Source organism: Pteropus vampyrus, unplaced genomic scaffold (assembly GCF_000151845.1).
Source record: "Pteropus vampyrus isolate Shadow unplaced genomic scaffold, Pvam_2.0 Scaffold481, whole genome shotgun sequence".
NCBI lineage: Eukaryota > Metazoa > Chordata > Mammalia > Chiroptera > Pteropodidae > Pteropus > Pteropus vampyrus.
In genome coordinates, this window is record NW_011889262.1 from 1,568,434 (window position 1) to 1,619,628 (window position 51,195).

Genomic DNA, 51,195 nt, shown 5'->3' on the forward strand with positions numbered 1-51,195 from the left:
AAAAATATATACATACATACATATATATTTGAAGGCTTACAAAGGTAAGCATTGTGATCACTCACACAGAGCAATACTCTGCTTGGTACTAGGTGATATCTTTTAATGAAAAGTTTATAATTTAAGAATGAAAAGCTGAATGCAAATTCAGAGTATACAAACAAGTCTTTTGTAGGACATAAAAGGTTGCTAAGAGGTAATAGTTTATTATTTAATTTGTAATCTTGTATAGCATAATTTCATATCTTTCATTCTATTCTAGGCAATGTTTTACACAACGGTTTTTTTTAATAAAATTTAAATTTAAGTGGAAATAGTTAAATAATGTCTTCATTAAGATCAGTCAGTGAAAAAGGAAAATGGGAAGAAGTGTAGTAAATTGAGAAAAATAGAGAAGTAAAGCATCAAAGAGAATATGAAAAAATAAAAGTTATATTATACAATTGAAAACAATTACTCTTAGGTTGTTAAAATTTTTTATATGTTATGTTGTAAATGACAAACCCTCAGAAGATGCAGAAAATATTAGAATAACAAACAAGTATTATTGATATACATATATATATGTATGTATATCATACTGGGAAATATATATATACATACTGGGAAAATGCTAATCAAAAATTGAGAAAAGAAATTTCAATTAAATGTACAATCCATATATTTTTTAAATATTGGTATTTTTAAATTAAATATTTCTATTTAAATATAAAAATTAAAAATTTGTAAACAGGCTAAATGAAATATTTCTTGTTTTAAACAAATTTTATAGGAAATAAAATATCATTCGATGGAGATTCTATGTACTTATGTTATTTTAATAAAAATATCTAACTCTGTACCTTCCAAATTAAAAATATACTTTCTTTTTAAAAGCCAACAAATATCATCATGCTTCATTTTATTTTCCAATTAATTCTCTAAGGAAGAAAATACTATAAGAAAATGAAACTAGAATTTAGTAACCAACTTATAATTAAATAATAAACCCTTTGGAAAAGTTTTAAAACCTTTCGAAACATTATAGGATTACAAAAGATGGTAATGAGAGAGACACACACAGATATGCAAACACTTATGTGGTGGTGCCAAACTTACAAGGTAGAAATTTCAAGGTTTTTAATATTTTTAATAAAACAATAAATGAGCTAATCATTCATCCCAAGAAGTAAATAAAATATTAGAAAACATATCTAAGGGAAAGAAATTAATAAAAAACATAAAAATTATAATTTAGAAAATAAAAATATAAAATTGACTGATAAACATTAAGATAATATATTTTCATTAAATAAATAATCTGAAACTAAAATAATCAAAAGTAATAAAAGAAAACATATAGAAAAACAATAAAGGGGAGGATATGAATCATCTTACCACAAATTAAACTAATTTTAAGTGACTTTTTGATGTGGCTTTTTATAAACAATAAAAATGAGTGTCATCAATGTGTTTGGGTGTAGATTCATTTTTATTTATTCTGTACAGCACTTATTTTACACTTTCAGAAGCTTCAAGTATTTCTTCACTTTTGGAAATTTTGAGGCATAAGATAGAGTATAACATTAGTGAAGTCATTGCCAGTTTTTGCTTGCTTAAATATTCTCTGTGATTAGAACAGAAATTTATTAAAGTTACCACAGTAAATATTTGTTGAATGAATAAATATTCTCCTTAAGTATGGCTTCTCCTTCATTGTTTATTTTCCTTATTTTGAAACTTCTATAAGACAATGTGTTAGTGTCTTACTTAACTGATCTTTCTGATTTTTTAATGCCTCGATCTGGGTAAATTATTTATTATTGCTGAATTGAGTAATTCTCTCTTTGTTTTTATTCTTGTATTTATGCTTTTTCCTATGTAATTTTCATTTCTAGAGTTTTAATGTTTTATATCCATCTGTACTATATATTTTTCCTAATATAACTTCAAAAATCTCCTGTTCTTTGGGTGTTGTATTTTTTTTAAAGTTGAGAATTCTAAAGATATTCACTTTAAAGTCAAATATTTTTAATGTTTTCTAGGATAAATTAATCTAAATAATTTCTAAATATTTTGATTTTTTTGCATACTGATCAACTTGAATGAGAGATACTCTACACATTCTTAGTCATAGTACATTTCAAACAGAATTATTCATTTTTCCCCACTATCCACACTTGCCACTCTTCTATAAAATGTGTGGTTCCTCTTGGATGCTCTTTATGAATCATCTAACCACTGGCCTTGCCAGAAACAATGTATCCTTGACCCTTTCAAACTACTCTATGTCCCTTCCAATATATTGTCCAGGTGTTATTAATGTTTAACTTTTTGCTATTCCTGTTCTTCCCCTCTCTACATAACCCAAGTGTAATTTGCCTTCTATAGCCAATGTTAAATCTGACCACACTAGCTGTGAACAATACTCAAATGCTGTTATATTTCCAGAACATAAATTTACTTTGGAAAGCAAAATTGAGTTATATGCACTGTACGAAAAAAATTCATAACAGAGATAAAATGAGATTATTGTATGTATCAGACTATATAACTTTTTCTCCAAATTAATTTCTATTGGAATTTTCTCCTTCCTATTACTATTCAGAACTCTCTAATCATATATCATGAATAAAAATATTAGCTCTTTTTACTCTTACCTGATTATACAACTTGCATTTAAGTTCAGGTCCTCTGAAGAGTATATATCAAGATAGAATTAAATGTGCAAGAGATAAATTAAAAGAGGGAGCAGAAGAAGGTAGAAAAGTCTTAAGACTCTGATGCAGATCTTACACCCATTGAAGGAGAAAGTGAAGCAAAGATGACTGGGATAGGAAGAGACATTGGCACAGCTCTGAAAATGTTTTGGCCAGACCTCTCGGGAGTCCTCAAGCAGTCAGCCATTGGAGAATCTTGTATCTTATCAGAATGGTCCTGACATAGCATTCCTTCTATGCTATATGACCTGTAGAAACATGACCACTGCAAAAGTGTAGTAGTGCTTTCAAAGGAAGAGAAGCCAATGCTGTCATTCAGTTATGCTTTCCGCAGTATGATATCTGAGTAGCAAATTTTTATGGTCCCTCTCACCTTAAGTACTGCATAGATATATCTCTTAAAACAGGTTCTCCAAACTAGCTCCTCTATAATTTTCATAGATATCTTTTTTTCCCCCTGATAGGGTCTTACAAAAAGAAGGTTAGCAAGACAAACCCCTATTGAAACAGTCGGTCTCAGAGGTGCTTCTGAATGTCCAACATTTTGTGCAGAAGCGCATGCGTGTATGTGCGTGTGTGCGTGCGTGCATGCGTGCGTGCGTGCGTGTGTGTGTGTGTGTGTGTGTGTTCATTTTACTTCCTTTGTGAAAAAGCATCCCTATCTCCTCCTGCTGGTAAGATTCAATTACTTATGCTTCAATACTGGTGCCTCTTCTTGCTTTTAGTTTCTGGACACAAGGATTCCAAGGTGCCTAACAGAGAACATTCTTTAGACATGCATACCCTGCAGAACCGAGAGCGCCAGAATGAGAAGCACAAAAGACTCTAGAGGATCATGAGAAGAAACAGTAAGATAGGACAGTCCTACTTTGTGTTCTGTACTCATATATTTTTCCTATTCAGGAAACGCTACCTTATAGAGATCCACAATTGAATGCATACACCATTTTCTGAGAACTAATAGTACCCACAGTATTCAGAATGTTTTCTTTAAGGTAGTGCTTCAGTTGTATCTTTTGAATGCTTTTTTAACACTCTATAAGTCCAGTTGATTTTTGTGGTTTAGTATGTAATTTAACAGTAGATTTCATACCAGTGGGCCCACTTCCACATGTCCTTTATTGCATATCCTGGTCATATGCTGTGCTGTGTGGGATTTCATGACTGTGGATAAGGAATTCTGTTAACCTCAAACCAAATAAGCAAGAGATTTGAATAGATACTCACAACAGAAAATACATGAATGACATGACAAACACTAAAAAGATGCTAACATTGTTATCAGGTAATGGAGTTTAAAATAACAATGCAATAGTACTAAACTATAATGGATTAAAAAATACCTAGTGTTTGAGAGGACTTGGTACATTCTGAACTTTCAAACATTGCTGCTGAAATATACAGTGATACAATAAATGTGTATAGCAGTTTGACAGGTGTTTTTTTTTTTTATGAAGTTAGGTATACACTTACATTTTACCCAGATGTTCTATTCCTAGATACTTATTCAAGAGAAATGAAAGCATGTCTACACAAATAAACGTAGTAGCTTTATTTGTACAAGAAAGACCTAAATACATGCTCATCAACAGATTAAAGTTTAAACATATTGTAGTTATTTTCATATAAAGCAATACTAGTCAGTAATCAAACGGAAAGAACTACGGACATGCAACAATGTGGATGAACCTCTAAAACGTAAAGCGAGAGTATTACACAAAGGTAGACATAATGCAGAATTTTAATATTACAAAAATCTGTAAATTGAATTTATAGTGGTAGATTGCTGATCAGGGGTTGCCTGGGACAAGAAGTTAGGGTAAGGACTGCAAAAGAATATAAGAAAACTTTTTGAGTGACAGAAACCTTCAAAAATTTTATTGTGGCAGTAGTTACACAACTACATATATTTGTCAAAACTCATAAAACTCTCCACTTAATTCTGGTGTATTTCATTGTGTTCAAATTAAACTTCAATTAAGTTGATAAAAACATCTTTGGAATGTCCCCTCCCAAACTTCTTAAGCCATTTTTTTTCACAAATTCTAAAATATTATGTTTTGGAAGAGGTGTGCTAGCCACAAGAAATGAAAAATTCATAAAGAAAATTTCCTTAAGTGGGCAGTTTTCAGGGAAAATACTTGGAACAGGTAGATTTATATCAGGTTATCATGACTCCCATAAAAGATCTACAGTATATGATGAGTAATCAACTATCAACTTTGTTTTCTTTTCATATCAGTGTCAAAAATTATTTATCTAATTATCTCATCATGTTAAACTTATCTTACTTATATTGCCATGAAATGCAATCATGTGTAGGCTATAGTTTATAACTGAATTACACAAGTTGTATACTCTTCCACTTCAAAAGAGGACTTTATACATGAAATGAAGATTTGAACTAGAAGAACCATTCTTCAATTCTCTTCCAAATTCTGGATAACTCTATTGTGGGAAATGGTTCAATAGTCTTGCTTCATGTCAATCTTCTTAGAGGCATAATGTATTGAAGTGAAACTCTTAGCCATATTTTACATTCTGAGAATTGTCACTTGATTAGAAGTATCTTGCTTGCAGAGATAAAAAAAAAGTGTTGAAGGTATGATTAACTATTGTGTAGATGAGTCAGAACCCTGATAAACAGAGAACGGCTTTTGTGACAAGGCAAGTTGAAATCGTTTCCTCTTGGATGATACAGATAATGTATGTATTGCCTATTTTAGGAGGCTCTGTATGCAACGTATTTCTTCCCAATAAACTGATATTGTTTCAAATCCAATTTTATAATTTTGATCTTTCTTAGGATGAAGTTTCATAATTTTCAAAGCATTTTGGGGAAAATTTTTCTCAAATGAACTTTACATCTCAAATAAGCATTTTTCTCAAATGAACCTTATGAGGTCATCATAGGTGAGATTATTACCATCATTTTTCAATTGAGTAAGCAGAATCGAAGAGTTGTTAAAATTTTTGAGCTGTATTTTGGTCCATCATTTTTATGTAACCAAGTTTTGATTTGCTCTTCTTTGGCAATTTTGAAAAGAATATACTGAGGGTTATAATATGTAAGATAATTATTTTTCTCTTTGCTTTAATACAAAAATAATGTAATACATGTGTAGTATCTTCAAATTGTTTTGGCTGGACAAGAGTACGTCACTGAATTCATAAATTAATCTGAACTGATAAGTCCAGTTACTTTGCTAAGTTTTCTTTTTTCATATTAAAAAGCCATAAAATTCAGCAAAGGCACTTTTAATTTCTAGTTATTTAAGGAGAACCATGTGACTCAACCTTTCCTTTTAAATACATTCAAAATTTTCAGCCAATGCATCACCAAAGATTAAGATTTATAGCATTTATATAAATGAAGCTTCCTGAATAGGCACATTTACAAGGAATAAAAAAATATTACTGTATTTACACAGAACACTTTCTTGGATATTGTTCCAGGAACTAAAAAAAAGTTATGAAATATTTTCAAAAGCTGCATTATAGTGCTTTGGGAGGTAAAAGAGAGAATGTTGTAGTATGTTTTAATATTTTACCTACTTAAGCTACATTATGGGAAATGTTTTAAACTGAATAAATTCTCTTATTAGTCAAAAATCAATGAGCTAAATCACAATTTTCCAAGGATATCTGAAACAAACATTATGAAATACAGCTTGCTGAATATAATTTTCTTTATTTAGTTTCTTGAATGTGCCTGCTTATAGTTTTCTAACTTAAGCCTTCCTACTGCTTTCTAATTAAGCAAGCTGATAAAATTTCATGTAAGTGCAGAATTTCCTAGCTTGGCATTAATGCTTTGTTCTACTGCATATCACCTGTATTGGATTTCTATCGTATGGATGCCTACAAAAGGATGTGCTGTAACTCAAGTATAAGCAGAAAGTTCTTTTATTTTTATAAATCAAATTGGTTTAATCTGTGATTGGGGTAAAAGTGCTCCCAGCTTTCCCATGACTGTGATCCCTGCCGAAAATTTTTAGATTGTTCTTTTTCTCTTTTTTTTCTGTCACTTTAACTGGGTTTGGAGGCCCTTACAAGTTCAGAGCAATACTGCTTAGGCAATCACAGTTTTCTGGTGTGAATTAATTGGCCAGATGTATTTAGCAGAGCCAATCTTGACTTTTGCATATAAAGCCATCTTAATTGATGTGAACTTCTTGATCTAGGTTGAAGGTGTTAGATAACTTTATAGTTCTTTATCATAATCAGTAGAGTCTTAATCTGATTGTTTTTAACTCCTGAAATATGCCATTCTCATTACTAGTTTTCTAATGAAAATTGCAAAAAATAAATAAAACCTAAATATCATAATCCTAAAAATTCTACTATTTTGGAATTCTATAGTCATTTGTTTTGGCATTCATTGAACCACATCTTAGCTTGTAGGAGGATAATCAAAGCATTTTGTGCAACCAGAACAAAGTACAAAATACAAAACTAATTGACAGTTGTGCACATGCTTGAGGTAAGCTTTCATCAAAAAACATATTATTCTCTTGCATAAGTTAGGCATATAGAAAATATCTGTAGCACAGAAAATATAACTGAAGCATAGACATACATTAAATTAGATGAATATTAATATTTCTGATGAAAATTTAGGTCTATTTTAAAACTGATTATTTTATGTATAAGTTTAATTTAAATATTCCTCTATCTGTGACAAATAAATATCTTTTTTATTTTATTATTATTAAATAATATTGAGGGTACCTTGATCAACAAAATTCAATAAATTTCAAGTGAACAACTCAACAGTATGTTATATATATATATTGCATTGTGTGTTCACTGACCATATTTAGATTTCATTCTGTCACCACATATTTGACCCCTTTTTCCCCTGCCTACATCCCCCGACTCCCCCTTTATTCTGGTAACTACTAGTCCACTGTCTATGTCCATGAGTCCCTGTTTGTTTGACATGTTTGTTTGTTGCTTTTAGATTTATATCCCACAAATGAGTGAAACTGTGTGGTTTTAAACTTTTCTGTCTGACTGTTTTCCTTAGCATGTTTATCTTGAGATCCACCCATGTTAATGCAAATGGCAGTATTTCATCTCTTATGGCTGAGTAATATTCCATTGTATAGATGTACCACACTTCTCTAACCAATCATCTATTGTAGAACACTTTGGTTGCATTCATGTCCTGGTTACCGTGAATAATGCTGCTACAACATCGATATGCAAATATCTTTGTGAATAAATGTTTTCAGGGTTTTTGAGTAAATATCCAGAAGAAGGATTGCTGGATCATATAGTAGTTCAATGCTTAGCTTTTTGAGAAACCTCCATACTGTTTTTCATAGTGGTTGTACCAATTTGCAGTCTCACCAGCAGTGTATGAGGGTTCCTTTTTCTCCACATCCTCTCCAACACGTTATTACTCTTCCTGTTGATGATAGCCATTATAATAGGTAGTAGATAGTATCTCATCGTGGTTTTGATTTGCATTTTTTCTAATAGCTACCGAAGTTGAGCATCCTTTCATATGTTTGTTGGCCATTTGTATGTCTTCTTGGGAGGAGTGCCTCTTCAGATCTTCTGCCCATTTTTTAATTGGATTGTTCGGTTTCTTGGTGTTGTTATTGAGTTGCATGAGTTCTTTGTGTATTTTGTATATTAGGCCCTTATTGGAGGCACTGTTTGTTAATATAATCTCCCATTTGGATGGTTGCCTCTTTGCCTTGTTGGTGGTTTCTTACACTGTGCAAAGGCTTTTAAGTTTGATGTCGTCCCATTCATTTATTTTAGCTTTTACTTTTCTTGCTTTTGAGATCAAATTCATAAAATTCATTTTATGTCTTAGATCTTAGGTCCATGAGTTTAGTATCTGTTTTCTTCTATGCAATTTATTGTTTCAGGTCTTATTTTCAGGTCCTTAATCCATTTTGAGTTAATTTTGGTGTGTGGTGATAGACAACAGTGTAGTTTCATTCCTTTGCAAGTGGTTTTCCAGTTTTCCCAGCACCATGGATTGAATAGGCTTTCCTTTCTCCATTGTATGTTTTTGGCTCTTTTGTTAAAAATTATTTACTCATACAAGCATAGATTTACTTCTGGATTCTCGATTCTGTTCCACTGAATCTTTGTGTCTCTTTTTCTGTCAATACCATGTCATTTTGATTATTGTCACTTTGTTGTATAATTTGATGTCAGGATAGCTTTGGCAATTCGGGAGTTTTGCGCTTTCATACAAATCTGATGTATTTTTCCTATTTCTTTAAAAATTTCCAATGGGCTTTTGACGGGGATCACATTAAATCTGTATAATATTTTAGGTAATAAGGTCATTTTAACTATGTTGATTCTGTCAATCCAAGAACATGGACTATCTTTCCATTTCTTTTTATCTTCTTCAATTTTTTTAATAGGGTCTTATAGTTTTCATTATATAGATCCTTCACATGTTTCATTAGATTTTTTCATCAGTATTTTATTTGTTTTGTTGCAATTGCAAAAGGAATCATTTTTTCCACTTCTTTTTCTGATGCTTCATTATTAGAGTATAGAAATGCTACGGATTTTTGAACATTGATTTTTCTATCGTGTATTTATTTATTATTTCTAGTAGTGTTTTGTGGAGTGTTTAGAATTTTCTATATAAAAAATCATGTCACCTGCAAATAGTGACAGTTCGACTTCTTCATTTCTATTTGAATGCCTATTATTTCCTTCTCTTTCCTGAGTGCACTTGCACTGTTATATTGAATAACAGTGGTAATTGTGGATAGCCTTGTCTTGTTCCTGATATTAGAAGAAAGGTTTTTAATTTTTCACCATTAAGTATAATGTTAGCTGAGGGTTTGTCCTATATGGCTTTTATTATGGTACAGTACTTTCTTCTATACTATTTTAAGTGTTTTAATCACAAATGGATGCTGAATCTTGTCAAAGGCTATTGATATGATCATATGATCTTTATTCTTTATTTTGTTTTTGCGGTGTATCACATTACTCTATTTGCTTATGTTAAGTCATCCCTCTACCTTTGGGATGAAACCCACTTGAACACGGTGTATAATGTTGTTAATGTGTTGTTGTAGTTGTTTTATTAGTATCTTATTTAGGATTTTTGTATCTGTATTCATGAGACAGATCAGTCTGTAGTTTTCTTTACCAGGTGTTGTTATCAGATTAATATTGGTCTCATAAAATACCTTAAGAAGCATTGCCAACAATGTTTTGGGAAGAATTTGAGAAAAATAGGTGTTACATCTTTGAATGTTTGATAGAATTTAGTGGTAAAGCAGTCTGGTCCTGGACTTTTACTTTTTCATATGTTGTTGATGATTGTTTCAATTTCCATATTGCTGAACGGTCTATTTACATTTTCCAATTCTTCATAATTCAGTCTAGGAAGGCTGTATAGTTCTAAGAACTTGTCCATTTCTTCTATGTTATTAAATTTAGTGGTGTACAACCTTTTATAGTATACTTTATGATCTTATCTATTAGCGTTTCTATCAGGTTCTCCCTTTAGTTCTGTTAGTAACTGCTTTATATATTTCGGGGCTCCCTGATTGGGAGCATAGATAATAAATGTTAGGTCTTCTTGATATATGGTTCACTTTATCATTATGAAGTGTCCCTCAGTATCTTTCTTTACCTTTTTTATTAGTCTGAAGTCTATTTCATCCAATATTAGTACCAGTACTCCCACTTTTCTCCGAATGCCATTTGCTTGAATTACCATTTTTCACCCTTTAGTTTAAGTCTATATTTGTCTTTGGAAATGAGATGTATCTCTTGAAGGTTGAGTCTTGTTTTTTGATTCAATCTGCAACTCTATGCCTTTTTATTGGTGAGTTCAGTCTACTTACTTTTAAGGTGATTATTGAAATATGAGGTTTTCTTATAACCATTTTATCTTTTGTTTTATGATAGCTCAGTGTGTCTATTTGTTCCTTGTCCTTTCATTTCTGCCTATTTTTTTTTAATTTGTTGGGGTTTTTTGGATTTTTCCTCTAGTTCTTTTTGTTTTATGTTATGTATCTTAGTCCTGAATCTTTGGCGTGTGGTAACCATTAAGTTCTGTAAAGGGCAGTGTACACACACACACACGCATGCACACACACACACACACACACACACACACACACACACACAGTAGTCCATGTTCTTCTGCATGTGCCTTATCTCCATTCCCCTTTGTGAACTTGGATCTTCTATCTCTCTTCCTTTTCTTTTATCATTATCTCAAATTGTCTCTATGTATGCTGAACATTCATGTCTAACTTTCAATAGCAATTATCTTCTTAATGTTTGAGCTTATAATACCTGTTTTAAATAAGGGTTGCACTATACAGCTTCTTTCTGTCTGCTAGTCATCTTACTCATAGTTATGTATTTTTTTGTCATTTTGTTTTCAGTAGGCTGATCCCTTTCTGTATTTCCTGTAATGCAGGCCTCATAGTGGAGAATTCCCTCAACTTTTGTATGTCTGTAAAGGTCTTTATTTCTCCTTCATATCTAAAGGAGATCTTTGCTAGATACATTATTCTTAGCTGATAATTCCTTTTACTTAATACCCTGAATATTGGTTCCACTCCTTGCTTGCTTGTAAGGTTTGTGCTTAGAAGTCCAATGATAATCTAATGGGTTTTCCTTTATAGGTTACTATCTTCTGTCTTTTCCCTGGCTGCCTTGACAATTTTAATATAATATGTCTTGGAGAAGGTCTTTTTGACAATTGTAATATAATGTGTCTTAGAGAAGGTCTTTTTGGATTGAGATAATTGGGTGTTCTGTTAGTTTCTTGGATTTGAAACTTCAGCTCATTATTTAGATTTTTATAAACTATTTGTCTGAACATGCTCTCTGTTCCCTTCTACTTCTCTTCTCCTTCTAGTATACCCATTATTCTTATGTTGCTTTTCCTAATAGTGTCAGCAAGTTTTTGTATTTCTCTTTCATGATTTTTTATTGTTTGGTCTCTCCCTTCCTCTTTCTGCATCATTACTAGATTTCCGTCCTTGTTATCACTGATACTTTCCTCTGTTGGGCAGCTATATTTCCTAGGCTTGCTATTTCACTCTTCATCTCTTTTAATGTTCATCTCTTTTAATATTCTTTATCTCTAGAAGTTCTAATTGTTTTTTGTTTGTTTGTTTGTTTGCTTGTTTAGGGTTTCAATCTTCTTGCTAAAAAACTCATTTTGCTGGTCGATTTCAATTCAAAAAACTCATTTTGCTGGTCTATTTTGATTCTAAGTTCTTAGAATTGTTGATCTGATTTATTTTGCATTTCATTGGGTTTTTTCAGAAGTGTAATCCTGTATTCGCTATCATTTAAAGACACTTCTATGTCTTTAAGCTTATTTTCTGGAGATTTTTTTCTTTGTTTCTGAGCTGCCTTGTCACCCTGGTTGTTTTGGTGTTTGATGGGCTATTTCTCCACCTGGGCATTAATGGGTGTGTACTCCGTTTTTGTGTTTGTTTTGTTTTGTTTTGTTTTGTTTTTAGAATGATTTATTATATAGAGGTCTCTCTTTTTAGCTTGTTGATAGGTTTTTTTTTTTTTTTATTTCTAGTAGGTGGCATCCAAGTCTCTTGTATCTCTACTTTGAGGCTAATAGTGCCTTTTTTTCCCTCTCTGACATACTGAATATTCAAATCACAATCAGTTACTCTCAGCCACAGTCCCTGTTGTGGTACCGACAGTGGTTTTTGTGTTGGTACAAGTCGTGCAAATTCCCTTGGAGGTCCACAGTGCTAGATCTGTGAGGATATAGGATGGAGGGAGGACACAATCTGAGTTGGTGTGTGGGTTTGCTGCTAGGCTCCATGTCTCAGTCTCCCACTTCACAACAGTGATTGCTAAGACATAGCTGTTGTTCTTTTGCACTTAGTTATTGCTCCACTTTCTGCCAGGATCCCTGGGCTCCGTTGCATGGTACTCACTCATCTCTCAGACAGGGATATTTGGGGAACATGCTGCAAATTCTCTCCTCCCCCTCCTCCTGCAGGAAGCACCATTTGCATATGGCAGCTTCTTTGTTCCTCCCAATCTACCTCCCCCAACTCCAAGACTTCCATGGTTCCAAAGTCTGGAAGCTCTTATGTGCAGATCACTCACTCAGATGTACTTGTGTGCAGCTTGGGTGTTATTTGTTGAGTTTTATATGTTCAAGGAGAGAGATCCAGGGAGATCTCTCACTCTGCCATGCTTCTGACATCACTGACAAATAAACATCTTCAACAGCTGCACTTACAAATTGGAGAATTGGAAAGAAAAAAAAATGCTACTACTAATAATCACTTCCTGAGAAACTTGTTTACAAAGTTCTGTGTTTTCCTTTTTATAAAACAAATATCTTGATTGCCTGTTTTAATTCTGGCCATCAGAATTAAATTTTCATTGAAAATATCATCAAGCTTTGAAGGAAATTCATTATAATACAGAGATATCAATAGCTAGAAAGAATGTGAGATTATAATTTTCAACTTTGCAAATTTAAAGGTAAGAAAAATTATCCTGGGTAAACAAACAGCAAAAGGAACATAATGTTCATATATTCTATGTAATTCTGAGTACTTATTTTAAGTATAAAAAAGTTTATGTGAAAAACATGCTTATTAATTATTTATTCCCTGAAATTGATAAATTTTGGCAAAACGATGTCCTTTAGTCAGTTTCACCAACATCTGATCATGAAAATGAAAATGTTAATCATAATAAGATCTATGTTTAGTTCTAGTTCATTTCAGCTATGCCACATTAATACACAAATATATGTTATATGTAGAATTAGACTAACATCTTGCATTTGGGAAACATGTAGAATAACATTATATTGTTTATATTAATAAAAATAGAATAAATACTAACATCAAAATTTTGTTATGTGCCATATACAGTTCCTTGGCCAAAACAGAGTTTTAGCTACAGATTTATAACTAGGTTTAGTCATTCATGACAGAAATTAAGCAACTTCATGATTACCAGAGAGTAGTAAATATGTATATATGCAAAGGGATCCCTTTTTTCTCTCACTTAATGTTGTTTGAATATCATTAGATTTACAGACCTTGTTATCACACCATAAAATTGCATCCTATATTAAAAAATTTTATCTTAACAATCTAGTTACCTAATGCTTACATACTTTCCTCATCAAAAACTACTTAGGTCATTTAAAAATTTAAGTCTTTTGTTTTTGGATGGATAAATGTCACATAGAAAAAAATATTTACTTGACAAGAATGTCTCTTTTTTATCATATTTAAAGAGATATTTTCATTTTCACATGTAGTAAATATCAGTGTGTTTTCTCTTTAAAATATAGTATGTGCACATGTGTCCCTGTTTATTTATTTATACATATGTACCACTAACTTAAAAGTTGTTTCTGTAAATGAGATGAGGCTGGGGTCCCCATCTTGGCTGCATTCTACACGTTAGGGAGGCATGGAGAGAGCAATGATGATAATCTCATAACTATCACATAATACTTGTCCTAGTCCCCGGATGAAAAATTTCTTAAAATCAAGATTTTACTTGATAATAAATTTTAATGTATATAGATTTAGTTCTATTTTTCTCACCTTGTGAACCTTTCACTTGTATGCAAACTTTACATTGCTTCTCAATGATTCAAATTAGAAAAACTCAGCTGAAGAAGAAAAAGAGGAAATGAAACAGCAGTGAAGGGTGAGGGGCTCTAGTAATTCACTGTTTAAATAGCTAAAGAAAGCTGGGCAAAATGGTGAATCCTGGGGGATGCTTCCTTCTGTCCAGTGGTGAGAATTGCTGAGAGGTACGTAAGTGGAGCTGACAGAGCAAAGTCCAGTTTTGTCCTATGTTCTCTTTATAAATTTATTTTCTTTGGCATTAAGTCCATATGACCTTGCATTTTTAGAAGGAGAGTTGAGAAACGTGACAAATTGTAGGATAAAGTATTCTGAAGCTTCTCTATACCGTTCATCTGAAGAATCTACTCATTGAGGCCATAGTAGAATCTCTGAATTTTGGTAAAACTCTGAGTCACAAAATTAAAGATAAAAATATCCTCACTAATATTCAGGATAGCCCATTTCATTTTTTAGACAAATATATATTTTATTTCATATATAACTGGGAAAAATTTCACATCAATCTCTAGATCTAAATATGGCATATATATATATGTGTGAAATATATATATATATATTTAAATTAGAACTAAATTTGCAAATCTATTTTAATTCCTAACATTATTTTGCTGTTTCCTTGGTAATATTAAATGTTGCTGGCTCAGTGAAGTTTATTATTTGAATATTACAAGAATGTAAAAATTTTGAGTTCTACCCTAAAATCTGGAGCATTTCAATTCAACTCAACAAGCATTTATTGAGACTCCAGTAGAAACCCTTCACTAATTCACTGCTCTAGGCTTTGAGGATACAATATAATCTCTATTCATAAAACCATATACAGATATATAAGGTACCATGTATTAAGGTCAAGTATAGAATTTTGCTAACTATAAAGTAACAACACAGATGAGGGAATCATTGACTTTTCCAGGAATCAATGATATTAGAAAGGGCTTCAGTGGAGGATCTGATACTAAGGTCAGTTTTGGAATTCACTTGAATCATGAGAAAACTTTTTTTTAATGGAAAAACAAAGTATGTGCAAGTGAATACTCACATAAGGTAGCCTATAGATTTTTAAGATAGTCAAGTTGTGGTGGATAAGTTGCAGATGATAAGGAACAAAAAATTGATTAAGAACAGTTCATGACTGATTTCCCTTTGCATAATACCCTCTAGGTCCATCCATGTTGCTGTAAATGATAAAATTTCACTTTTTATGTGGTATGTATGTACCACATCTTCTTTAATCAATCTATTGGCTATTGTAAATAATGCTGCAATGAAAATAGGGATGCATATATCTTTTCAAATAGGTATTTTGGATTTCATCGGAACTGACATAAGTCAGACAGAAAAATACAAATACCATATAATATCACTTATATGTGGAATATACAGAACAATGTAAATGAACAAACAAAACAGAAATAGATTCACAGATACAGAGAACAAACTGATGGTTACTGGATGAGGAAGTGCTGGGTGAAAAAGGAAGGGATTAAGAAATACAACTTGGCAGCTTCACAATAGTCATGGGGATGTAAATTACAGCATAGGGAATATAGTCAATAATATTGAAATAACTATGTATGTCGTCAGTTGGGTACCAGACTTATTGGGGGAATCACTTTATAAATTAGATAGATAGATAGATAGATAGATAGATAGATAGATAGATAGATAGATAGATATAGATATAGATATGTCTAACCACTATGCTGTATACCTGAAATTAATATAAAATAATACTGAATGTCAACTGTAATTGAAAAAAAATAAAAGAATAAAAAGAATGATTCATGAAAACCTGGTATGTTTTTGGTATAAATATATTTTTTTAAATTTATTTTTACAGAATCAAATGAAGACTTGAATGGAAATATAACATCTTCAGTTAGTGTTAGACTTCTCAATGGAATTAGCAAACCTATTTTATTAAATGAACTTGCTAGAAGCAGTTCTCTATGTAATTGCACTAAGTAAATTTTAAAGTACAAAATAATTGGGCTATGCATAAACAAAAGTGAACTTATTATTAGGAAACCTGGGAATTAAGAATCTTAGTCTTCCCAGCCTTATTTCATTTTCTTTTTAATTTTATTCCAGCTTTATCAAAATATAACATTAGTTGCTTATATTTACTTTGTAAAATTCAATAATTTTTTTCAATTCTAGTTAGCATACAATAATATATTAGTTTCAGCTGTACAGCATAGCAATTAGAGATCTATACAACTCACAAAGTGATCACCCCACTAAATCTAGTACCCTTCCCCCATATATATATATATACACACACACACACACACACACACACACACATATATATGTTACAACATTGTTGACTATTTTCCTATGCTATACTTTTTATCTCCATGACTATTTTGTAACTGTCCATTTGTACTTCTTAATTCCTTTGCTCTTTTTCACCATCACACCAACACTCCTCCCATCTAGTAGGCTTTAAAATTTCTCTGTATCTCTGAGTTGTCTCTATTATTGTTGTTGTTTATTTTGTTCTTTAGATTCTACATGTATGTGAAATCACATGGTACTTGTCTTTCTCTTTCTGACTAAATTCATTCAGCACAATACCCTTTAGGGCCATCAAGCCAATATCTTTTTCCATCCCCTTCCTTTTAGTCTCTGTGTGTCTTTTAATCTGGAGTGAGTCTCTTGTAGGCAGCATATGTAGAGGTCTTGTTTTCTTATCCATTCAGCCACCCTAAGTCCATCAAGGCAATATCTTTTTCATACTCTTCCTTTTAGTCTTTCAATCTAAAGTGAGTCTCTCTAGGCAGCATATGTAAGGGTCTTGTTTTCCTATCCATTCAGCAACTCTATCTTTTGGTCAGAGTACTTAATTATTTTCCATTTGAGGTACTTGGTGATAGGAATGTAGTTATTACCATTCATTATGTTTTTGATGTGGTTTTTTTCTGTATTTTTTATTAGTTTCAAGTACACAGTACATTTGTTAGACATTTATGTAGTTTATAAAACGATCCCAATAATTGCTCCTTCTTTCCTCTGGTTTTCCACTTAGCCAATATATTAATGTTAACTGTATCCCCTATGCCATGTTCTCGATCCTCATGACCATCTATCAACTACTAATTTGTACTTCTTTAACCATTCACCCTATTCTCCCAGCCCTCCAACCCCCTATCCCCTCTGTCCATCATCAATTTGTCCTCTATATTTGTGAGCCAGTTTTTGATTGGTTTGTTCTTTTTGTTCCTTAGGTTCCACATATAAGTGAAATCATATGGTATTTATATTTCTCTTTCTGACTTATTTCACTCAGCATAATAAACTCTAGGTCTATCCAAATGGTAAGATTTCATTTTAATAGCTGAATAATAGTTCATTGTATAGATAAGCCATAATTTCTTTATCTAATCGTCTGCTGCTAGGCAATTAGGTTGCTTGCATATCTTGGTTATTGTAAATAGCACTGCATATATTAGGGATGCATATATTTTTACGAATTATTGTTTTGGTTTTCTTTGGATAAATAGTCAGAAGTGCGATCGCTGGGTCAAAAGGTATATTCATGATTATTTTTTTGAGAAATGTCCAGACTGTTTTCCATAGCAGCTGTAGCAATTTGGAATTCCACCAACAATGTATGAAGGTTTCCTTTTATCTGCATTCTTGCCAATGCTTGTTGTTCTTTGATTTATTGATGATGTGCATTCTGACAGATGTCAAATGATATCTCATTGTGGTTTTAATTTGCATTTCTCTGATGATTTGTGAGCTTGAGTATCTTTTCATATGTTTTTTTGGCCATCTGTAGTTCCTCTTTGGAGAAATATCTGTTCAGGTCTCCTGAACATTTTTTAATTGGATTCTTTGGTTTTTGCTTGGAGCTGTATGAATTCTTTATATATTTTTGATATTAACCTCTTATCAGATGTATCAATAGTGAATATCTTCTCTCAATCAGTCAGTTATCTTTTTGTTTTGTTAATGGTTTCCTTTGCTGCACAATATCTTTTTATTCGATGTAGTGTCATTTGTTTATTTTTTTCTTTTGTTTCTCTTGTCCAGGGAGATATATCTGAAAAGAAATTACTCTTAGTAATATCAGAGTGTTTACTGCTTATGATTTCTTCTAGAAGTTTTATGGTTTGGGTCTTACATTTAAGTCTTTAATTTATTTTGAGTCTATTCTTGTATATGGTGTAAGAAGGTGGTCCAGTTTCTTTTTCTTTTTTGTATGAATATGTCCAATTTTCCCAACACCATTTATCAAAGACACTGCCTTTACCCCATTGTATATTCTTGCCTCCTTTGTCATATTTTAAGTGAGCATATAGGCATGGATTTATTTCTGGACTCTCAATTCGGTTCCATTGATCAATGTATCTGTTTTTATGCCAGTACTATGCTGTTTTAATTATTGTAACCATAGTATAGTTTGACATCAGGTAGTGTGATACCTCCAACATTGTTCTTCTTTTTCAAGATTGCCATGGCTTTTCTGGGTCTTTTATGATTCCATATACATTTTAGGATTATTTGTTCTAGCTCTCTGAAAAATGCCATTGCTATTTTGATAGAGATTGCATTGAATCTACATTGCTTTGTATAGCATGGCCATTTTAATGATGTTGATTCTTCTTACCCATGAACATGGTATATGTTTCTATTTATTTGTATCTTCTTCAATTTCTTTTTTCAATGACATAATTTTCTGAATACAGATCTTTTATCTTCTTAGTAATTTGATTCCCAGGCATTTTATAGTTTTTGATACAATTGTAAATGAGATTGCTTTTTTTAATTTCTCTTTATGAAAGTTAATCATTGGTGTATAAAAATGCCACTGACTTCTGAATATTTATTTTGTACCTTGCTACTTTACTGAATTTATTTATCAATTCTAACAGTGTTTTGGTGGAATCTTTAGGCTTCTCTACAGATACTATGATGTCATTGGCAAATAACAAAAGTTTTACTTCTTCCCTTCCAATTCAGATAACTTTTATTTCTATTTCTTGTGTTATTGCTATGGCTAAGACTTTCAATACAATGTTGAAGAGGAGTGGTGAAAGTGGGCATCCTTATCTTATTCCTGATCCTAAAGAAAACACTTTCAGCCTTTCCACATTGAGTATGATGTTAGCTATAGGTTTGTCATATATGGCCTTTATTATGTTGAGTTATGTTCCCTCTATTCCGACTTTGCTGAGAGTTTTTATCATACATGGATGCTGGCATTTGTTCAACACATTTTCTTCACCTATTGATATGGTTTTATGGTTTTTATCTTTTGTTTTGTTAATGTGGTATATCACTTTAATTGATTTGCAGATACTGTACCAACTTTGCTTTCCAGGAATAAATCCAACTTGATCATGGTGTATGATATTGTTTATATATTGATGAATTTGGTTTGCTAATATTTTGTTGAAGATTTTTGAAGCAATGTTCATAAGAGATATCGGCCTATAGTTCTTTTTTCATAATGTTTTTGTCTGGTTTTCGAATCAAGGTAATGGTGGCCTCATAAAAAGAATTAGGGATCCTTCCCTCTTCTTGAATTTTTTTGAATAGTTTGAGAAGAGGCGTTTTTGAATGTTTGATAAAATTTGCCTATGAAGCCCTCTGGTCCAAGACTTTTGTTATTTGAGAGGTCTTTGATTACCGATTCTATATCATTGGTGGTAATCATTTAGTTCAGATTTTCTGTTTTCTGACTCAGCCTTCAGAGATTGTATGTTTCTAGGCATGTGTCCATTTCTTCCATATTGTCCAACTTGTTGGCATATACTTGCTCATAGTATTTTCTTATGATCCTTTGTATTTCTGTATGGTCCATAGTTATTTCTCCTCTTTCAATTCTGATTTTATTTTCTGAGTCCTCTCCATCTTTTCTTTGATGAGTCTGGATGAGGGTCTGTCAATTTTGTTGATGCTTTTGAAGAACCAGCTCTTGGTTTCATTAATCTTTTGTGTTATTTTTCTAGACTCTATTTCATTTATTTCCACTGTGATCTTCGTTATTTCATTCCTTCCATTCACTTTGGGCTTTATTTGCTGTTCTTTTTCTAGTTTTTTTTTTAAGTGTAAGTTTAGATTGTTTATTTGAGCTTTTTCTTGTTTCTTGAGGTAAGCCTGTATTGCTATGAATTTCCCTCTTCAAACTGCTTTCACTGTGTCCCATAGATTTTGAGTCATTGTGTTTTCATTTTCATTTGTCTCTAGGTATCTTTTGATTTCATCCTTGATCTCAATGATAACCTATTCATTGTTTAGTAGCATGTTATTTAACTTCCATGTGTTTGTATATTTTCCAGTTTTGTTCGTGTAGTTATTTTCTAGTTTCATATCACTGTGATCTGAGAAGACAGTTGATATACTCTCAATCTTTTTAAGGTTACTGAGACTTGTTTTGTGTACTAACATATGATCTCTCCTGGACAATGTTCCTTGTGCACTTGAGAAGAATATCTATTTTGCTGCTTTCAAATAAAATGTTCTGAAAATATCTATTAAATCCATCTGGTCTAGTGTGTCTTTTAGGACCATTGTTTCCCTGTTGATTCCCTGCCTGGAAGATCTGTCCCTGTTGATTCCTTGCCTGGAATATCTGTCCATTGAAGATCTGTCAATGGAGTGTTAAAGTCTCCTACTATGAGTGTTTTACTTTTGATCTCTCCTTTTATGTCAGTCAATAATTGCTTTATGTATGTAGGTGCTCCTATGTTGGGTGCATATATGTTTACTAGAGTTATGTCCTCTTGATTTATCAATCCCTTTATCATTATGTGATGCCCTTCTTTGTCTGCTATTATAGCCTTTGTTTTAAAGTCTATTTTATCTGATATAAGTATCACTACCATGGCTTTTTCTTTTTTCATTTTCATTTGCATGAAATATTTTTTCCATACTTTTACTTTCAGTCTGTGAGTGTCATTTGATCTGAAGTGGGTCCCTAGTAGACAGCATATACATGGGTCTTGTTTTCTTATTCATTCAGATACCCTATATCTTTTGATTAGATCATTTAATCCATTTATATTTAAAGTGATTACTGCTAGGTACATAGTTACTGCCATTTTATATTCATATTTATTATTTCTATTTTCTTTTTCACCCCTTTCCTTTTTACAGAAGCCCTCAACATTTCTTGTAACTGGCTTGTTGGTGATGAATTCCTTAAGCTTTTCCCTGTCTAGGAAGCTTTTTATCTCACTTTCTATTGTAATTGAAAGCCTTCCTGGGTAGAGTATTTGTCGTTGTAGATTCTTTGTTTTCATAACTTTGAACATTTCTTGCTAGTCCCTTCTGACCTGCAAAGTTTCCACTGAAAAGTCACTGGATATTCTTATGGAGGGGGGTACACTTGTAAGTAACTAGCTGCTTTTATCTTGCTGCTTTTAAGATTCTCTCTTTGTCTTTGACCTTTGCATTTTAATTATGTTTCTTGTGTGGCTCTGTTTGAAATCCTCTTGTTTGAGACTCTTTGTACTTCTTGAACTTGTACGTCTAATTCCTTTGCCAGGTTAGGGAATTTTTCTGTGATTTCTTTAAATAGATTCTCAATCCCTTGCTCTCTCCCTTCTCCTTCAGGTACTCCAATGATTCAGATATTGTTACACATCTTGTTGTCCCAGAGGTCTCTTAAACTATTCTCATTTTTTTTTTATTTCTTTATTGCTTTTTGTTGTTCTGATTGGGTATATTTTGCTATCTTGTCTTTCAGTTCACTGATTCAATCTTCTGCTTTGTCCAATCTATTATTGAATCCTTCGAGTGTATTCTTCATTTCAGTTATTGTATTCTTTGTTTCTGTCTGGTTCTTTTTTATGGTTTCTATGTCCTTTTTATGCTTACTATCTCTCTTTGGAGGTTCTCATTGTGTTCATCCATTCTCCCTAAGTTCGTTGAGCATCCTTATAACCATTATGTTGAACTCTGTCTCTGGTATGTTGCTTGCCTCCATTTCATTTAGCTTATTTTCTGGAGTTTTCTCCTGTTGTTTCATTTGTATCATTTTCTTTGTTTTCTCATTTTATTAGCCTCTGTGTTTATTTCTATGTGTGAGGAATATTTGTTTAGTCTGTTAACCTTGACTTAATGTGGAAGGTGTCCTTTGTAGTCCACTGATGCATACTCCCTGATCCCTTATGCTGGGGACTCTGGACGTGATCTTTGTGTGGGTTGTGTGTGATCTTCTGTTGTTGACACCTTTATTGTTGTTAGTACATCAGTGAATGGAATTAACACTCAGGCTGACTAATTGTGGCAATTAGCTATATATGATAAGAGTTGCTGTGTTGGGGCTGACCCCACTGAGTGGGATTGCCCTAGCAGGTTTATGTACTCATTGCAACCACCCTTTGTGTGTACTACTAATGGAGCTGGCTCCATTGTGGTCTGGGGCCAGCCTCCAGATATGTTGCTTGTTGGCTCCTTGGGAGGGGATCTCCAGTAGGCCAAGGACAAGTGCTGCTTTTGATTGCTCAGGGCTATATGATGGGAACTGCAATGTGATCCACAGATGTTTTGTTGCCTATACTGGATCTATAGGTAAGTGGAAGAGATAACGCTGTAGGCAGAGGTCTGGTTATCCCTCGCCCCTTACCTAGGGCATTTTAGCAGAGAGACCAGCGCTCCTCAAGGCCTGACACAGTCTGTCAGTTGCATGTAAGTCTCTGAAACTGGATGAGCCTCTGGATGATATGCATGTTGGGTGGTGCAGGGACCCTGGGAATCTCCTGGGTCTGTTGAATAAATTTCCCCCTGCCACTGCAGTGTCAGTTTATATGCCAGAGCTCTTTCTGTAGCTCCATGTTTTCAGTCATAGCAAGGTCTGCTGCTGCCCACCTTGGACCTTAATGAGCCACCCCAGGGCAGGGGCAGCTGCCTATCAATGTGTAGCAGGCACTCTGTGTATTGGATGAGTCAGGAGCTCAGGGAGACAAGGGCTCTCAGGCCAATACAGACCTCCGCGATCTCTTCATCAGATATTGCAGCTTGTACAGGCAGCATCGTTTTCCCCAAAATGCGCTTACTGTGCTAGCCAAGGTCTGTTGCTTGTGCAGACTGTGCCACCTTAGAACCAATCAGGGCACGGGAAGCTGCCTGTCAGTGGGCTACAGGTACTTCATGGCTTAAGTGAAACAGGATCTCAGGGAGACAAGATCTGTCTGGCCAATACAGCCTCAGTTTTGTTGCAACTTCTGTGTTTCAGAGTTCCCGCTATAGTCACATTATCATGGCGAGACTAGATGCTGTCTGGGCTGTCAAAGAGCCCCTTGTGCCTGCAACTGATTTCCATGCAGTGCCCACCCTGTGCTAGCCAGTTTGTTGCCTGTGTGGATTGGGAGACCTGAGGGGGTTTTGGGGGTGAAGGGGCAGGGCAGTGGGGAAATGGGTAGACATATAACATTTATTCTTTATGGTAATAAATAAGCATTCTGATAAATGACTATGTTTTGTATATCCTGAGTATATCACTAAACTTAGAGTTTTATTTATGAAGATACCATGTATCCTAAAAGTAACTAATAGCAATGATATTTTGGGAGAACTCAATATAATATAAATATTCTACATAAAAGCCATAAAAATGTAAATATTTTATATAAAATTCTGACAGTTTCTACATCGTGTCACATTGCTCCAGCCATAAAAAGTAGAATAAAAAGATAGACTAAAAATATTATATATACTTTTTTAACACATCAAAGAGTTTTAGATGCAAAGAAAGCTAAAGGAGATAAATTCTAGAGTGAAGCCCTTCCAAGAGGGTCAGCAATCTGGAGTAGCTGAGAGTGTTGTCAATTCTTAGCATGTGTTGGCGGAGAGACAGACTCTTCATGGATGGAGGAAATTTGCTTGTGTTGAGAGAGATCACTCATGATCTTAGAATTTGTAGAATCCCTATATGCAGAATTAGCTCTCCTTGCACATTTACTGGTTCTACTTCAATACACAAGTAGAAATGCAAGTTAAAAAAAAACAAAATATATTATTTAATGCTTAAAGTAAATTGGCATTATCAATATATTGAAAAATTTATAACATGAAGAAGTAAAATATATGGCAATATTAATAAAAAAAGATTGAGGGATATATAAAATTATAATTTTGCAAGATATTTACATTATTCATTAAGCTGTAATTGTTAACCACTGGAAATATACTAGAAAAGTTTAATAGTTAAAAGCCAACAAAGGAGATAAAAGGGAATAATAAAACTTTAACCTAAAAGAAGTTAAAAAAAGACGATGAACTAAGAACAGATAAAATAGCAAGCTTAATCCCTGCCAAATTAGTAATTATATTAAATATAATTTATTTAATATTATAAAATATAAGCATTATATTTATTATAATATATTATAACTATTATAATATTAAAAATATAAATGGTCTAAATTCTTCAACTAGAATAAAGTACTTTTTAGGCTAAATTAAGAAGGAAAAAACCTAATTTTTATACTGTTTATAAGAGAATTACTTAAAAAATAAGAACACATATAGATTAAAAGTTAATGTAGAATACCATGTAAACCATAAAAAAAAATGGTGTAACATAAGGAAATGCAATTTAAAACCACAATGATACATGATTACCTATCCATTGCATGGCTAAATGAAAAAGATGGTTAAAACTATGTGTTGTCAAGGTTATGAATCAGCCAAAACACTCATACATTGGTTATAGGAGTATAAATTGGTACAATCTCATTCAAAAACTGCTTGACAAATATTAAACATATTCTTAGAAATACCATTCCTAAGAAAAATTAGTGCATGTGCTCTAAGTAAATAAATAAAAAGTATCTGTACTAAATGTTTCACAGAAGCTTGTTCACAATAGTCCAATAATGGAAAAAGTCTGGATATCCATCAATAATAACAATGAATAGATTGCAATATATTCATATAATAAAATACCACACAATAATGTCAAAGAGAAACTAACACAAACCAACACAGATTAATCTCAATATAGTGAATGAAAAAAAGTTATGCGTAAAATTGATTATGTTGTATAATTTCATGTTTAGGAATTTTAAAAATAGGCAAAGTTAATGTTTGATAAGAGAAATTAGAGCAATGGTTGCTTGAGAGGGTATGTTATAGACAGGGAAGGGACAGGAGGTGATTTTTGGAGGAGGAATAGACATTTGGTTACATGAATATGTACAATACACACCAACACACAAATAAAAATTCATTGGGCCATAACTTAAGATTTGTGTTTTTTACTATTTCTGAATTATACCATTGATAAAAATATAAAAGAAAATATTTTCCAGAAATCAAATCAAATCAAATACAAAATTACTTATCCTCAAAACACGTTATCTTCAACAATTTTTCTATCTCTGCAAAAGGCATCAGTAACACAGACTCAACACCTCAGAGTTCTATTAAATTATTTTATTTCCTTACTTCCCACTTTTAATTGGTCACCAAGTCTCACCAATTTTCTCTCAATAATGTTTATTAATTGTTTCCTATCCTTTCTCCTGGAAGAAATAATTTTCTTGTTTAAGCTCTTTAGTCAATTTTTATAATATTTCTAAGTTCACTATATAGTCTTTATTTCTTCCCACTTTCAGCATTTATTACATTTTGCTATAATTAACTTTTCTACAGCCTAAATATCTGATTACGCAAAAACTTTTAAAGCCTCTTATGGACTAGAAAGTAAAATTATAATGCACTCTATAAATACAAATTACTATTCCACACTTCTCTCCTTTACTTTCAGATGTTCCTTCCATGTTCACATCAGTCCCCAATGTCACAGTCATATGGAATTTATTGTTTATGAACACAGCTCAAACTTTCTAACTACCATGAATTTACTTAAACCATCTGACCACCTAGAATTTTCCATAGTCTCCCTGAAATTTAGCTCAGAAAATTCAATATTATGTCTTTAAGTCCATAGACACTAATTGATATCTCCCATGATTTCCCCAGGTTTTGCTCTATATGTAGTAATTTCGTACTCATCTTACACTTAGTTTTCAATTATTTAATGGTTTTTCTCTCTTCTGTATTGTCTTTTTTATGCTGATATTTCCTGATGTTTCAGAGTATAGTGCATATATAATTTGCTTAATTAGTTTTGAATTGAGTTAATCTTATTGGCTATCGATTGTTGTTTTCAAGTATATTTTCTTTAGAAATGTCCTAGCCTTGATATTCTAATTTTTAAAAACACAATTGATTTCATTTTTAAGAGTCACATTTTTTCAAAATTAAACAATGGAATCACTACAAAATCCTAATGCTGGCTATGGATAACACTTAAAATAATGCATCGATTATATTAAAAAAAAAAATTCTCGTGAAAGCCAGAGGGAGAAAAGAATTTCTACATAATGCTATGACTTAAAGAAGGAGAAATTATATACAATACATAATTTCTAACCCAAGATTGCCATTTTTTCCTTAGTTTGGGAACAAAATGATCACATTGATAAGCTTTTGCTTATTATTTCTCATCATGTTGGCCTTACACATAGCGTACTGTGCAACTAAAACAACGAAGGAGCAAAATGATATATTAAAAATTCAGCATGTTCTTGCAACAATTTTTTTTTTTTTTTAGTTTTATGTTAAAGCTTATGAATTTATTTTCCAATACCTGGTATATTGACAACACAAGTATTTAGCAGCAATTATTCATATTATTTTTTACTTTTTTTTGACATGTTTAAAGTTCTCCTTTCAAAGTTTTCTAATTCAGTTTATTCTTTGTTTTTTTTAATTTATGTATTTTTATTATGGTGACATTAATGAAATCCAGTAAGTTTCAGGTGTACAATTTAACAGTAAGGCATATACATATTACATCGTGTGTTTACTACTAATAGTTAGATTTCTTTCTGTCACCACATATTTGACCCCTTTTATCCCATCTACCTTTCTCTCTCTCCTTCCTCCCTCCCCAAATCTCTGGTAACCACTAGTCTATTGTCCATGTTCATGAGTCTCTGTATGTTTGCCCTGTTTGTTGTTTTTGGCTTTATATCCCACATATAAGTAATATCATATGGTTTTCAACTTTTTCTGTCTGGCTTATTTCGCTTAACATGATTATCTAGAGGTCCATCCAGGTTGTCACAAATGGCAGTATTTCATCTCTTCTTATGGTGGAATAACATTCCCTTGTATATATGTACCATAGCCTCTTTATCCAATCATCTATTGTAGGACACTTCAGTAATTGCTTCCATGTCCTGGCCACTGTCAATAATGCCGCTATGATCATTAATGTGAAAATATCTTTTTGGATATGGGTTTTCAAGTTTTGGGTGTAAATACCCAGTAGAGGGATTGCTGGATCATATAGTAGGTCAATTCTTAGTTTTTTTGAGGAACTTCCATACTGTTTTCCTTAGTGCCTATACCAATCTGCAGTCCCACCAGCAGTGTATGAGGGTTCCTTTTTCTCTACATCTTCTCTATCATTTGTTATTATTTGTCTTGTTGATAACAGCTATTCTAACAAGTGTGAGATGGTATCTCATTGTGGTTTTGATTTGTATTTCCCTGATAGTTAGCGATGTTGAGCACCTTCGACATCGCTATTTGAATGTCTTTTCTGGAGAAGTATCTGTTCAGATCCTCTGCCCATTTTTTGACTGTATTTTTTTTTTGTTTTGTTGTTGTTGTTGTTGTTGTTGTTGTAATTGATATTTGGGATATTAAGCCCTTATCAGAGGCATTGCTTGAAAATATATTTTCCCATTCAGATAGTTGTCTTTTTACCTTATTGACAGTTTCTTTTGCTGTACAGAAGCTTTTTAGTTTGATATTGTCCTATTCGTTTATTTTTGCTTTTATTTCCCTTGCTTTGGAGGTCAAATTCATAAAATCCTCTTTAAGTACAAAATCCTTAAGTTTAGTACCTGTTTTCTTCTATGTATTTTATTGTTTCAGGTCTTATATTCAGGTCCTTAATCCATTTTGAGTTAATTCTGGTATGTGGTGATGGACAATAGTCTAGTATAGTTTTCATTGTATAGATCCTTCACATGTTCTGTTAAATTTATTCTTAGGTATTTTATTCTTTTTGTTGAAATTGCAAGAGGAATTATTTTTCCACTTCTTTTTCTGACATTTTATTATTAGAGTATAAGACCACTATTTATTTTTGAACATTGATTTTGTATCCAGAAATTTTACTGTAGTCATGTATTATTTCTGGTAGTTTTCTTGTGGAGTTTTTAGGATTTTCTATATAGAGAAATAATGACACCCACAAATAATGACAGTTTGAGTTCTTCGTTTCCTATCTGAATGCTTTTTATATCTTCTCTTGCCTGATTGCATTTGCTAGGACCTCCAATATTATACTGAATAACATTGGTGATAGTGGACAGGTTTGTCTTTTTCCTGATCTTAGAGGGAAGGTTTTTAGTTTTTCATCATTAAGTAAAATGTTGGGTGAGAGTTTGTCATAGATGGTCTTTATTATGTTAAGATACTTTCCTTCTATAGCAATTTTGTTAAGTGTTTTGATCATAAATGGATGCTGTAGCTCGTCAATGGCTTTTTCTGTATTTATTGATATGATCATATGATTCTTATAGACATATTTTTATGTGGTATATCACATTAATCATTTTGCATATGTTGAAATATCCCTGTGTCCCTGGGATGAAGCTCACTCGATCACGGGGCTCCCATATTGGGAGATTAGATATTAATAAGTGTTATGTCTTTTTTGGTGCATGATTCCCTATATCATTATGAAGTGTCCCTCAATATCTTCCTTTACTTTTTTTTATTTTGAAGTCTATTTCATCTGATATTAGTACCACTACTCCCACTTTTCTCTGAATGCCATTTGCTTGAAATATCATTTTTCACCCTTTCACTTTGAGTCTATATTTGTCTCTGGAACTGAGATGTGTCTCCTGGAGGCAGCATATGGTTAGATTTTGTTTTTTGACCCAATCTGCAACTCTGTGCCATTTTTATTGATGAGTTCAGTCCATTTACTTTTAGGGTGATTATTGCAATATGAGGTCTTTTTATAGCCACTTTATCTTTGCTTTCTGGTAGCTTGGTGTTTCCAATGCTTCCTTTTCAATGTGTTTCTGTTTGGGGTTTTTTTGGGGGGGAGGTGGGTTTTGTAGATTTTCCCTCTTGTCCTTGTTTTATATTATATATGTCAGTTCTTAATCTTCGGCCTGTGGTTACCATTACAGATATGTAAAGAATAGTTTATATTTATATAAACTATATAAATAGTAGTCCATTTCTTTTTCATGTGCCTTATCTCCATTCCTCTTTGTGAATTTGGATTTTTGAATCCTCTCTTTTTCTGTTATTGTTGTCTCAATTTGTTTCTCTGTATGCTGAACGTTCATTACTACCTTACAATAGTAAATATCTCCTTATCGTTTAAGCTTATAATGCCCTGTTAATAATACGGGTTGCACTACTCTGCTTCTATCTGTCTGCTCATTGCCTTACTCATAGTTATGTATTTTTTTGTCATTTTGTTTTATGTGAGCTGACCTCTTTTAGTATTTCCTGTAATGCAGGCCTTGTAGTGAAGAATTCCCTCAATTTTTGTATGTCTGGAAAGGTCTTTAATTCCTCTTCATATCTAAAGGAGAGCTTTGTTGGATACATTATTCCTGGCTAGTAGTTCCATTCATTTAATAGTTTGAATATTTGATTCCACTACTATCTTGCTTGTAAGGTTTTGTCAAGAAGTCTGAGAATAATCTAATGGGTTTTCCTTTATTGATTAGAGTGCTCTTTTCCCTGGCTGCCCTGAGAATTCTTTATTTGTCATTGATTTTTGATAATTTTAATACGTGTATTGGAGGCTTTTTTGGGTTAAGATAATTGGGTGTTCTGGGATTCCAAGCTCCAGCCCATTCCATAGATTTGGGAAATTTTCATCAACTATTTGTCTGAAAATGTTTTCTAATCCCCAGTCATTTTCCTCCCCTTCAATAATGCCCATAATTTTTATGTTTCCTCTCTTGATGGTATCAGCTAATTCTTGCAGTTCTCTTACATTATTTTTTTTCTTCTTTCTTCTAATTTATTTCTAGATTTCTGTCTTCAATATCACTAATCTTTTCTTCCATTTGGTCGACTCTATTTTTCAAGCTTGCTCTTTCATTTTTCATCTCTTTCAGTGTGTTCTTCATCTCTAAAGTTCTATTTGGTTCTTTTTGAGGGTTTCAATCTTTTTACTAAAAAAACTCATTCTGCTGATCTAGTTGTTGCTGTCATTGTTTTTCTATTCGTGGAATTGTTGATATGCATTATTTTGGATCTCATTGAGTTTTTTCAGATGTACCATCCTGAATTCTCTGTCATTGTTTATGGTGTTTATTGAACTATTTCTCTGCCTGGGCATTAATGGAAGTGTATTCTGCCTTTTTTCCAGGAAGAAGATTTATTATATAAAGTCTCTCTTTAACCTGTTACTCAAGAGTTTTTCTTTTTATTTTCAGTAGATGGCTTCTAAGCCATTTGGATCCCTGCTTTATATAAAGTCTTTAAAATGTCTATTTTTCTTAAAAATATTCAATCACTCTCTCTACCTTCAGTCTCAGTTCCTGTCATTATTAAGAACAGTTTCGGTAGTGTTTGTTCAGATTCCTCTGATACTCCGTGGTGTTTGGTCTTGGAGGATATGTGGGGAGAGGCCCTTTGGTTTGGGGGATGGGGGCTGTGGCTCAGCCTGGTGTTTTGCAACCATGGCTGGTAATAATCAAATGTTGCTTCTCTGCAGTCCCTACGATCTGCTTTCTGCCCTGATCCCTAGGCACTGCTGCTGTGTACAGCTCACAGCTCTCTCAGGTAGAGTTGTTCAGGGAACCCGCTACACCTTCTCCCCTCCCCTTTCTTCTGCAGGGCACTCAGGCTACAAGAAGCAGCCTCTTCTTTTCTCTCAGTCTACCTCTGGATTCCAGGGTTTCTGACCTGTGGTAGCTCTTATTTGCAGATCCCTCACTCAGACGTGCTTGTGTGCCAGTTGGGTGTTTTTTTGTTGAGTTTCAGATGTTCAGCTCATTGTTGTTTTAAGGGGAGAGATCTAGGGACATTTGCCATATTTCTGATGTTACCCACAACAATTTCTTAAAGTGAATTTTAAGTTAATATGGTACCATTTGTTAGTCACTAGGAAAGATCCTGAATGTGCCAATGTTTCTTTCAGTTCAGATAAACATTGACAACATCAAAGCTTCCTCTAAATTATTTGTCTTACCATGCCTTAACTGAATTTCAGAATGAAATCTTGCAGTTTTTCTTTATTTTGGTTAAGTCCTTTTCTTTTCTTTTCTTTTCTTTTCTTTTCTTTTCTTTTCTTTTCTTTTCTTTCTTTTCTTCTTCTTCTTCTTCTTCTTCTTCTTCTTCTTCTTCTTCTTCTTCTTCTTCTTCTTCTTCTTCTTCTTCTTTTTTAATACAGGCATATCTGGTTAAGGTAATAGTTAGAAAAGAAAAAAAAAAGACATGCGAAAGAAAATGTTAACTACTACTTGTATTGTAAAATAGGTTTAAGTTTAGATTTTTGACAAGTATTTAAAGAAAATATAAATTCAGCTTATTTCCTGTGGAGTGTGTAGGTCTCTAGGTCTTTAATTTGGATTGAGGTAAATACCTAAATTTATTTAAATTTTAAATAAATTTTTACTTTTGTTACCTCAGTAACAAAAGTAAATAATGTTCTTTTTAGTTAGGATGTCTGCATATGATTCTATGCAGAATCTTAGGAAAGTAAATGAAATAATAGTGTTAAAGGTGATTTAAATAATAGTTCAGTCTGCATCTTTGGGGTAAACATAATATTCTGCTTTAAACAAAGGGGTAAGTTAATATTTATTTATTTTTAGTTATTAATCATTTCTATCTTTATTTAATTTACTCCCAGTCTCATATGCCAGTTTTTCATTTGGAACTATGATAATTTTCTCTATTTCCTTTTTTTTTAATGTTTTATGTCTAGGCTCTAGATGTTCATTTTGTAGTTACCATGAGGTTTGTATAAAATGTCTCAGAGAAACTAGAAAAAAACTTGACAAGGCACCTCTACTGCTGATCTCTGCTGCTCTTGTGCCCTCGTGGTCCATCCAGTCTGCAGAGCTGATGGGAGCCCTGCTCATGGAGCAGCCGGGCCTTGTGAGGTAAGGGATCTCCCTGGGGCTCCCCTGACAGTCCAAGTGTGGTAACTGGGCAGGTGACAGGTGTCCTTTCAATTACACATGGAACTTCTGTGCACCCCCACCACACCTTTCCAGGTGGACTCCAAGCATCATGAACATAGATGTGGAGTTCCATGTCTGGCACAACTTCCCTTGGAGCAAGTTGTCTGCTAAAGTGAAGCAGAGTCTTAGAAATTCACAGAGAGAATATGAAAAGCAGGTTGTTCTGTACTGTATCTACAATCAGTTATTATATAGAAATAACTTAGTTGTAACATATCAAGAAAGATTAATGTAAATACTATGAGGAGCTTCTGAAGTACAGTGGAGATCACTTCATGCTGTACCCTTACCATTTATTGGATATTGTAGTAAAGGGCCTGAGAATAACATCATTTCCATATTATACTGGGATTATGGAGGACAATATGAACAGTGGAAAAACTAATTTTTTTGCCCAATTTACTGCTTCTAACTGTTTAAGTCTTCTTGGCATAGGAAGAAACCAGTACATTGATCTTATGAATCAATATAGATCATCAAAAAATGTTTTTCAGAAGGAAAATGGCCCATGAAGTCGGTGGAATTTGCCACCAACATGGTGGTATGGTGGTTGCTACAGGCTGCATATATCACAGAAGATGACATAAAGATATGCATCTTGCCTGAGAAATACACTATTGATAAGATTATCAATTCAGGCCTTCAACTCTCTGGATCACTAGATTATAATGTTAGTATAACATAGGACTTATTTTTCTGGATGTACCAATATCTTATGACAATTGTATAGTAATTTCTTCTTTTGAGGGTTTTTTAATAAATCTAGTGCATTATTTTGTAACTACTCTATGAGATATCCGTTTCAATAGATGAGCATACACTAATGTTGCAGAGATTGGAAATGTCCTTGAAATAGACTTATCCTTAGTTAAGAATGCTGTATCAATGTATCACTGATTTGGCTTTGCCCATAAGAAGGGACAAGTAATAAATTTGGATCAACTTCATTGTGGGGAAATGTTCTATCCATAAACAAATTCAAGAGTATTTTAGGTCCACAAAAGATGCTCATTGAATGATGGGGAAAGTAGGAGTCCTGTACAAGAAGCCTTATCAGCTATTGACACTGACACAAATAGTTAAAAAGATCCAGCTGACAGTCAGTGTAAGCGGTTTGAGTGTGTCTACAAGACATATAAAGCATATTGAATTCCTGTTTGACTCAACTGTCATTGCCTTCTTAATGATGGGAAATCTTTCACCATGCAGTCACAATGTTCAAAGTTAGCAAACTCTCAGCTGAGTCCCTGGACAGCCTTCTTATAGAACTAGAAAAGGTTCAGAGCACTGGCGAAGAAGCACAAAAGTATTTTGACTATGCACTTACTCTGAGAAACACAATACTTCTTTTTCACCATAATAGAGATCTATTTCACAAACTGCACAGCCTGACAAATACAATTATGGTTTTCCTCTGGATCTCTTACATTGCAAAAGTCTACTTGGTTTGGGCTGTGCAACTTGCAGCAGAGCTCTAAACAAAAATTATGCACTACTTGTTTCCATGGTTCCTCTCATCAATGGATTTGGCCTGTCATCAGCTGTGCCCCTCAGCATATTGGACCAGCTATCACAAAAGTCAGTTCTGTCTGGTTTAACATCATCTCTTTACTGACCAAAGGTACAAGACTGCAAAAACTGCCAGAGATATTCCAGTGTTATGACCAATTTCTAATAATGTCTTGAGGTCGTGATCCTAGGATAGTTCCCATGTCAAATGTGCTCATGATCTTGAATTATGCTTTAACACATTTGGCGGTTTTGGTTTAGAGTCATGGTTTGCATGGGACAGAAGAAACTGTCCACATACCATTTTCATTTGATAACACAGATCTATATGGAGAGTTTACTTGTGTCAAAACTCATTCCAGGAATGTGCTTCAACACTGGATATTCACAGAGGCTAGTTTTTCAAGTTTGCTTTCAAAGTCATCTTATGTTAATTTGGGAGTTCCACTTCTTAAAAAGAATTTAATATTTAAAGATGATGTCTTATCAAAATAGAGTGGATGGTCACCTTCCACATTTCTTATTTCTAATCTTCATTTACAATAATTTGTTTACACCATTTGTTACTCACACTTTCTGCCTTTTTTCTTTTGTAATGTTAGCTTTATAGAACCGGTCATAGCTTTATAGCTCCTGTACTGCAGTGTAATTCGTGCTTAACTGATATTAAAGTTTGGGAAATATGATCACGTTTTTGAATTTTTCCTCATCATCACACCTCTTAGTGCAACAAAGAGATTTTTAGCAGTCAAGGTATTTTTTACCTTGAGACAATCTGCTTTTTTTAATAAAACTGAAGATATGCGTTATAGACTTTATGATGACTTATGTTTATAAGCAGTCACTAGGAATATTGCAATGGTTATTTTATGTTAGTTTATCAAACATAAATCTTGTTTAATTTTATATTTTATTACTTTTTCTTTAGGGGATCATAGGAAGAGGTGGAACTCTACCTCTGAAAGGACTTCTTGGTACTTAACATAGCAAAACTATAAATTAATATCCACTATTGAGAGATGATGTGAAGGTGTGTTAAGTATTCCTATAGATGTCTGTAAATTATGTATAGTAGTTAAACATTGTTGAAAGTATGTAAATCAGTGTAGTATTGCATAACTTAACCTTGATTGATAAGGTCTTAACTCAATGTCTGACTACACATTGACATATCATAAGAAGCTTTGGAAAACATTCTATTTTTAAACATTTATAGATGGACTTCTATTATTTCTCACACTGGGTTTTATATATGCATTGGATCTTTATGGAAAACCAGAATTTATTTTCCATTAGCACAGCTGTGGTTGCTGCACATTTTTCTTGGTTTTTTTTTTAATTTTATTATTAGTTTCAAGTATACCATACATAGATTAGACATTTGTATAGCTTATAAAATGATCCCCCTAATTGCTCTTTCTCTCTTCTGACTCTCCACCTAGCCATTACATTAATGCTAACTGCATTCCCTATGCCATGCTCTCCATCCTGTGACCATCTATCAACTATTAATTTGTACTTTTTTAACCTTTCACCCCTTTCTTCCAGCCCCTAACCTCCCTCCCCTATGGTCGTCACTAGATTATCCTCTATATTTGTGAGTCTGTTTTCAATTAATTTGTTCTTTTTGCTCCTTAGATTCTACATATAAGTGAAATCGTACAGTATTTCACCATGATTTATTTTTTTGTTTAGTAGCTTTACCAAATGAATTGTTATGAAATTGAATTTGGTGTTTTCAAACCAAGGATTATGATTTTAGGTTAGAGTTGCATAATGGGAGCATTAAGGCTATGTCTTCTGATCAAAATACTTAAGTGAAAATTTTACTTTGAAGACATCTTCATAAGCAATTTGGATTTTAAATTTATGTCAATAGTTTTGGAGGAAATGATAAAGAAAAAATGAGCAATTTCAAAATGTTTCCTGAGTCATTATTTTAGTGTCTCAAATGTTAATTAGAATAATTGGAATTACTTCTTAGATTTTCAAAGTTACTTTGGGAAGTTTATTCAGTGTTATACTTTAGTTTAGCTCCTCTCATAGAATAATAGTTTGCTAGTTTAAAGCTAACCAATCTAACTGGTCGAACAACATATATCTGAAACACTTAAAGCATTAGAAAATTAAGGAATAATATAACATAAACATTTTTGCTGATAAGTTTTGTTATTTTCAGAACTGATACGTGTGGATTTAACATATTTCTGGAAATGTATGCCTTTTTTAACACTTTTCTCATTTAGGAAAAAAAGTTCACCTCGTTGCCAGTGTTAATTTAACATCATGCATAGGGATGTTATGTTTTCTAGGATTTGACATCCTCAGCAATCGAAAATTACTATATTTTGTAAATGGAAATACTATTACTAAAAATAGAATACTATAAATACAATAATATCATTTGTTTCCAAAGACTATTGATATACCAGAGTGATGGGGAAAAAAAATAAATTAAAAACAAGATATTTCTTGGCAAACTTTGGGGGTAAGGTTAGGACTGTAATCTACAAGTTATCTTGGGGTAAACACTGCAGTCCCAGGGGCCACAGGTGAGTATTCTCAGGGGAAATGGGAAATGAGTTAAAACTGTTAACATAACCATGCATTCAATATCATGGCTTATCTATAGAATTGAATATTTTGAAGCAGGTTACCTGTGTTACAGTCAGTGCTGTGTTTGGGGTAAATGCAATAACATTTAGTTTTCTATTTTCTCTTATATAAGGTAGAAATCAAATGTAATTTATAAATGTTTGTCTATAAAAGGAAAAATACATATTAATATAAAACAATTTCTTATGACTGTGAACCACTCATTTATTTTTTCCCATAATTTTTTGTACATGTCTAGGGCTATTAGTTATGAATATAACATTTACACTTTTTCAAAGAAAAATTGCATTTCATTTAATCAAGTTTCTTTTTTTAAGTTTATTGTTTCTAGCTTTATTGAAATATAATAGGCAATTAGTTGCTCATATTTACATTGCAAAATTCAATGAGTTTCTTTCAATTATAGTTGGTATATGATAATATATTAATTTCAGTTATACAGTAGTGTGATTAGAGATCTATATAACTCACAAAGTGATCACCCAACTAAATTTAGTATCCCTCTTCCCCCTTACATATTTATGACATCGTTAACTATTTTACTTACACTACACTTTATAACTCCCTGTCTATTTTGTAACTAAATATTTGTACTTTTTTTAAAGTTTATTTTGTAACATTGGTTAATACGATTATATACTTTTAAGGTCTACATTATAATTTGACAATTATATATTTTATTGTGTGATTACCATCCAGAGTCCTGTTTCTTTCAGCTACCATATATTTGATCCCCTTTACCCACTTCACCCTCTCCCAAACTCCTTATATTTGACTTCCTTTACCCTGTCTACCTCCTCCTTCCTCCCCCATCCCCTAGTCTTTGGTAACCAATAGTCCATTGTCCATGTCCATGACAATGTTTGTCCTGTTTGTTCTGTTCGTTTGTTGCTTTTAGGTTTATATCCCACGTATAGGTGATATCATGAGATTTTCAACTTTTTCAGTCTGGCTTATTTTGCTTAGCATGATTATCTTGAGGTCCATCCAGGTTGTCATAAATGGCAGTATTTCACCTCTTCTTATGGCTGAGTAATATTCCATTGTATATATGTACCACAGCTTCTTTAGCCAATCATCTATTGTAGGACACTTCGCTTCATCCATGTCCTGGCCATTGTGAATAGTGCTGCTATGAACATCGATGTGCAAATATCATTTTGGATATGGGTTTTCAAGTCTTTGGGGTAAATACCCAGTAGAAGGATTGCTGGATCATATGGTAGATCAATTCTTAGTTTTTTGAGGAAACTCCATACTGTTTTCCATAATGGCTGTACCAGTTAGCAGTCCCACCAGCAGTGTATGAGGGTGCTTTTTTCTCCGCATCCTCTCCAACATTTGTTATTACTTATTCTGTTGATTATAGCTATTCTAACAGGTGTGAGATGATATCTCATTATGGTTTTGATTTGCATTTCCCTAATAGCTAACAATGTTGAGCATCTTTTTGTATATTTATTGGCATTTTGTATGTCCTCTAAAGAGAAGTGTCTGTTCAGGTCCTCTGCCCATTTTTTCATTGGATCTTTTTTTGTTGTTATTGAGTTGTATGAGTTCTTGCGTATTTTGGATATTAGGTCCTTATTGGTGGCATTGCTTACAAATATATTTTCCCATTCGGATGGTTGTCTCTTTACCTTGTTGACAGTTTCTTTTGCTGAACAGAAGCTTTTTAGTTTGATGTAGTCCCATTCATTTATTTTAGCTTTTATTTCCCTTGCCTTTGAGGTCAAATTCATAAAATCCTCTTTAAGTCCAAGGTCCTTGAGTTTAGTTCCTATGTTTTCTTTTATGATTTTATTGTTTCAGGTATTATATTTAAGTCCTTAATCCATTTTGAGTAAATTTTGCTGTGTGGTGATAGACAACAGTCTAGTTTCATTCTTTTGCAGGTGGCCTTCCAGTTTTCCCAGCACCATTTATTGAAGAGACTTTCCTTTCTCCACTGTATATTTTTGGCTTCTTTGTTGAAAATTATTTGCCCATATAAATATAGAGTTACTTCTGGACACTCTATTCTATTCCACTGGTCCGTGTGTCTGTTTTTCTGCCAATACCATGCCATTTTGATTACAGTCTCTTCGTAGTATAATTTGAAGTCAGGCAGAGTGATGCCTCTAGCCTCGTTCTTTTTTCTGAGGATGGCTTTGGCAATTTGGGGTCTTTTGTGCTTCCATACAAATCTGATGACTTTTTTTTCCATTTCTTTAAAAAGCGCTGATGAGATTTTGATGGGGATGCATTAAATCTGTATAATGCTTTAGGTAATATGGTTATTTTATCTATGTTGGCTCTTCCAACCCAAGAACATAAAATATCTTTTTATTTTTTTTTGTATCGTCTCCAATTTCTTTTAATAGGGTCTTGTAGTTTTCATTATATAGGTCCTTCACATGTTCTGTTAAATTTATTCCTAGGTATTTTATTCTTTTTGTTGCAATTGCAAAAAGAATTATTTTTTCTACTTCTTTTTCTGATGCTTCATTATTAGAATATAGGAATGCTATGAATTTTTGGATGTTAATTTTATATCCAGAGACTTGTAGATTCTTTATGGTTTTCTATATATAGAATCATGTCACCCACAAATAATGACAGTTGGGTTCTTTGTTTCCTATTTGGATACCTTTTATATCTTTCTCTTGTCTGATTGCACTCGCTAGGACCTCCAATGTTATACTGAATAACACTGGTGATAGTGGACAGGTTTGCCTTGTTCCTGATCTTAGAGGGAAGGATTTTAGCTTTTCACCATTAAGGAAAATGTTGGGTGAGGGTTTGTCATAGATGGCCTTTATTATGTTAAGATACTTTCCTTCCATACCAATTTTGTTAAGTGTTTTGATCATAAATGGATGCTGTACTTGTCAATGGCTTTTTCTGTATCTATTGATATGATCATATGATTCTTATTTTTTAATTTGTTTATGTGTTGTATCACCTTAATCATTTTGCATATGTTAAAATATCCCTGTGTCTCTGGGATAAAGCCCACTTGATCATGGGGCTCCCACATTGGGAGCATAGATATTAATAAGCGTTATATCTTCTTGGTGCATGATTCCTTTTATCATTATGAAGTGTCGCTCAGCATCCTTCTTTACCTTTTTTATTTTGAAGTCTACTTTGTCCGATATTAGTACCACTACTCCCGCTTTTCTTCGAATGCCATTTGCCCAAAATATCATTTTCCACCCTTTCACTTTGAGTCTATATTTGTCTCTGGAACTGAGATGCGTCTCCTGGAGGCAGCATATGGTTAGGTTTTGTTTTTTGATCCAATTTGCAACTCTGTGCCTTTTTATTGATGAGTTCATTCCATTTACATTTAGGATGATTGAAATATGAGTTCTTCTTATAGCCATTTTATCTTTTACTTTCTGGTATCTCGGTGTTTCCATTGCTTCCTTGTCTGTGTGTTTCTGTTTTATTTATTTTCATTGGCTTTTTGGGTTTTGCCTCTTGTTCTTTTTGTTTTATATTATATACTTCAGTTCTGAATTTTTAGTGTGTGATTACCATTTCAAATATGAAAAGAATAGTTATATATATACAGTCATCCATTTTCTTCTGCATGTGCCTTATCTCCTTTCCCCTTTATGAATTTGGATCTTTGAATCCTCCCCTTTTCAGCCACTGTTATCTCAATTTGTCCCTATGTATGCTGAACGTTCATTACCATCTTGCTATAGCAATTCTCTTCTTATTATTTAAGCTTATAATGCCCTGTCTTAGTAAGGGTTGCACTCTTCTATTTGCCTGATAGTCACTTTACTCCTAATTATGTAGTTTTTTGTTGATGTTGTTTTGTTTTAGGTGAGTTGAGCTCTTTCAGTATTTTCTGTAGTGCAGGCCTCATAGTGGAGAATTCCCTCAATTTATGTGCTGAGACGTCAGAGAATAATCTAATGGGGTTTCCTTTATAAGTTACAGTCTTCTTTTCCCTGACTACCCTGAGAATCTGTCTTTGTAGTTGACTTTTGATAGCTTTAATACAATGTGTCTTGGTGAAAGCCTTTTGGGGTTAAGATAATTGGGTGTTCTGTTGACTTCTTGAATTCCAAGTTCCAGCTCATTCCTTAGATTTGGGAAATTCTCATCCACTATTTGTCTGAAAATGCTTTCTAGTCCCTGCTACTTTTCCTCACCTTCAGTTATGCCCAGTATTCTTAAGTTTCTTCTCCTGATGGTATCAGTTAGTTCTTGTATTTCTCTTTTATTATTTTTCATTCTTCAGTTTCTCTCTTCTTTCTTCTGATTTATTTCTAGATTTCCATCTTTAATATCACCGATCCTTTCCTCCATTTGGTCGACTCTATTTCCCCAGCTTGCAATTTCATTTTTCAACTCTTGCAATGAGTTCTTCTTTTCCACAAGTTCTATTTGTTTCCTTCTGAGGATTTCAACCTACTTGCTCTGCTCTCCTAGTTGATTTTCAATTCCTGAAATTGTTGATTTGAGTTGTTTTGGATCTCATTGAGTTTTTTCAGAAGTACCATCCTGAATTCTGTGTCATTTAAGTCACATATTTCTATGTCTGTAAGCTTATTTTCTGGAATTTTTTCTCCTTCTTTCTGAGATGCCTTGTCACCTTGGTTGTTCATGGTGTTTAATGGACTATTCCTCTACCTGGGCATTAATAGAAGTGTATTCTGTTGTTTTTCCAGAAAGAAAATTTATTATATAAAGGTCTCCTTTAGCTTGCTGCAAAGAAGGCTCTTTTTTGTTTGTTTGTTTCCAGTAGGTGGTGTCTAAGCCTCTTAGATCCCTGCTTTATATTAAGCCTACATGTCTTTTTTATTTTCTTGTAGATATTTAATCACACTTGCTACTCTCAGTTTCAGTCCCTGTCAGTGTCAGCAACAGTTTTAGTAGTGTTTGCTCAGATTCTCCTGAGGCTCTACGGTGATTGCTCTTGGAGGATAAGGGGGAGGGGCCTCTGGGTTGGGAGTTGGCAGCTGCAGCTCGCCTAGGTTTTTCAATCAGGGCCGGTAAAAATCAACTATTGTTTCTCTGCGGTCCCGTCCCACTTCTCTGCTTTCTGCCCTGATGACTGGGCCCTGCTGCCAGCTGCTAGACGTTCTAACACTTCCAGGCAGGCTAATAAGGAAAGTCGTTGCACCTTCCCCCTCCTCCTACAAGGAGCTCTGGCGTGTACATGATTCCACATGTACATGAAATCATATGATATTTGTCTTTATCTGACTTATTTCATTCAGCACCATATCCTCTATGTCCATCAAGGCAATATCTTTGCCATCCCCTTCCTTTCAGTCTTTCAATCTGAGGTGAGTCTTGTTTTCCTTCATGTACCCCTATGACATGGATACTTTTACATTTAATTGTGTTCCATAGACTCCTTAAATTATTATTATGTCTTGACTTCTTTTTTCTTGCCATTCTGATTGAGTGTCTTGGCTTTCTCATCCTCTATATCAGTGGTTCGATCCTGTTCTTCATCCACTCTCTTTATTCCCTCTAATATACTCTTCATCTCAGTATTATGTTCTTAATTTCTGACTGGCTCCTTTTTATAATTTCCATTTCCACTTTTATGCTTTTTATTTCTTTATTTAAGTTCTCACTCAGTTCATCTACACTCTCCTAAGTTCATTGAGCATCTCTATAATCAGTGTTTTGAACTCTGCATCTGTTAGATTGCTTGACTCCATTATTTCTGGATCTTTGTTCTGTTCTCTCATATGGTTTCTGCTTCTTTGTCTTCCCACTTTGGCTTCCTTTTTGGGTCTGTTTCTATGTACTAAGCAAAGTTCCTAAGTATCCTAGTATTATTAGTACAGCATTGTGTGGTAGGTGTCCGGTAGCACAGTTCTGAGAGGGGTTCAGCTGCAGGCCAAATTTAGCCCCAGCCCCCTGGGGCCACCTGTTAAGATTAAGCAAGCAATACACAGATATTGCTGTGTTTATAATTACCTTAAGAGGCCATGCCAGAAATCATGGTCAGCTGCCATCAGTGTGGCCTTGGAGTTGGCTCATCAAGGAGCACTGGACTTGCCGCAAGTTGGGGGAGGCAGAGTTTAAGGGAATCCTCTGGGCAGAGTGACCTCTGTAATATAGTTTGATGACGTCTAGCTATAGCAACTCTGCATCTGCACACTGGGAGTAGGGAGAGCTTAACTGAAGAACAATGGATACTGCCAGAAGTTCTGCCTAGGAAAGCGCTGTGTCTCCTGTTCTTGTTCTGACAACTCAGTGTCCTCCTGTAAGTCCTGGTACTCATGAGCAGCCAACCAGGTTCTGGTGCTCAGAGCCAGCAGGTCTGTCACCACAAAAGTCCACTCACAGACATGGACCCTTTTAGAGGTTGTCTGAAGCTGCTGGCTGCAGCTGCTGCAGCCTCTGTTCCAGTCAGCCGTTCACGACTAGGTAGCCTCATGTCTTTGCCCCCTCTTACCTTTTACTATTACAGGTTGTTTTCTTATTTCTCTTCCTAGTTGTAGTGCTTCTGTTCATCTAGATCCCAGGTGACTTTGCTCACTGTTTGTTTTGTATTCTTTCACAACTTTGATTTGGTCACAAGGGGGATGAACAAAGCCTTTATCATCTATGCCGTTTTTTCACCTCTCTTAATTAGAGTTCTTTAATTTCAATTTTATTTGCTTTGTTTGAATTAACTGTAGTTATTTTATTTATTTCTGTAATAACAACCCAAGATTATTGTAGTGACATGTACACTAATAATCAAATATTTGTAGTTGTTGACAGTGAGCCCAGTTATTGGTGTGTTTAAAACTTAAAGGTGAAAGAAGGGAAAAGATTGGTAGTTGCAAAATAGTCATAGAGTTGTAAAATATAGCATAAGAAATACAGTCAATAATATTGCAATAACTATTTATGGCATCAGGTGGATAATAGATTTATCGAGGTGATCACTTAATAAGTTATATAACTGTCTAATCACTATGGCATACACGTGATATTAATATAATATTATATGCCAAGTATAATTTAAAAATAAAAAAATATTTAAAAAAAACAAAATATGGGAGTGATTTGCTGCTACATTTCCTTTGAGAGATAATGGAGGAAGAAATAGCACCTGACTATGAAAATAAATTTTAAGAAAAGTACTGGAAAAACACGTGGCTAACTCTGGTTTCTCCTGTGAATGAGGAAAGATTCTAATTCCCAGCTGAAGGCTTCTCATACTTATCAGGAGAGATCATCTGCATATTTAGAGCTGGTAGCAAAATATAAAGTCTGCTTTTTGTTTTGATTTATGAATTTGGCTTTGTTTCATGCATGTAAAGATGTATCATTTAAATCTTATAAATGTTAATCCAGTTCAACAAAAAGGTAAATTTAAAATACAGACTTTATTATTTGCCAAAGAAAATGTATTAAAAAAATTTATCCAATTTTTTTGTAAATGTTTAATTTCATTGGATTTCACTAACTTCCCTTTCTTTTTCCTCTTAATGTTGCTTAAAGAAGGCGTCTCCAACCTTCGGACTATGGACCAATACTAGTTCGTGGCCTATTGGGAGCCAAGATGCACAACAGGTGAGTGGCAGGCAAGGGAGCAAAGCTTCATCTGTATTTGCAGCCATTCCCCAGTGCCTTAGTGCCACCTCATATCATCAGGCATTAGATTTTCATAGGACCAGTCCCTGGTGCCAAAAAGGATGGCGACTGCTGGTTTAAAACATGGTAAACATTCCTTAGTAACCAAGAGAAAAAGAAATATCAAAAAAGATACACCTTGAGCATATGGCTCAGGGGACCAACAAGTCTGGGGCATTGGACTCCACAGGACACCTACTACTTAAAGTCACTCTACTAAGACCGGGAGACATAGCAGCCCTACCTAATACATAGAAACAAACACAAATAGGCAGCCAAAATGGGAAAGCAAAGTCCCAGAGGAAAGAACAGAACAAGACTCCAGAAGAAGAGCTAAACAAAATGTAGATAAGAAATCTACCAGATGCAGAGTTCAAAACACTTGTTATAAGGATGTTCAATGAACTTAAGGGAAGAGTAGATGAACTCAGTGACACCTTTAACAAAGAGATAGAAACATAAAAGATGAAATAGAAAAAATAAAAAGAAATAGAAATGAAGAACACAATAACTGAAATAAAGATTACTTTAAGAACAATCAACAATAGAATAACAACAACAAAAAAGAATCCAAAAAAAAAAATAAGATGGTGTAAGGAGCTTTGGGGCCAACATCAAGCATATCGACATTTGCATCATAGGGGTACTAGAAAGAAAAGAGAGAGATCAAGGAATTGAAAACTATTTGAAAAAATAATAACTGAAAACTTTCCTAACCTGGTGAAGGAAGTAAAAACACAAGCCAATGAAGCACAGAGATTCCCAAACAAGGTGACTCGTAGAGGCCCACACTGAGACACATCATCAACAAGGTGGCAAAGATTAAAAGCAAAGAGAGAATCTTAGAAGCAGCAAGAGAAAAGCAGTTACCTACAAGGGAGCTCCCATAAGACTGTCAGTTGATTTCTCAATAGAAACTTTGTAAGACAGAGGTATTGGCATAAAATATTCAAAGTGGTAAAAAAGCAAGCACCTACAACCAAGATTACCCTACCCAGAGAAGCTATTATTTAGAATCGAAGGACAGATTAAGAGCTCCCAGACAAGAAAAAGCTAAATGAGTTCATCAACACCAAATCAGTATTATAAGGAATATTAGAGGGACTTCTTTAAGAAGAAAAAGGAAAAAGAAAAAAAGGTTAAAATTATGATTCATATGTTTGTATGTTCATTGCAGCATTATTTACAGTAACTAAGATAGGGAGGTAGCCAGAGTGTCCATCAATGGATAAGTAGATGAAGAAGAGGTGAGATACACACACACACAATATATACAATATATACATTACTCAGTCATGAAAGGAGAGTAAAATCTTGCCATCTGCAACGACATGGATGGACATGGAGGGTAGTGTGCTAGGTGGAGTACGTCAGATGGAGAAGGGCAAGTGTCATGTGATTTTGCTTATATATGGAATCAAAAAACAAGGTGAATAGACAGGCAGGGCAGAAACACTCATAGATGTAGAGAACGTTTTAATGATTGCCAGACTGGAGGGTTGGAGGGATGGATAAAAGAGAAGAATGAATAAAGTAATACAAATTGGCAGTTACAAAATAGTCATGGGGATGTAAGTTATAGCATGAGGAATATAGTCAATAAGGATTTAATAATTTTGTATGATGTCGGGTGGATAATAGATTTATTGGGGTGATCACTTTGTGAGGTATATAAGTATCTAATAACTATAATGTACATCTGAAAGTGATATACTGTTGTATACAAGCTGTAATTGAAAAATAAAAAAATGCATACTAAAAAAAAGATTGAAAAAACCCAGTAGGATGGTTATTATCAAGAACAAAAAGGAGTGAAAGAAAATAATTGTTACTGAGAAGGTGCAGTAATTGGAACTCTGGTACATTGCTGATGGAAATGTGAAATGGTGTAGCTTGTATAGAAAACAATTTGTTGGTCTCTGGAATAATTTAACATAGAATTACTGCATGATCCAACATTTTCATGCCTAAATATATACCCCAAAGCATTGAAAATAGAAACAGGTACTGAACACCACTATTCATAGCAGCATTATTTATAATAGCCCAACATAAGACACATTCAAATGTCCATCAACAGGTAAATGAATAAAACAAAATGTTTATTCATACAATGAAATATTATTCAGCCTTAAAATGGAAGGACATTCTGATATATGCTACCACATGAATGAAACTTGAAAATATTATGCTAACTAAATTAACCCAGATACAAAAAAAATATTGTATGATATATTTGAATAGGCAAAATTATAGAGACAGAGAGTAGAATAGAGTTTACCAGAGGTTGTGGGGATGGGAAGTTATTTAATGGATAAAGAATTTCTGTTTGGGATGATGAAAAAATTCTGAAAATGGATAATGGTGATGGTTGTATATTACTGAATGTACTTAATACCATTAAATTGTAAACTTAAAAATGGTTAAATGGTAAATTTTATGTTATGTATATTTAACCACAATAAAAAAAATTTTCTAACTGCACTGTATTTGTGGTGGTTGAATACAAATACTTTATTAGAAAAAGGAAATGAAAATTTGATACAGTAACTCTCATAAGTATATGTATGATAAAATGTACTCAAGGGTAATTTCTGAATGTCAACAAACTATCGGTTGTGACAAAAAAATTCATATCCTTCAGGGCAATAACTTTTGGCATTGTTCTTTTCTATTAGTGAGAAAACTGCAAGTTAACACATAATCTCACAGTATCTAGAATAGAATCAATAGTACATGAACAAGTCAAAACAGAATTAAGTAATCCTTTGGTTGGTCTGTTAGATAGTATCCCAATATAATTTTAAAAATATATAACTTATACCTGAGTTTTGGTTAATTTTCCTTAAAAGTCTCCTACCACAGAACTATTTTGTTTAATGCTAATCTGTAACTAAATCCTCTATACCAGTACCTTATTTTGATCATCAATAATATCCAAATGTTATTCTTGATCAAAAAAATAATTGATGTTACTATGTTTGCCTTGATTATTTACTTAAGTGTAGAAAAGGTAGTTAAATTTATGAGTAGAGTCTTCTCAAGTTTCTCAAGTATTCCAAGATCCATGGCCTTCTAGAAGTGACTTAATTATCACTTATGAGGCTGGAACCATACAACAGGTATTGGCTTTTTCCTGGGAAGACTTAGTAGGCATTAGATCAACATTTAAAGTACCATACTTGTTTGTTAATGGTGGATTTTCATACCTGATAAAGGAGATGTGTAGCACTGGATTCCAATCAAATCCCAAGAGAAAAAAAGGACATAGTTTTAATGAAACTATACGGTAATATGTTGCCATAAAGAGTAAAGAGACTCAGTAAAAGTACATTGTTCTGAATTCTCAGAAAACAGTGAAAATCAGATAAATCATCAGTAAAATTAGTATTTATTAATGTTTTCTTTATTTGAGTAAATAAAATTTGCTCTTAATATTCTAGTGTAATTGCAACTACTATTAATTATAACTTTTAACCAAAATCTCTTCTTCACAGATAGAATAGAGACGTAGAAAATTGAGAGCTTTATGTCACACTTAAATCAGACCATCAGTTAAAGCAATCCCCTAAAGCCATATACATCCCTTTTATATCTTCGTAAATGGTAGAGTTGTATCAATTGGCAATTATAACAAGGTTTCGGTGTTGTATTTTACTTCAAAATTATTTATGTTAGTTAACTCCAGTATTACTCCGAATTTTTTAATTAACTAAGGATTTTGTAAATTAGGTTTAAGTTAATACATTTCAAAACATAATTACTATTAATATGAAAATTGTCAGAATTCAATTAAGTTAAACAAAGTTTTATATTTATATCTTAAACATTATGTGAGATTAATATTAAATTGTCTAATCAGTAAGTACTATGAGAGGTAAAAAAGTAAAATTAACCATTATTTTAATTAAGAAATAATCTAAAATATTATATTTTTAAAAAAATTTGTATTATTGCCCACACTGATAAGATCAGAGTTAACACATTTAGCTTTTCTTATTAACCAAAATTATTGTCATTCTGATTAATCCAAGGATTCAAATTGTTTTTATAAATTTGGATTGTTATCTACACTGCTTTGAGTTAGAAATTACTTTGAGAGCCTTTTTTTTTTAAGTAGGAAAAGTATGTCACTTAATTTTCTGGTAGCTATGAAAAGATATTATATATTTGTAACTGCTTTTTAATGTCTAATAGTCAATCAGAACAGATTATTTTAGTACAAGATATTATAATTTTGATTTATTAATATTCTTTAGGAATAGGAAAATATTTCACACACAACACAATGAGAGCTAAAGATTTGTCCTAATGATAGATAAATAATTATATAAAGTTTGCAGTTTCATAATTTCAGTTTTATTATCTCAGTCAGATATTGAGGAAAAGTTAAAGCACAGAACACAAAACTTATCAGTCCATACTTCACAGGGCTGTTGTCCTCAGTGGGCATAAAATAATTCCTCATGTTATATAGACAAAATTATTTCATTTAAAATAGTTCCTATTTTATTTTATATCAACAAAGAAAAGATTGACAAGATATTTTCTGTCGCTCTCTCAACTAGAACAGATCATTTCTTCAGTAGTATCAACAAAAGTTCAGACTAAAAAATCAGATTTCAAATCATTGCTGCCACCAGTGGAGAATAATTTATGGGCTATGTACAAACTAAAACCAGAATTGAACTTAGTCAGAAAACAGAAACAAAAAAACCCACATAGAATTAGGGGGAGAGAGAGAGAGAGAGGTAGAGGCAGAGGGAGAAGGAGAGGGAGAGGGAGAGGGAGAGAGAGAGGGAGAGGGAGGGAGAGAGGGAGAAGGAAAAAGAGATAGCAAAGGTGACATTTTATTTTCATTTCCTAACTGGGATTTCCTCTAGGGACCAAGCAGATAGGCCTGAAATAAATAGTACATGATGTTAACTTCTTAGATAGCACAGGCTATGGCAGAAAGTTCACCTGTGCATCTTGATGAAACAATCTTCTAAAAACTAAAGTACAATTTTCAAAACATTAAAAACACATTTCATGTATAAATATGAAATGAACATATGTTAAAATGTGCTTAACTCACTCATTAGACAATGAGGTGGTAAACCTAACAACAAAAGCATATGAGAAAATTAGTATTTATTAATGTTTTCTTTAAAAAAAATAGAAATTTAGAATGAGATTGCTGGGTTAGATAGGAAAATGTTTATACAGGGTAACAAAACCATAATTTTGTAGTTAATATTTTTATCAAACAGAAATATGCACGTTAACATATAATTTCTCAGTTTCTGGATTCAAATCAAATTCTCCTAGTTAATTAAATAATCTCTGCATCAGACTGTTAATTCCTGAGTATAACTATCACTTTGCCTTATTCCCAAGTTATGGATAATTTTTCTTACACTATCAAACATTATAAAATATTTTGTTAAAAAAACAAAGTATTTTTGGTATAATATGTTTAACAGGTATGAGAAAATTTTAGATCTTAAAATCCTTTTAATATCTCATTAATCATCGTTATTCAAATAATGTCTCCTTTCAGTGTCTCTATGTTTAAAACGAATATAGTGTCCAGATGACCTATGGACTCTAAGATTTTTTTAGATCTGATATTAGCTGATGCTTTTAAGTTGTAGTGGTGATGTTTTAAAGTAATATATACTTTTACTGTTTTTTGTTTGTTTTTTGGCTTTATTGACATATAAGAGATAATTAGTTGCTGATATTTACATTGTGTGATTCAATGAGATTTTTTAAATTATAGTTGGCATACAATAATATACCAGTTTTAGTTGTATAGCATAGTGATTAGAGATCTATATAACTAACAAAGTGATCAGCCCATTAATTCTAGTACCCCTCATCCCACTTAAGTGTTTATTACAACATTATTAATTATTTTCCTTATGCTAAACTTCATATCTGTCTATTTTGTAGCTATCCATTTGTATTTCTTAATCCCTTTGCCCATTTTCACTGTCCCCCTGAACCCTACTCCCATCTAGTGGCCCTTAAAATATTCTCAGTATCTATGAGTTTATTTCTGCTTTTGTTGTTATTGTTGTTCATTTTGTCCTTTAGATTCCACATGTACATGGAATCATGTGGTATTTGTCTTTCTCTATATGACTAAATTCATTCAGCACAATATCCTCTAGGTCCATCAAGGCAATATCTTTTTTTATCCCTTTCCTTTTAGTCTGTGTGTGTTGTTTAATCTTAAGTAAGTCTCTTGTAGGCAACATATGTAGAGGTCTTGTTTTCTTATCCAATCAGCCACTCTATCTTTTGGTTGGAATACTTAATATTTTTCCACTAGGGGTACATGTTGATAGGAATGTAATTATTACCATTCTTCATATTTTTGATAGTTTTTTTTTTTTTAAAGAAGCCTCTCCAACATTTTCTGTAATACTGACTTGGTGTTGATGAATTCCTTTAGCTTATTTTTGTCTGAGAAACTCTTTATCTGTCTTTCATTCTGAATGATAACTTTGCTGAATAAAGTATTCTTGGTTGTAGATCTTAGGTTTCCATCACATTGAATATTTTGTGTCAAGCCCTTCTGTCTTGCATAGTTTCCTTTGAGAAATTAGCTGCCAGTCCTGTAGGTGCTCTCTTGTAGGTAACTAACAGCTTTTCCCTTGCTGGTTTTAAGATTCTCTCTTTGTATTTAACCTTTGGCATTTTAATTAGGATGTGTCTTGGTGTGAGCCTTTTTGGATTCCTAGTTTTGGGGACTCTCTGAGCTTCCTAGGGTTGTGTATCTACTTCCTTCTCCAGGTGAGAGAAGTTTTCCTTCATTATTTTTAAAATAGCTCTTCATCTTCTTGTTTTCTTTCAGGTACTCCCATGACATGGATATTTTTACATTTAATTGTGTTCCATAGGCTCCTTAAATTATTATTATGTCTTGGCTTCTTTCTTTTTACCATTCTGATTGAGTGTCCTTGGCTTTCC

General features: G+C 33.1%; 1 pseudogene; it reads left to right on the plus strand.

Moving 5' to 3' along the window:
• Positions 1–33,031: 33,031 nt before the first annotated feature.
• Positions 33,032–34,527, plus strand: LOC105307152 (annotated as a pseudogene).
• The last annotated feature ends 16,668 nt before the right edge of the window (positions 34,528–51,195 follow it).